This window comes from Vanellus vanellus, assembly GCF_965231255.1.
Source record: "Vanellus vanellus genome assembly, chromosome: 6".
NCBI lineage: Eukaryota > Metazoa > Chordata > Aves > Charadriiformes > Charadriidae > Vanellus > Vanellus vanellus.
The window spans coordinates 58,404,518-58,476,606 of record NC_138911.1 but is presented as its reverse complement, the minus strand read 5'-3'; the positions used below and the strand labels follow the sequence as shown (position 1 = coordinate 58,476,606).

Sequence of the window (72,089 nt, the reverse complement as noted above, 5' to 3'; positions counted from 1 at the left end):
CTGTGCCAGTGCCTCACCACCCTCACAGTGAAAAATTTCTTCCTGATACGTATTCTAAATCTACCCTCTTCAAACACAGCTAGAAGAATTTCAAAATAAAAAAGAAATAAAATACAAGTATAATTATTTTGTTGGCTTCTCATTATTTTTATTCCCTGAATTTTTATGTCATAAGCCACCGTAAACTTTCAACTTCGAACTTCTGTTATAAAACTGCCTTTTGCGGGTGGTGGGAGGGAATAACACGAGAAAACAGGTGTTGAGTGTGACTGTCCCCCTACCCTTTTCTCACCGTCCATGGTACCAGCAAAATGTTGTTACACAAGTGCTGGTAAGAGTTTATTGAGACAAAACTACAGGAAGAGAACTGAAATACCTGAAAGCCAGAGGCACATCAGAGTTCCTGCCACATTGTTGCACCGTTTTATAATTCACAGAGAAAAATACAGACTGAGTTTTAATTCTCTGCTCTCTCTGTAGCTGCACTTTGACCTTATTTTAAGCTACAGTCTTATTTCCTTTCAGTCCTCTGAAATTTCTTCATGGCCTCCATCCCTATATCACTGGTGTGCCATGGGTATTAGGGTCATTTATTGGCAACATCAACCTTTCACTTCTTCAGTAAAGCTAACCGGGAACAGGACACTATGAATCTTGTTTTGGTCATAAAAAGCAAAAGTTAAAGAGGGTGCTGAGCAACAGGGGAGGCTCTGGCAGCCTTTGCAGTTTTCTGCTCGCCTTGCTTCTCTCCTGTGGCTGGAAATAGGAGATATTGTTTACCGTGCTGCCTTTGACATGGTAAGTGTGGATTTATCTTGAAAAAATTTAATAGCTCATCCAAGTGGCTTCTCTTAGCAGGGAATCACACATCCCTACGGCTCTGCCTGTGAACGGCAGCTTGTCCCAGTTAGTTACCTTGCCTCTGGCTTTAGCTGAGGCTCATAGGAAGAGTATGATAACATTCACATCACTGTGCTGTTGGACCTGACATATGAACCATTTCCACCTTTTCATTTCTAAAGGCATTGGAAGTAGGCTGACTTTGTAGAGCTTAAGGCTGGAAGGGGATATCAAAAACTGTCATACTGTCCCCTGCCTCGTCCCAACTAAATTTGCTCCAGATATTACACATGCAGACTCAGGGATTTACCCACAGCTCTTCAGCAGTGGGTCACTCCAATACCATTTTGTCAACCTATGGCATTGACCTCGGTTTTCTTCAAGTGGGTTCCTGTGCATTGAACCATGCTGATTTGGGTTGCTCTGCTACCATGGCACTATCTTCCTTATCTCCATGAAATTATATCTGTTTTAAGAATTGCTGAGGTTATGAGCCTGCTGCTACTCTGTAGGGTCTCCAGAGACCTCTCAGCACAGGTGAGGCATACCTCGGTGTTGCCAGTGTTGTTCTACCTACTCGGTGCTTTGCTACCATTACTGCTTCCCCTCATCTGAATGGAAATTACCAGGTAGACATCCTGGCCTGGCTTTTTCTGGCTCTCTGGCTTGCATGGCTCAGCAAAGCAGTCATCCAGGTCAGACAGTGAGGAAATTCCTTCAGGAATTGTTACCTGTTAATAGAAGCAATTGGAGCAAGTGTCGAAGCAACCTACCTGTCACCTGAAGCAGAAGAGGAGATGTCCTGCACAGGAGCATTGATTGAGAGAGGCAGAGTCTTTCTCCTCCAGCACTTCACTGCAGGCACAGGGGTTTAGAGGAATCAGGACATATTTACTGTCACGCTAGGCACTAATCATCCTGATATGGAGAAGGTGATGCTCCTGTTACAGGAGTTCTTTAATGTCTTGAACTTCACTGGGAAATTCTCTAATTTATTATTGTATTTTGCTGGGAAGCAAAGTAATCACAAGGCTTTTGCTAGAATTATCTCCAAATAGCTAAACTTAGCTCTCCAACTTGCTAGACGGCCCCTAACACTGGCAGTGTGGGGAATTCAAGCCTTGTGGCTTGATTTGAAGACCATTTTTATTTATTTATTTATTTATTTATTTTTCTGAATCCCTAGATTCAGGCTAATGGCTGCAGAATTTCCACCATCATTTTAGAATATATATGTTAATTCTCAACCTTTGCAACTGAATCAAATGATATACACCAGGATTTCTTTTTTTTTTCATCCTGAAAAATAATGCATAGTTTAAGTCCAGACAAAATCTCTACACTGCACAGTTAGACACTTGCTCACAGGCAGAACTTCAGCTGAACCACACTGAAATGGGGCATATTGGGAATCCTCTTCTGCTCCCAGCCTGCATGGCAGAGATGGACCAAATTCTGGCAAAGCTATGTGTTCCTAAGGTAATAAGTGGGCCCTAAACACCTACCAAACACAATTTAAATCCATTTAAGGGTTAAAATTCTCTGTGGTCTTTGGGAGTCAGAAGTGTTATGAGCATGTATGAGATCAATGCTGGCGTAGTTTCACTTTTGCAGACAGGAGTGACAGAGAAGGACAGCCAATGAGACCGGGATGGCAGAACACCTAATGCCATGGCAGGAGCAGTCTGGCAAAGGGACCTGTTTACGTCAGTTTGCCAAGCAGTCTGCCGAGCACAATTGTCAAGGCAACTGCTTGTCACAGCCCCAAAACTAAGTAAAGCAGTCAAGACTGTGATACTCGTATTTCTCCGTGAAAACATGCTAGTGGCCAAAAGTCTCTCTTCCTCCCTCTTTCTCCCTCTTCTCTCCCGCCCTGCCCTCTTTCCCTCTCTGCTTATCAGGTACGTAGTGAAGTGAGTGCATCTTACTTAACAAGCTCCTGCGCACCAGCAGATCCACAGCAATGATCTGCGTGCAAACTTCTAGGAACAGCAAACACAAAGTAACTCAGCCTAGCTTAGCCCATGCTGCACGTCCCACCACCTGTATTTGCCCTGGGCTAACAGCGTGGGTTAGCTCATGCGTCCTAATTTCTCACAGCAAGGAAAACCGGGAGCCTGAGCCCTCCTTAGCGTCAGAGGAGACACTGAGGGAGGGAGTTGGAGTACTGCTGGCAGAGGTCTCTGAGCGCATCCCAGGCAGGAGCTGGAGAATCGAAGCTCAATGCAGTCGGTGTTTACATACACTCGGCTGTACTGTTAAGGGCTGGAGGATGACTGGTCCCCGACCCCCCCCTGACCTCCGAAGGCAGAACACAAGGGCAGAAGGTTTTTCCAGCACACTCTCAGCAGTCGGCACTCAGGGCTGGGGCACTTCCTAGCAATGAACAGGATAGATAGACTATTCATCCATGAAATTGTCCAGTCAGAATCTGTAGCTGCATCCACGGCATCCTTCAGCATCCCAGTATATTGCAAAGAGGAGTTTCTCAGATTAAATGCACACTGACAATGAAGTACTACTTTTGTTTTTCTTTCAAACCTGCCAACCGCGCTGCTCCTCGCCAGCTCCCCAGCTGGAAGAAGCAGAGAGCAGTTGCTCCCTGTTTGTCCCATGCATGCCATTCCTAATTTTGGTAATCTCTAACTGTATCCTACCTAGACCAAATCTTTTCTGAACTGAAGCATCCTACTCCATGTAACCATTCCTTCTGTGGGAGCCACCGCAGGTCGGGGTTTCCGTGCTGCCTTTTCCCAGCCCTTCTCTCTCCTTTTAGAGAAGAGCGGAGCCAAGCTGCACACAATACTCAGCATGTGGCTGCGTAATTTTTTGTTCTGTTTTCTTCCTAATAATTTCTAACTAGTAATTTGCTTCTTTGACTCCGATGATTTGACCCCAGCATTTGCGGAGAGCTTAGCTGTTAGGGGAAGGGGTACAGACAAAGCACCTTGGCGTTGCTATCAGGAATGAGAGCCCTGGCGCTGATAGGGGCAGCCATGAAATTATTCTGTTTTACTAGGGGAGCTAAACTGATATTCACTCAGAATGTAGTTAGCAAAGAAGTCATCAGGCAGGATAACAGACTGACCAGGGTTTGACTGGAATACGGGATCAAGCTGCAACAAGAAATTGGTAGGGAGTTGCAAACCTATCAGAAGAAAGGAAAGAATCCTTCAAAGCCAAGAACAAAGCAGCGTCTGTCGGGAGCACAGCGATGAGCTAATTGAAGCGTCTCTCTTCGTTCTTCTCCTCTTTGGCTACAGGAGCACCTGCTATCACTTAAAGGCAGCTCTCACTGTCACTTTCTCCTTTGGTTCACGTGCACTTGTTCATCCTTTGAGCTTTAATCTTTTGCTATTGATTTCCACCCTGTTAGCTGAAATATTGTCCTGCTCTTTGAGAAAGGCAATCGCCCAGACCACACTATTGCAAATAATATGTACTTTGGAAAACAATGATTGAATTCCCATATTATCCGCTGAAGCAAAAAAAAACTCTACCCTGCCAAAGAGAAAAAGCTTTGTTAGAGATAAGATCATAGAAATTCATCAAACTGGCTTCATGGGTTTTGTGTGTGTGTGTTGGGTCTTTTTGGGGGGGGGGGGTGCTTTTTGTTGTTTTTTCTTTTTTTTAATTTGCACCACCGCAGACAGATGCTGAGATTAAAATGCATTATCCTTAGATACGGGGGCTAACCAACACAGTGAGTCCTGTTACTCAGAATATAAACTATAATTCACACTCTGGAAATTGCAGATCCACCCTGAGATAAATTTCAGCTAGAGTGCAAAAGAGCCAGCTACAGTTTTACATGCATATTTAGTTTGTATCCATGTATGTACAAATCTTCTGATAAACTGCCATAAATCTGCTACCATATGTTTCAATGATCCAAAGGAGAACTCTGTGAACATAAGGGGTTTTATTCCTCCCTCAAAATGTCACATGAAAAATAAAATGTATCCGTGCCTTATCTGGGTGATCTGTAGAACTTCTAAGGCCATTGATTCATTTTATTATTATTATTTCACTAAATCGTGGCACGTTTGATAGCAGAAACTACTGTTAAATATGAGTACCTCAGATTACTTAGCTAAATCCATAGCTAAAGGTACTTCGGTAAACTTAGCCCCAGCTTTTCGGATGAGTACTCCCTTTCTTTGGTACGTCTGTACTGTCAGATTCATGTTCTCCAGGTTTCCACGGTGGGATGTGTGGGGCTCCCCTTCTCAGATCACACCAACTGGTTTCCCTGGTGAGGATACCCCAGCATAACCTTGGACGCTTCTGTTAAAAGTAATAGAAATTCAGCTTGAATGAGCAGATCAAGCACCAAGGAGGAAGAATAGCCATCCAAAGAGCTTCCAAGAGGAACATAAGCAATATGACATTAGTAGCAGTAGAAATGAAACAAGTAAGTTAGCTCAGTCCCTTCCCCAAGCCTCCTCTTCACCAGAGAAGGGGCAGTTTTTGCATTTACATGCTCTGAAGACACCATCGCTAGGAAATCAGAGTCTGGGTGGGCATTTCACGATGGTCAAGGAGCAGGCAACCGTTGCTTCATCCTACTCTTCTGAATTTCATTTGAAAAATTGAGGAGAGGACGTCCGGCCCAGGCTCTGGTGGCGTCTCTCTCTTGCGTTTCCTCTCTGAGATATTTTTCCACAGTCACAGGCCACCAGTCTCTTTGGCTTTTTGATCTTGCTTGTCTTTGTCACAAACAGTTCCTGTTTTGATGGTATTTCCCTCTCCCTCATGCCATTTCCTGGGTTTTCTTTTGTAATTATGTAGTAGTAATGGCTCTTAAAACTTCCTACATGGGTATTACATCCATTACAACAGCAATTCCATTTTAGTAGCAATTCACATATAATGGAAAGAGATATTAAATTGGAGGTGATGTTACAATAAAAATCACACCGTTATAAAAACAATACAACATTAAAACCAGTATTATAACAGAAATATTTTAATAAAGGCACTAAATAAACTCAACAAAAGAAAACCAGAGATGAAACAGGGACAATAAGAGGATTTTACCGCCACACTGATTTTGCTTTGTTTTAATGTGTTGACAAAATATTTCATTGCAACAGCTCCATAACTTTATCATAAATGTGTGCCATAAAGCATGTTTCTTGCAGGCAGTGTAATTATTTAATTTCCTTTCCAACAGTAGGAAAGGGCATGTGCGGTACATGGAAACCGCAGAGTGAATTACGAACTGGATGGAAATCCTTTCCTGCTTCACAGGAGGCTGTATTTCCTGCATTTCCTCTGCCAGAGGAGCCGGAGCTGGAGCAGGGAGAGCTGGGCCACAAGGACCCAGCTGGGAGAGCGTGTGGCATGAAGGAAAGTGATGGCAGCATTGCCAGGAGTCCCCACAGTCCACAATCTACAGCAAGTATTGCCAAAAAAAAAAAAAAAAATAGGTCCGGGTAAAGAGATCCCTTCTGGAGAGAAGCAAATGATTGGTAAAAAGTCTGCTCAGTTCCAGAAAGACAGAGCAATAAAATATGGTATTGCACTAAACAGCTGCATCTTTAGCTTTTTCTTTGTGAGTGAAGATCCTCTCCTCTTGGCACACAAAAATGGGGAGAAAACTCTCTGATTTGAGATTCGCATATGTAGTTTCTACTCAGAATGAAGATGTGCTGCACGCAAGAGGGGCCGGAGAGAAGAGTTTTTGAACTGTTTCCAAAGTCATGCCAACATTGTATTTTGAAATTTTGTAAATGCAATTGAGCCAGAAAGCTCTGTTTTGGGTCGCCTGTTCCTGGCAATTCCAGCTAAGGTGGGGCTCTGGGAATTTGAGCTTGAAGAAAGCTTTTCCAGCTCCCTGGTTGCCTATAAAGTGTTGGGAGCCCAAACTCCCACGCCTCCAGTTGGACTCTTACTGGCCTCATCAACTTTACCCCTTTTCGCACAGCCTCCAGGGATTTCATTACCTTCCTGATAAGTTGGGGTGAATGAAGACTTCGGGACATGTAAAATCATAGAAGTCATCTGTTCACATGCAGCAGTTTTCAACTTTCAGCAATGACTTTTTCTTTACTTATTTAATAAACAATGAAAACATGAGCAATCACCAATCAATTTAACTGTGGGGATGGCAGTCCTTGTGATAAGCTTTATTTTTAATGAACTTCATTCCCCCTCACCTCCTAAATTTTTTTCTTCAGAATATTTTACAGGAAATACTAGTCCTTTAAAAGCCTGGAAAGCCTAAGAAGCCACTGAAATCTGTAATTGAAATGCAAATGAAAAGCCCCTGGCACATCAAATCAATTTTGCTCTTAATAAGAAACGGAAATAGAATGTGACACGGAAAAGTCCTGATGCCCTACATACAGGTAGGGCTTTTTAAGTGGTCTGGTGTGAAACAGAAATTCCTGTTTGCTGTAGTCACACTTTCAAGTCGCCCCATTATCAAGTGATAACGTGATACAATTAACAGGCTGGCGTTCGCTTACAGAAGCCATTTTCTTCAAGGTACAAATCTCCCTTAAGACCATAAAACCAGCATTTCCAAGCTCATGTCGGCAGCGTCTGGCTTCACTGGATTTACAACTGCCCCAAACAAATTCCCTGCGGGGTAAGTGTCAGCTCTGTGTCTCGTTGCCCTGGTTTTACCCTGGTATTCGGATACCTGGGCCAGAGATAACCTCACTGTGCCCGGATTCATTATCAATGCCCGACTCTCATGATCGTGTTTCAGTGTTTGATCCAAAGATCAGGGAAGTTAATGGAAAGATTCACCTTGACTTCCATCCACAGTTAGGGTGGAGGAGAGCAGAGAGGATTGACTTTTTAGGAACTGAATTATTCATTTAATCAATAAATAGATACAGTTAGCATAGTCAAACAAGGTATTCTCCTGAAAAGTTTTAAAGCGAACTTAACTTGCTATCCAAAACTTCCCTGGATAGAAAGTTTTGAACCAGACATGTTTTTTTATATGTTTTATTTGTTTTTCAAGAGACATTCTATCCAATTTTATTTGAGCTAACATGACTTAAACTGATCTACTATAATTCCATCCAGAGCACAAACACAAAACCAGACAGTGATATAGATTTTTTGATGCTTCCAATCAAAGTATAGATGATTCACTTCCTAGAAAACAACCATTTAACAAACCAAGAAATATTTTTTGATTACAAAAGTGTCTTCTGCTGGATTGATGTAAGAACGAGGAGGCTGTGAAGGTGAGAGTCCTGGAAATAAGGATCACGTGTGGTGAGAGCAGGGTCGGTGGAGCCATCGTGGCCTTTGAAAGCTGTCATGGGGTCAGCCTAGCAGAGTCCTCCCAGATTCTGTCCCCTGTCTCTAATTCTGCTCAGGTCAGATGTGATGCTCTTCCCCCATGTGCCCTGACGGCCCCTCTGCCTGAGGTGCAGAGCATCATCTCTCAGCTCTCGATCAAAACACATCTTGAGTGGCAGGAGGGAGGCCGTGCTGTGATGCGCTTCACGTATGTTTGTGTCTGGAAAAGAATAAAATCTCCTTACAGCGCCATTTAAGATGCCGAGAGCTGGCTGGCCTGTGTGACCTTGATGCACAAAATGCCATCTTCACTTTTCCATTTTCCTCCCTTAGTAGAGAATAATTACATTAGTGGGAGATTTCAATCCAAGAGCGACCTGCTCCACTGACATGAACAGAAATATTCTGGTGATGTCAGTGACTTTTGGATCACACTTGGGAGCCCTAATCCTGCATGATGCTGAGTACCTTCCACCGCGGTTAACTCGGCTTGTACTTCCCGTGAGAAATCTGGGAAGCTCCACAGCTTCTAGAACATCAGTCTCAGAAAAGGGCTGTGAGGGGTTATTACAGAGGAGGGTGTGACTGCAATGCCGGGAGCCGCGTGCCTGACTGACCCCTGAAAACACACTGGCACAGATTTTCAGATTTCTGTACATACAGCTGGTGTGTACCCAGTGGATCAGCATAAGCTGAAATCCTCTCCGTTATCCTGAATCCAGTGAGACTGGGCAAAGCTAACAAGGCTGCATTTATCCGTGCGTGATCGTGCCTTTCCTCACTGCACAGACAAGTCTTAATTCTGTCATTTGCTTCTGGGATGTTCCCCAAACAGCACAGAAACACTCTTTATTTACTGGTCCCACCGAAGTGGTACCTCATACTGATTTGTTAATTACAAGTTTTTTCTGATATATCAAGTTTAGTTGCATAAATTGCATAAAAGGGTTATGCAGCAGAAAAGGAAAAAGAAGGGACTGAAAATGCCATTGTTTGAATCCTGCTGTATTTCCAATATGAGCAGTATTTTACCTGGTAAATGACCGTCTATTATGAACTGTGCTGCATACATTTGTCCCCTCTTAGTTCCCATTCAACAAACTAAATATCTTGCTGTGGGTTAAATGCAATGTCAGATCATGTTGTCTCTTAAGAGAAATGTATAAATGGGTGGTTATTTCACTGGAAAAAATGATGCACGTTCCCAGGCCATTAGGGAAATACCACCAGCAAAAGTTATACGGTATAAAAAATAGAGGAGCTGGGTTTGCAAGCCAGTGTTCAATCACTGTAGCCTTGAACAGCAGGTTAAAGTCAGAGAGGGCAGTAAATCCAGCCATGGCTCTTTAACCGGTAGAGCTAGAAGCATGGATCTTGTGCCAAGAAATAATTTAAAGGTGCCGAAATTAATTTTCAAAGCTTATTCAAAGATAAATAGCAAAAAAACTACCCCATGTAGAGGTTTCAACCCTCACATGTTGACAGCTATGGATGTGGCTCTGAACAGGCTCTGGGATCTGTGTACGTGAGAGAGTTGTGCGCTGTGCTGAGCAGGCTGGCCATCATTCAGCACAGCGTCCCAGCACGGCTCTGACTTCACGCATCTTCACAATCCTGGGTAGACAGTCCATGGGAGAGAGATTTTTGGGAAGGGTAAATCTCTCCCATTCCCAAAACAACCTTTATCTGAAGTGGGTATAAGCAACATGAAGGCTTCTCCCTCTGTAAATAAAACCTCTAAATTGAGTAAAAGAAGACCACAGGGAAAAGAGGAGTAAAACCAAATTTAACCCATCAGAATAGCTGACCCACATGTATTCCTGAGTGTACTGTCCTTTGCTGGAGATAAAGCTTTACGTTAGCCCTTCTCCTATGTTTTTGGGGGAGGACTTGGACTCCTGAGTTTTTTTTTAAAAAACGTTGCTGAGATAGTTTTTTTTGAAAGACCATTAATCCTGGCTGATCTTAAGCTTCAGAACCAAGGTCCAACCTCGGTCCCACTCACTTCTCACTCCTGCAAGCTTCAGGTGCAGGTGATATATAGCTTGGGGTGAAATACAGGAGGGTAATAGAGGTGTACTTGCCCATAAAGAGCAAACCTAAAAATAAACACAGCAGAAAAGGACCTGGAGACCTGCTTCACTGTCACTGGGTTATGTATTTACCCCGCAGAACCACAGAATGCCTCAGGTTGTCAGGCACCTCTGGAGACCACCTTGCCCAAACCCCTGCTCAAAGCACAGTCAGTGAGAGCAGGTTGCTGAGGGTCATCTCCAATCAGGTTTTGAATATCTCCAAGGATGGAGACTCTTCAACCTCTCTGTTCCAATGTTTGACCACCCTCTTAGGGACACAGGCCTGAAAATTACCTCCTGAATCATCACATCTGATTCCCACATCATATGAGCTTCTTCATCGACTCGTATACACAGAATTTGGCTTTGTACATATCTATTTTTATTACCAAGCTGTTCCGTTTCTTCTGATGGCAAGAAATCTTCTTGCTATTTCCAAGCTGAGTGTATTCATAGCCCGTTTGCTCTTGTGCCACACTGCTGCTAGTTTAGGTATCTCATCCTGCTCTCTGGTGCTTAACTCCACTGTGCTGCAAAGAGCCACCACGTCCCTCCTCCCTGCCCGTACAGCTGATATCCCTTGCTGCCTCCAGTCCCAGGAGACTGCTGGTCTTGGAGCAGTTTAGCGAGAGCTCCATGTTGGCCTATAGACCCTGGTACACAGCCTCGTACCTGGGGGCATTTGATCACAGCAACACAAAATTGCCTCATTGAGAACGGTGTGCGTGGCTTTAGACTAGACTATCCCCTCACACTCCGTCCTGCCTCCCTGCTGAGGATCATAACTCATGTCATCCTTGACTGCAAAGCCCTTTATGTGTAATTAAATCACCATTTTTGAAAGTCTATTTTGGTTCAAGTGGTTTTTTTTTTAAAAAAAAGTTCTTTTTTAATGAGATATTTCCCTTTTGCTCCCAGCAACACTGGCTATGCTGGAACCACTTAAAACATCCTTTCGCAGTAAGTCTGAATACTGGTGTTAGGTATGAATGAAGGCCTTTCAGAAAAGAAAAAAAAATCCATTAATTTAGCTAAACCTCATCAAAACAATTAAGTTTAGTTCTAGCTTCGTAAGCATGTACACAGAAAGTGTAATTATTCCTCTGGCGATACTTGGAAAATCCTGCAGACCTGCAGCTGAAATGCAGTGCAAAATCTGACCACAGAAACAAAGCCGGGGCTGCAATAACCGCCCAACACCAGCAAGGGGAGATGAGACTACTCCAAATCACTTCCATACCGCTTTCCGACCGCTGGCAAGGTCCGGTTTTGTTTGCTTGCTTTCCCCTACAAAAACAAAGCCTAGGGGTTGCACGAAGACTCCCTCTTGCACACGAAGACTCCCTCTTGCACAGGCATTTGACAGCAGTTTAATTGTAACTAAGAAGCTCTGCGAGTACGTTTTTGTAAGTTTTGCATGCTGGAAACGCTCCTAGTGCACACCGTGCCTGCGATCCTCCTCTCCGAATAATATGGGGTCTTGGAGCATGGGTACAGCCATACACAACAGTGCAGGGGTGTGCCACCGAGACACCGTCCCTCCATGGGGCGCAGCCCCTTTGGACACTCGCGGACACAGCCACAGCCCCCAGACCCACACCTGCCCAGCCTGGCCAGCAGCGCAGAAGAGGTTTGGCAGGTCCACGATCCCTCATTAGTGCAAACTGCTGTCCCTCATACACCTGAACACGTGCATGGGACAAGCACGATAAGGCAAAGAAATACCCAACGAAACCTTGCAAAACTGTCATGGGCTCCTCTGGGTGAAACAAGACCAAAGTGGTGACTGGGTTGTGGGTCAACTGCCACTGCACGCTGCTGGGCGAACCAGGTGTAAGACATCAGCTGCTAATGACACATCTTCTCTTGAACTCTGAATGACACTGAGAACGAGCACACAGGCCAAAACCTCAGCCTAGTCACAACTCACACTCCTCTGTGTCATCCAACTCTGATACCACAAAACAAGCAATGACAAACCAGCTGTAGACAGGATTGTGACCCCTCTGTAGACTTTATTCTGCAATAGTTGACCAAGGCTTTCAGTATTTTTGCCTTAATTGATTGCTTATGAGATCTCGCAGGCACAGAGGGGCCTGAATGACTTCACGACAGCCACGCAGGAGGAAGCAGCCTAAGGTCTTGATCACAGAGCCTCGATCTTTATCTGCTAATCAAGGGATCCAGCTTTAGATCAATCCCTCATACCAGGATTGCACTGTGAAAACACCTAATTCTGTGGCAGCTTCTACAATCTTTGTTATTTGATTGGCACTGATTGTACACATTATTGCAAAACAAACAAACAAACAAAGCCAGTCATTCAAAGCTGTATCTTTGTTCTCTTGCTCACACTGGTATCACTTCATCTCGCTCTGTCAGTGCTTTCAGGCCATCATAACAATAGCATGTGAGCATCTTATAATCTTCAATGTACATGTCTTAAAACAGTCCGGCGAGGTGTGGCAAGGTTATTATTCCCATTAGAAGACTAAGCACAAAGCAGCGAAGTTTTATATTCACCAAAACTGTTTAAAACCTTACCCCCAATAGCTAATTCCCAGGGATAACAAATAAAACACCATCAGCGAAGTGACATCAGTGGGACTTACTTTCTTAAGCAGAAGTTAGATGCCTGAATACACTTGTGGCTGTAGATAGACACAGCTTCTCCAGGCCTCAGTATGAGATCTCTGTGCGAGCCAACCCTCAGCCCAATGCCATGTTCCAGGTCAGTTTTGTCCATCGAACCGCTGTTGGAGGTCAGGGTTAGCAAAATGCTCCAGTGTGAAGGGGAGGAGAGAGAGTGTAGGGCTTGCTGTGCTTCTGGTGACACTCTGGGCTGGAGCAGCATGAATATTTCCCAGTGATTTTAGTTAAAGACTGGTGGTGTCTTCTTGCCCAGCTAGCATTCCCACTTGTGTGAAATCTTTGGGGAATAGAGGAAATTTCAGTATCACCAGCAATTGCCACCATTATTTTAAAAAGTCTCCTCCTGCTCTTCCCAGAGTCATACGTTTGCCCTGCTGCGCTTGCAATGATGCCGCCTTGCTGCCTCGCTCTTCCGAGACCATTTGGTTTCAGATGTGAAGCAATTATCCAGACTAAGCATCAGGGGAGGGAGGCACAGGGGACAGGGAGTGGGTTCAGCAAGTCAGACCCGAAACAGGAGCACAGCTCCTCATTCCTATAAATGAAGGGCAGCAGGGTATCCATCTAATGGGACACTAGAGCTGCCTTAACCCCCAGCTGAGCACTGTTGTCATGGTTTGCATAAAGTGGCATGGCAGGGTAGCCTGGTGTCTGTCTCAATTATTTGTATGGCATCCATAGTAATAGTAACCGAGAAGCCTCATGATCTTTCATGTATTTGTCCATATAGCAGCTGGCTAAAGAGGTTTTATTATGCCCTTTTCTATAGGAAGGAGTACTGAGGATAAAGGAGATTGAGAGTATGTCCCCGGCAATAGATTCAATACACAGGCAAGTTTGTATTTTCTAAATTGGACGCTTATGACTATAATTTCAGGGGTCGGGTTTTTACTTACTGAAAACCTACACAGTGCTCCAGGTGGAAAATACATTAAGATTGATGCTTGGATGTAATGCCAGTAATGTGAGAAGCATGGAAATACCTTAGTTGGATAGATGTTGGAAGAGTCTCCTTTTCCAGCAGGCATGCTATTAGTAGACCCTGTGCTGCTACAGCCACCCAACACAGACTAAATCTATTTACACAACCCTAGTCCACCTCTGACTGAATAGAGACAGTAGCTTGCCCAGGACAGAAGTAAAAACTCCAGTAAATTGAGGAATTGCTCCCAAAACTTCCAAAATACCAAGACACCCTCTGCATCTCAGGAGAACCAGACAGCCTCCCATCCATTTGCAGTTGGAGATAAAAAGTCCAAAAGCATTGTGTCAGGTGTTTTGAATTCCCCTTGCTGAATGAGGGCAGATTCTTCGTTATTAAATATTTACTAGATATCTAGTGCAGATCACACATCTGGCCTGAACATTTCCCTTGAAGCTAACCTTGAATATCGTAAAAATACTTAGCTCTCCTTGATTGAGCTATACTGTTTAAGGAGATAAAATGTGAGCAAAAGTTGTAATTAATGGGCTGGTTTGTTACATGAATATTCCTCCCTGAAGTATTATGGTGACATTTCTTCTCTTAATGCCTGAGTGATTTTGTTGAAGTAGTTGACTATTGTCTTATACATTAATTTGAGGCTTAAGGGGAGAAATGTTAAAAAGTAAAATCGATTTCCCATTCAGGCCCCAAAAGCTTTCCGCAGCAACCTTACCTACTCTCTGAAGGCTCTGCAATAGGCTGAGAAAAAACATTTTGTGGGAATGTCAGGTTTAAATCCAGGCAGCCCTTCACTGAGTTTTTAAAAGATCTTATGAGGAGCAAAACAGATTATAAATAGGGGCACCAAAGTTCTGGATGAATATTCCAGGACTATAGCTAATCAATTCTGCACACATAAGATATAAGCAGCTCACCAAGCTGGTGCATGTATAGAATCCAACCCTAATTAACTGTGTGTATGAATTTTGGATCGCTGAAAAACCATGTGTTGTTAATTTAATAAATCTTCATTAATGTTGCAGGTAGCAGCGACTGCCACAAGAACCATTACAAATTGACCTTTTTCAAATCCTCATAATCCTGCACTGGAGAGATATACCTAATTGGGCTCATTAAAAGTAAACATTGATTGACAGGACCACTGGGATCCTTAAAAGGGCTGTGCGGTCAAAAAGAATTGCTGCATTCTTGATCTCCAAAGCAGCCGCCGGTAGTTTGTTGCTTCTGCCACGGTCCACAAAACCAGCAGGAAAACTGCTGACAGCAAGTAGAGCATAAGGCAGCAAGGAAGGATGCGGGGTCACATTTGCAGGTAAAAGGCCTTAAATATGGACCATTTCCACTGTCAGGTCACATTCGCTTCCACGTGGCTGGTGGGGAACATACACTGCAAATAAATATGGAGATAAGGGAATTAAGGACCTTTGAACCGTGATTGACTCTTGTTAAGACTTTGGGGCTGTTCCTCCAACGTTTTATGCTTTGTAAGTCATTAGCACCTGAGCAAAATGAGTGTAGGAAAACACGGGCAAATCAATAGTGTATTACATAGGCATCAGTAATTACATAGCAGTGGGGAATTGGGCCTTGGGACTTTTCAATTATTTTCTGTGGCAAATGATGTTCAGACACCATTTGGGAAATCATGTTTCGGTCAAACACTACATATTTTGCTCGGTGTGGGTCAGTGTTATGGAGGTAATCAAATAATATGGATCTTCCCAGGCTTAAAAAAATCTATCAATCTCTAAATCTCCATTTTTGAGTCCAAGCCAAAAAAAAATAATTATTGGCTTATTGCATAGCTTGAACATCATCTGGCTGGAACACCCATGTCATTGTGAATGCTCAGACGTTGCCCTGGACATCTAATTCAATGCACACTTTTCAGTGTGTAGTTTGCCTGCTTTTAAAGTCAGTCTCCAACATTTTCTTCCATAGAACATGTGAACTTAATCTTTCTGTGTTCTAGAACTACACAGACATATGTACACTTTAGTGATATCTGAAGACCCTATTGTACATCAGGGTACTTCTCGTAACAGTCTTATGTAAATGTTCCTGATGTGCAAAAAAATGGACGATAGTGTGACCTAGTGTAGATCTCTCAGAGCAGCATCAGATAAGTTGAATTATCTCCCAGTTGCCATCACCAGTGAGAGCAGACACGAGCAGTTACTCTGAACCTGCTGACGTGCAGTCGCTAGCTCAAATGCCAGAGCTGCGTGGCTTGTCTGAGCCCTTCGCTTCATCTATTGCCTTTAGTTCTCCTGCATCAAAAATCTCTTGGGTGACTAGGAGCCGCAAGAGGCTGCCCCAATTTGTTCCCCCACTGCTTGCTCTGCTTTGTCACGGATGCATGAAACCCAGACACAGAGACATTGCCGTGCAAGGATACAGCAGCCTTGCCTCCTCCGGGACAGATGGCAAACACTTTTGAACTTCTGCGGTGGAAGCCTGGGAGGCACTTCATGTTTCATTGTAGCTTGAATGTGGTAAAGAAGTGGAAGTGTCAAAAAAGATTAATGTGTCCATGGTTAAAATGATTGTGGCACCAAGGGACTGAGGGCTGCCAAAACCAAAATAACAAGAAAGCATCTCTGAAGGCACTCCTGATGCGTCGTTTTGACAGATGTACAGCTCCATATTAACTGTAAGTAACAGGGAAGAGCACGCTCCTCTGCAACAACCTCCCTGGCCTGGGACTGGGAGTAGATTTGGGGTGGACTGAGCAGAAATTGTATTCAAAAACAGCTGTCTTGGTCAGATCGGAGATGTTTGTGGCAGTCTGCCGCTGCACCATTGCAAGCAAAAGGGATGAGGCTGAACATGAAAATAACACATCTTTTGCAGCTTTAGGCCTTAGCAGGACCCAGGCGGGGTAAATATCAGTGACCTTGTGGCCTTCAGCAAGAGAATCCAGACTATCCCACCGTCGGAGGGTCTGCACCGTCACTGGAAAATATCTAGACGCTCAGATTTCAAGAAGCGCTCTCTTGACAGCACCTCCCAGAGACCCTCCTCAGGCACCTGCTAGAGGCCAGTATTCGTTGGCTCCCTTTGCTGATGATGGAGAAGAAGACATTTCTTCAGAAGAGAGTTCATTTCACCTCTGAACTCAACCCTTTCCTCCCATGCTTGCACAAGGAGCACCAGGAGAAGAGATTTCCACCTTAAGTGTGCAGATATACTCCTCTATTCCTGCTTTCTCCAGTCCACCACTCTCCCAAGGATCCTGCACCCAGCCAGCATCCACTTTGGACCGGATTTACCTCTTTTTGCTGCTTAGTTGAAGAGCTGTGGGACTGTAAGCTCTCTTTGATAGGGGCACCTCTGTATTTCTGTTGCCCCTCTGATGTGTGCTATACTTCCTTCTCCTGCTTTCCGTAACACCTCCTGCCTGGCAGGTGGGCTCCAGACCATTCACCAAGAATGCGATATCCTTCACTGCCATCCAGAATAACTTCCCCTGCTCAGACAAGAATTTTGTGGGAATCTGAAAAGGAAATAGTGCCAAAAAAAAATCAAACACAAAAAGGTAAACGTAGTTTGTTATTATTGTCACTTGTGTTTCTGCCTGATTTCTTTGGAGTTGGTTTCCTGACAAAAATTGAGTGAAACCACTGTGTTAGATGTGCAGTGTAGCCTGTGCAGTGCCTGGACTGCCTGCTGCTTCATATTTATTAATTGAGAAATCCTTGGGCAAATTGCCACTTGAGCCACGACATTGCTGATAAATTCAGCAGTTGCTGGTACTCCGGCAGCATGCAAAGATGCTGAACGAGACTGATTACACCGTGCAGCTATGTCTGCAGAAGGTTGATTATATGGTTTGCTTCCTAATTAAACATCTAAACATCCGTTTACCGAGGAAAGTGAAATTGAGGAATCCTCATTTACAGCAGCCTTGGGTGGAATAAGAGAGCTAATGTGAAAATTCCTGAACCACAAAGCCATTGCATTGGCCAAGCCCTTTCCAAAAAGCTGGTTGGAACTCACATGCAGTTTGGCGTAACGAGTATGTCCTAAATCTTTTCACTCTTTCATGAGCAAAGGTGAAATAAAGTCGCATGTGGAAGAAGCAGTAAAATCAGCTTCTGTCTCCGCTTCTGTTACGGACTGGGACGGAGCTGTGATCATGAGCAGGAGATGCCTCAGCATTGTGTCTGCTGGCAGCGTCACAGGGACTGCTCAGAAAGCAGCGGAGGGACTTTCTGAAACGATGCCTCAGTGGAATGAAAATCTCCATTCCAGTAATTGCTCCAGTCGTTCCTGAAGGATTGAGCACAAGAAGCTTGCCACTTAAAGGAGAGGCAAGGGGGAGGGAGGGAAAATTTCTTTTGTGATGCCTTTTTTCTTGTTCCTTCATTACCTTGTCGCTCCCTGACGCTGAATCAGATTTGCAAGCATACCCAAACACAGAAATTACCATATGTGCTCAGCAGGATATCTGCGAATGATTTTCCCCATCACCGCTACACATTAGGTCTCATCCTGATCTTCAGCATTTATCAGCATTATTTCTGATGTGAATAATTAAAAATCAAACTAAAATGGCATTGCAGTTTCTTCTGTGGAGGAGCTGTGGAAGCTAAAGGATGTTGCCTTGAGAATAAATTACTATAAACTAGTCACTAATAAATTTAAACATGATGATTAAAAGAAAAGAATGTCCAGAAAAGGTTTCTGATGGATGCTGAGGCCTGAGAGTTCGTATGCCGTTGTTTGTGCGAAGGCTGCTGCATTTAGAAATGAAATTGTACGATGGGATTGCCTGTAACAGGGGACTGGATTTAATGTCTAGTGCATCCTTTTGCTTCTAGGTCACCATTCAGCAGATGTCCAAATTAATTTCTTCATCATTGATTTCAATGACCGTCATTTTAAGGCAACACAATCTCCATGAATGCTGTTAATATGCTGTCCAGTCAAAAGGTGTTAGGGAAAAATAGTCATAAAAAGTTTGAAAACAAGAGCCAAAACAACCTTTATTTCACTTTCATTTCACTTCAGTGAATCCCTGTCTTGTTGCTGCTGTTGTTGTTACTGTGGTTAATCAGCTCAGCTAAGTCGCTGGCACAAGCATGGTACAATTGATGGAAATGGGATGAGTGAAGGGTTAAGGGACAGAAAGGATAAGTAGGACCAACATCACTGATGGTGACGCCAGGAGTGATGGGAAACATATTATGGAAGTAGCCTGAGGTTCAAGGGAGGATTGGATGAAGGAGTTAGGTCCTGAAGGTGAAGGTGGTAGATACAGTTAAGGTTAAAAACTGCTGTCCTGTGCCTTCCATCCCATTGGTTGCTGAATGTATCAGAAAAGTCCTGAACCACTTAAAATAAAATACAAAAAAGACCCAGAACACACCCCACAAAACCTCAAACTACTTGATAACTTTCTTCTTGAGCAACAGCTGGTTTGTTTGTTCCTTACACTCATGGCAAACAGAGAAACAGTGCCTTAACTGGCTGCTCCAGCAGTCTGTCATCCTCTTCAACAGCCATCTGAGGTCAGCTACACATTTTATTCAAGTCCACATTTTAGCTGCGTATTTCAAAGCCATTTTTCCTCCTAGTCTTTCTGAGATCATATTTATTCCAGCCTGGATTGGAAATGGAAACTTTGCACGAGTCATTGTCGTGGTTTAACCCTAGCTGGTAACTAAGTCCCGCACAGCCGCTTGCCCACTCCCCCACAGCGGCATGGGGGAGAGAATCAGAAGAGTAAAAGTGAGAAAACTCATGGGTTGAGACAAAGACAGTTTAATGGATAAAGCAAAAGCCCCGCACACAAGCAAAGCAAAACAAGGGATTCATTCACCGCTTCCCATCAGCAGGCAGGCGTTCGGCCATCTCCAGGAAAACAGGGCTCCATCATGCGTAAAGTTACTTGGGAAGACAAACACCATCACTCCGAATGTCCTCCCCCCTCTTCCTCCTTCTTCCCTGAGCTTTATATACTGAGCATGATGTCACACGGTATGGAATATCCCTTTGGTCAGTTGGGGTCAGCTGTCCTAGCTGTCTCCTCCCAGCTTCTTGTACACCCCCAGCCTGCTCGCTGGTGGGGCGATATGAGGAGCAGAAAAGGCCTTGACTTTGTGTAAGCACTGCTCAGCAATAACGAAAACATCCCTGTGTTATCAACACTGTTTCCAGCACAAATCCAAAACATAGCCCCATACTAGCTGCTATGAAGAAAATGAACTCTACTTCAGCCAAAATCATCACAGCCACTTTAAGAATATGTTAGTATCCTGTAGCAGACAATGCCTTCTTTAACTACAAAGAAGGAAAACTAGCTTTTCAGTTCCACTTTTTTGAGTTGTGTGATTATTCTGTTTTATGGTCATACTCAAGCTCATGTCTGGGCAAGTTTGTCTAAATTAGCACCTTTCATTGCATTTAACAGAGATATTCTCATTTGTAGCTGAGACCGGATGAGGATCTGCCGAATTGCTTCTCAAAAGTCCACCTCTTACTCCAAATATACGATCTAACTCCATTTTCCATATAGCTCTTTGTTAGAAAAAAGGCCATGATATAAACACAGCCCATCATTACAGTGTCTGTGATACAGCGGATGGTATTTGCAAAATTAAGGGGATGACATAAGCACCAAATGATTAGGACAAGGCACAATCAATTCACGGGAAATGCATACAGTTAAGCTCCAAATTTAGTGGTGAGAAGAATCTATTGCACATCAGAGATGAAAAGAAATGACAAAAATAATGAAACAAATTGCATAGCACTGTACTGTTAAATATTATTACCCTACCAGGAGCTCAAAGTAAGTAATATTAAGAGTTGACTATATGTGGCTTTCTGTAAATGAAAAGCATATGGTCTAAAGGAAACCATAGTCACTTAAAGTTATCAAGTTTAGGTAAGTAAAGAAAACAGATACAATAGAGTCTTGAGAGCAAGTTTCTCTACGAATAAAGCAGGCCACAAATGGTTCGGTAATTCCCAAGGAGCTGGTTGGGGCTGATTGTGCTATTTAAGCGATGTGTCTCATAGGTTACTAATGTGAGCAACAGCCCGCCTGCTGCATTTTAAATCACCAGCTGCTGCCAGCCCATTGTTTTATGTGATTCCCCCTCTGAATAGATATGTTTATTCATAAATAGCTAGCTGTTCAGCGAGTCTCCTTCTGCTTTGAGGAACTCTTTAAACAGTAGATTTCTTTAGTCGACTCGCACCAGTTGCGCCCTGTACAAGCTTCTGTGAGCTTCATTCAGATGTATCAACTGCGGGTCACTGTTGACTTGTGAAGCCTGAAAGAGGGTCAAAAATCAATCGCTAAATGTTGCAGTTGGCCAACAGACTTCTGTTAAGAGCAGAAGGGCTACAGGGGTGTCTGAAGAAGCAGCGGGGGTAACACTCCAGCTTGCACCAGGCTCCTCTCCAGATTGAGGGCTCTGGTTAAAAAATGCCCTTGGGGACATGGCTTGGTTTGCATAGGCTAGTGTCACAGAGGGTGGCACCAGCACAGTCCAAAACTGACTGCATGCTCTGAAATCCTGTTATCTGAGGTAATTTCCTGCACTAGAGGTCTCACTGACTTCATAAAAAAAGGCTTTCAGCAAATTAACACCTCCAGTGAAGAAACAGATGAACTGCAGAGATGACCTGGTGGCTCTCCACAAATGCCACCAGAACTTAGTATATTTAAGCCGGCGACAAGTAACCTGCGCGGTGTTGGTGTTGTAGGTAGCAGTGGTGTCGGTGAAGCAGAGATGTTGGGGCAAGGGATCTGACCATGGTCTTCCTCTCTGTGCAAGGGCAATGAGCACCGTGCTGAGCCCATGGGTCAGAAGCAACGTCAGGGCGCCCGACAGCGAGAGGCCACCTCCCCACCAGGCAAGGGGATAAAGGGATTCTCTTCTCTGGAGACATTCAAAACTCGCCTGGACGCCTTCCTGTGCAACCTCATCTAGGTGTTCCTGCTCCGACAGGGGGATTGGACTAGATGATCTTTTGAGGTCCCTTCCAATCCCTAGCATACTGTGATACTGTGATACTGTGATGAAGGAGGAACCATTCCTCTTGTAATAACAAGCATTATAGCTATTCTGAGGACTGGAAGGTGACAAAGCAATCACCGTAGTGACGGGATGCTGCCAGCTGATGTTTGCAATGCTGCGACACTGTGTCTAAATCTGAAAATTTCATTGTGCAACACCACCCTCAGTCATGGGATCACACCAGGAGAAAAAGTTCAGATGAAGAACGTCACAGACTGCACTGAAAAAACAGAGATATCACAGGGCTGGTAAGAATAAGGATTCATGCTTATTTTTTCTCTCTTTCAGTTGTGTCCTGTGACTGAACAAGAGTTGAAATGAAGACTTCAGCACACAGTGAATTTCTGAGCAGAGTTATTACCTCTGGTGCCTGGAGCAAAAGCGCCCCTTGGGATGTTTGACAGGATATAATGTCTGACTTGATGGTGGAAACAAAAGAAGTCCTCTCCGTGGCAGATTTAGTCTCTTGAATTTACTGATAATGCACTCTCATCCAATAAATCAAAATTCCACTTCACCCACTCAGATGTCTGTTCTGTACACTGCTGACATACACGGAAATCCAAACCTCCCATAAAAGTAAAAGAAAATGTAAAATGTGTTCTGATAAACAAAGAGAGACTTCAGAAGAGGGGAAAGAGGCTTGGTTTACATTTTAAAGGAACTCTCTGAAACACAATTACAGAGAGTGAGAGAGATGTAAAAGAGATGTGGGTGCAGGGTAATTCTGCTCCAGGACTTTGATACAGGCATTAGTTTGCACTGGGGCAAATCCTCCTTGCCCTTCCCCCTGCAGCCCAACAAACTCGCTGTAGAGAACTCTCATCCAGTGCGATGTCACCCTGAAGAGATCTGCCCCCTCCGTGCCTCCCAGCAATACGTATTAAAAAGTCATTCTGGCCTCCAAGAAAAATAAAAAGTCTTTGCCTGAGCATAGGGTAGGTGTGATCCAGCGGGCTGGGTGGAGGCGTCTGCGTCAGGGCTAGTCCTTCACGCTAAGGGGAGAGGAGCAGGCACCTACAGGGCAGGACTCACCTGCTGCTGATGTAGACATTTAAATTAGAGTGGACGAATTGCCCCTAAAAGCACTTGCTCGTCTCCCTTGACGGTAGCGGGAGGCTGAGGTGGTGTGCTGAGGTGGGGGTAGCTGCAGGGCAGTGAATGTCAGAGCAGCTGAATCCTGACTTTGCAGTTAGAGAGAGAAACTTTTGGGGGCGGGGGGGGGATGGGACCCTACACAGGTTGAAAGCACTCGCATTTTCACTCCATCCAGATGAGTGTGGCTTTGCCGCTGACTTTTACCAGTTGGCTGAAATGAAGAGGAGTTGAAATGAAGCTGGACCTTTTGCAGCTTCTCCAGTTTAGGCTGGTGAGCATGGGAAGGAGCAGGAGAGGGAGGGAAGGGATGCTGCAGTTACAGCATGATAGCCCATGTGCGATAAGGATGGCGGGGAATAAACCAGAAGTCCTGCTCCGTGCCCAGTTCTCCGTGTGGCAGAGCACTCGAACCCCTGCAGCCTGTGGTTCCCAAGGCAGCCGAATCCGATATTCACCCAGCAATGAAACCACAGATGCTGGCTCCTTACACTAAACCCAGTCCCACCCAGAGGGGGACCCGGTCCGTGTACCTTCCCAGCTGCATAAAACTCAGCTATCTGATCTCAGGTAGCCACCCTGGCTCCCTGGGGCTATTAGCTCATCTGTTTTACAGCTCATAGGATGGGATAACTGCTCTCTGGGACCGCCTCCTGACTCTTCATTCACTCCATTTACAAAGCAGCATAAATTCCTCTAAATGAAACTCAGCAAAATACTGAGAGTGGTTTGATTCCCCCTAACTGTTCAAAGCAGATTGAGGGCAAATTTGGCCCATCGAGTCCCAACACGACAATCCTTGCTTGGCAGGGAAGCCCTCTTCTTTCCTCTCATCCCAGCCCTTGTGGGGAGCCCGGGAGGTGACAGGGACTCCCCAGCGCTCAGTGAGGGGTTTCTGGAGCTGGAAGCCCAGACGAACAGTACGGATCGAAGGAAAACAGCCTGCGTTAATTTGTCCTGGGGTCTCAGCTCTCCCTAAATCAGTATTCTGTACAGTCAGCCACAGCCTGCCTGCACGTCCGGGTAAATCAAACCCGAATGAAATGTTGACAGAAGCGCCGAGTTTCATGCACTAACTCAAGAAGCAGCCTGGCTGAAGGGATGCCAAGTTAAAGCACCTCCTTCCTCCACCTCCCCATTTCAGCCAGCTCCCCCATTCCAGCAGCAAACTGGAGCACAGCCGGCCTCCTGTAACACAGGGCAGGGAGTTGTGGGAGGTGGGGTGACGTGTGGACCCAGGCTGCTGGCCAGGCACGCACAGCCAAAATGCCAAACCCCCCGTCCCCTCCACGCGCTCGCTTTGCGTGGGCGAGGAGCCGTCGTGCGTGACAGATGAGAGCCGCGAAGCAGGCAGGTCAGCGCTGTGGTGAGGGTCAGTGCTATTTCGATGGCGGCAAGATGCTTTAATTATAGTGTTGGGAAGTCTGGAAGCTGCCAGGCTCGATACGGGAATAATGTGGCATTGGAGCTGCGGAGTCAAGACACTTGTTTTGTTCTTGGTTGCTTAACTCAGGGACAAATCCTTTGAGGAAGGAAAAGCAACGTTAAGGTTATAATTGAGCCGCAGGAATTCTGAACATATATATAATTAGACACAGGAAAAAAAAAAAAAAAAAAAACAAAAAACCAAGGCAGCCTCGTGTTTATTGCACTGGCTCCGTCTCCTGTGCTTTTGGCACCGTGGTTTTTCAGCTGAGCTTCAGCCAGTTGACTGGCCTGTTAAATATCCTTCACCAGGATAAAGAGCTGCGGAAGCCCTGCGGCTCACTCAAGCACAGTGCCTTGGGTGGGGTTTGCTCTTCGAGAGGGTTCAGGCAAGTACATAACTTTCTATACACTGCCATATTCCTCTCTGCTGACTGCTCCGTACTCTGCTCTGCCTCGCTGCAAGACTTTTGCAGGGCTGCTCTTCAGTGTTACAGGATTTATAGCAGCGTTGCCTGCAGTTTTTATGCTCTGATTATTCTTGGCGCGCTCTGCCTAGATAGTTGTGACTTACACAGCCCGCAGAAGACTTCAGTGGAAGGATTTCAGAGCAGTCACCTGCCCCAGGTAGCGGGTGATTTTGTGGGAGGTGGGATGAGCAATCGCACCGCTCCAGCGCTCAGCTCTGCCGCTGGCTTGCTGAGTGGCCTTGGGCGAGTCACTTTGCAACCTGGTGCCTCAGTTTCCCCTTCTGACAGATAGGAAAAGCAGCACAGAGCCAGTTGGGTGAAACACCCTCAGAGACTTTGATGAACACAGCAATCAGCAATAGGAAATGGATTCCTAGTTATCACTAATGATCCGCCTCCTGGGACCGCTGCCCGTTCCTTGCCTGCACCAGCTTTCCCCATACCTTACTGCTCCAGGGCCTCCCTAACTGCTTTAGAGGTCCCTGTGCCCCATGTCATACCTCCACCTCTCTTGTGCTTCAGCAACTCCTCCTGCAACTATCTTTTTGAGAAGATCAGTGGAGCATAGAAGCTCAGTGGAGGGTATTACCTTCATTTTCTTTCTTTTCTGATTTTCTCTTTTTTGATGTTTTTGAGGTTCTCCCCCCCCCCCCCCCCCCCCATGAATACTGGCTGCTCTTTTCAGTTTGGGCAGCCCGGCTGGCTCTCTCCTCACCTCGCCAGTGCCCACCACAGCAGTGAGGGCACTGCCTGCTCCTCTGGGGCAGCTCTAAGCCCAGTGGTACCAAAGGGCTGGCTAGACCAGGAGCGCATCAAGTGTCAGGTCAATCAGTGATTTTCCCCAGCTATTCCTGCCTGGGAGAGACAGTGTTTATTACTCATTTTTCTTCTGTAGTTATGCAAACATTCACACCATGCACTGTGATGATTTCTTTAAGAAAAAAGAACTGGGAACCGGTATCTGATGTAATGCCAGAGCACTGGAGAAATTTTAAGAACATATTTTGTTCTATTTGCTCTAATACTATTCCTCAAGCAGAGGTCAATCATGTAAAATCAGAGACGCTGTAAACAATACACTGTAAATACAGATACAACCAAATACACTGATACACTTTAATTCTATCCAAGACTGGGTTTAGTCAAATCCAGATGTAACTCCAGTAACAGCAGCAAACACTGCACCAGAGAGGAACCCAGTCCATTTTCTCTGCCTTACTGACAAATGATTTATGGAAACTGCAAAACTGCTTATGCAAGCGCAAGTACAAGAGAGGGTGCAAACACACAGCAATCCCCTCTCAGTGGTCACCATGGCTATTCTGCTTTGTTCCACTCTATTTACAAATTATTAAACATATTGACCACAACTTTATGTTTTGAAATCAAGAAGAAAAAAGAATCCATTTTTATTACTTTATTAACCTTTTTTATTTAACCTGGTAATAAAACTACTCAACTGTGTGGTGAAATCTCGATTAAAATTTGCCGTAGCTCCAGGAGCCACACAGGGAAATGCTCCAGTAGTTATCTAAGTCGGTTTCCTGGTAAAAGCTTTGCTCTGCTATCGGATTCTTTTATGCGGTACATAGATCCCTGCTTTACAGCCAGCACCATTTCAGGAGGTAGTTTGAAAGCTTTCGGGCTCTCCCAATGATTGCTTTGCTTTTCTTTCACAGCAATTACAGTCCCTTCATTTAATTTCAATGGAAACTTTAGTGTTTTAGACCTTGCCCATGTAGCTGAATGCTCATCTCTGGATCTTATTTCCAGTCCTCAGGAGGACCGGTTTTGATGACCTAGTCTGATTACAGCATCTTTGACAGCTTTAAAGAAATTTGCTCCGGGGAAGGAGACAGCTGCCGCTCTGATGAAGGATATTTCTGAGCAGGCCTCCCAAGCTAGACGTGTCAGTATGAGATGCTGCCTACGTTTTTCATCGTGACCAACAGGTACGTCTAAAAAAGGTTTTGTGTTCTTGCCTGAATAGGCCAGAGTGGAGGGAGCTTCTGTCATAAAACTGCTTAACCTGTTTCTGTCAAAACGCTGTGGCTTCTTGGCTTCTTTTCCCTCGTGTTGTATATTCAGCTTCTCTGGAAACTGTGGGCCAAATCTTTAGTCTGCTGTAATCTGGCATTGCTCCTTCAGTTCATCCAGCCTTCAGGGCAGCAACAATCTCTTCACCAGTGTCTGTAGCTCTTATACAGCCCTGGTCTTAAACAAGACTTATGAAAATGAGCATATTATTTATGATCAGTGATAACCATTATTAGGAGCTGCAATAAAATCTCTTAGCAGACTTTTTGGAATTGAATCAGTATAAAAGCAATATGACAACCTCTTCCTCTAGACCTTATTTTGCCATTATTTTTTAAAACAAGACGGACAATATTTCAGATCCCCAACAACCCAGTTTACCTCCAGAAAGGAGGTCTGACCTGCCTAATGTTGTGTGAATCAGGAAAGTTCTATGTTCCCTTTCTAATGCAGTTCGCAAACCCAGGAATTAAACTCCCCTTTGCTTATATAAAGCACCTAGAGTGACTGGGTCATTATTCAGACAGGAATGTTTTGCAATAGAAGGTTTTGACAAGTGTCTGAATTTACAGAGTTTTATCTATCCTAGAGCAGCTACTTTACTTTTTGGGGTGCAAATAAAGCAAAGAATTCAGATCTTTGGGGCTTTGGTTGCACAAGCCTAGGGCCAGATCTACCACTGCATGGACTGTCGGGCAGAGCCAAGATTTGGGGCAGTTCATCCCCAAGACATCGCCAGCCTTGGCTTTGTACAAAGAGACTCCTCCAGCCTTCGTTTTGTGCAAAGAGGTTCCAGTGTAAGCAGGTGACTTGAAGGACTGAGAGCTGCTTGGTACACTGGAGCGCTATCTTCTCCTCTCCAGGGCCAGCCCATTTCCTCCGCTACATGCTGTCCCCAAATCCAACTCCGGACTGACAAGTAAAGGTGACAACAACCTGTGCCACCTGCTCAAAATTCTCCAAATTCCCTTTCTTTTTCCTCTATATTGCTTATTTATGTTGTACATTCCCAGAAAAAAAAAAAAAAAAAAAAAAAAAAAGGAAGCGTTGCCATTTTACTATCTTGATTTCTATTTGGTAAATGCAAAGGAGCTGAAGATGTCCTTCCTGAAATAGCAGTGGGGAGCACAGAACAGATAGTGTATCATGGCCGTGCAAAACCACCAGCTTGGATTAGCCTGGCACTTATCTGATCTCCTCCAACACTGATGCTCGTTCACAGCAGGTCCTCCTGAGAGACATGACAGAGTGGTGGCTCCAGGAGCCACTTTCCTATGGGTTAGTTTTAGGAAATCCTCTCCTCTTCTAGTCTCAAATGTGCTTTTTGTACGTGCTTTAGCTGAGGAACATGTTTTGCATCCAAGGAACATATGCAGGCCTCAAGAAAGCACGTCGTTCTCGTTATACCCACCTATCTGAAACAGGAAAGCCACTCAGCACCCGGTTCACCCATTACTCTCTTGCAGCAGGCTGCAGCCCGGTCTGCAGCGTTTGCTGCCACTGTGACAAATGCCAGGTAAAGTCACCCAGCACAGCCTGAAGGAAGCCAGGCTGGAGGAGCAGGTGAGGAGCAGACTGGCTACTGGGCTTAGGAATGGGAACCGGGTGTCTTGGTGCAGAGATGGGTGGATGTGAGGAAAGTTCATTTAACGAGAAGGAAGTGCGAAGCAGACAGATACTTTCTTCACTCGTGTACTGCAAGCAGAGTATATTATTCAGAAGATTACTTGTGTGCCAAAATACTGGAAATTCACCTGTTGCAATAAGCCAGTGACAGCAGACCAGGCAGTGGGAATGTGACAGCTGAAATCGCTTGGCCTTTTGGCAGAAGCCGGTAGAGCCATAGCTCGAGAGAGCAGAGTGCCGACCTTACAGTCAAATTGTGCCCCTCACAATAATGTTACTTTAAATGGAGGAAAATAGAAATTATTGCTCTAGTCAAACAAGAAACTTGATATCTGCGTTTTGGGATCAAAAATACTTTGCCCCAGTCTTTGTGTTTCATATTGCTTCACTTAACCAAAGAGCAAATGCCATTACACATGCACTAAAAATTTCCATTCACTGCAATATTCTTTCAGGGGTTTAAGTAGAAAGACAGCCTTGACCCATAGTGCCCTAACAGAGTTAAGTTTTGCTCTTTAATGGAGATCTATCAGTCCCACAGATGTGAGTAGCAGAGTTGAAATGCTGCCTGGATTCCACGTGCAGGACTCTTCACTGGAGTCAGTGGCACCCCTGATTGTAGACTGGGGAACAACCAGGTGTCCTTTTACTTTCTTTTAGAAATGTTGCACAAAAAAACGCTTGTAAAGAAAATACGTCAGTCAACTAGAAATGCAACTTTTCTGTAAAGAAGTCTTATAGCATCCCTTGATAATAACATTTTGATTTGGAGTGTCAAATATGTCCATCAAAGAAGTTGACACTATTTCCCAGCTCTGGCACTATCCATGCAGCAGGTGACAAATCTTGCCAAAACCAGGAGTGTCAGGAAAAGGTGTTTCAGTTTTACAGCCTCAGAGGAATCACAGAAGCAGGAGAGGTCATCTTCTGAGGAGGAGGAGTGGTGGCATCACCTTTCCATCATTTTCTCTTTAGAGCTGGAAAGAGCTGGGCCAAAAGAGATCTTTTTTTTTTTTCCAGCTCTCCAATACACAGGGAGAAATGCTAACATTAGGTAGAGAGAAGAATAGTCCTCCAGTCTCAGTACTTCTCCCAGAAATGCTTGCTAGAGCAGGTATAATGCATGAAAGAGAGAATGCAAGACAATGAACCAGCTTTCTGTACCCAGAGGTTTTGCCTCTGTCAGGGAACAGCCACATAGCCAGAATCATATGATAGACCAAGAGCTCAGTTTCAATTCTCCTCCCTTCAGACCCTATTAATTCACCATCTCTATAGCTGTCCCATGAAGCTTATTCCTTGCCTTTGCGTTTGTCTAGTTTTAGAAGAAAAAGCAATGTAATTTCGATTGTTTCACTGAGGAGCCTGATTGAAAGGCTCATACATTTGAGATGATGAAAAATATGCTGATGAAAATGTTCCACATCAGAAAAAAACGCATTTGTTGGAGCAGAGATGATTCTGACCAACATATTAATTTAAGCTGAGAGGTTTCCTGGTCCCGGACCAAATTTCCGATGAAAATGAAGGAGAGAGAAGGGGAAAAAAAAGAGAGAGGGCTGTAATTGTTACAAGGCTGCTAGTAACAAGCTGCCTCCTACATTTTAAGAATCTGATCCAAGCCTGCCAGGGGTCAGAGCTGGACTCGAGTTCCACACTCTCCAGTAAAAGCCCATCCTGCTCTCAGCTACGCCACCGTAAGACACAAATTGCCTCAGCATGAGCAGGACTCTCCACCACTCCTGTAGGCACGCCAAAGGATGCTCTGCTTTGGAACAGAAACATAACTTAAATCTTCAGCTTGCCTGCACAAAACATAACTGGCTTTCAACCTGACTTATCTGTATATCCTGATGTCCACAAACATTCTTTGATGTGCTGCCTGAATTTTCCCTTGCTTCATTTCCTCGCCTCAGCTTAAATTGCGATGCAATTGAATATAGGCTCCAGAAGCACTTGGCCAGTTTTGGAAATTGTACCAATTAGTCTTTGTTAAACCTACTTGTTTTAGTCTGAAAACACCATCCTCCAGGGCTTGGTGGGGTGGAGGAGAGAGACTTACGTACTAATTACAAGAAATTAAATCCAGAACAAATATTGGCATTAATAGACTTAATATTAATGTAAAGTGTCTGCCAATGACAGCAGGATTTGTTGCTTGCTTTTTATATTCTTCATTATCCAGTATCACCATCCAAATTCTTTCCAATTCATGCATATTTTACTCATTTGGGCTTTTCTCGCACTTCAATCTGCTCTTTTCTCCATTTTTCTGTTCTTCTTTCATGTCATTAATCTAATCTAATCCCCTTCCAAGGTGACACTACAAATGGAGCTCAAGAGCATTTACATCAGTGCCTTCAAATCATCTTAGGCAGCAATGCCTGCCCCTAGGTGCTTTGCGATTCCCTTGGCTTCTTCCCTTCCCATTGCCATCAGTCCCACTTGCTGCCCTTCTCAGGACCAGTTTGGCATTAGTCCTCCCAGGTTTATAAAATCCATTGAGCATGGACAGTGGCTCGAAGAAGTCAATAGGAGCCTTTTGATATCTGGGATTTAGACAAGACTGCTAATCTCCTTTCTAGGATATACCGTGTAGTCATCCCAGCCTGAATTCTGCTCAGGCCAAAACTCACCTGGGGAAATAAAGAATCATTACGGAAAGCCCCAAAGAACACAACAGAGAGCACAAAGTGATTACTGCTAAAATGTAATTCCTGAAGATAATTCTGTTTTGGCTGTTTCTGAGGGGCTTTCTTCTCCTGCTTTTTTTGTCTCCTTTTCTGTTTTATGCCAGTTCAGCCATCCTCTTGCTGGCAGTGGGTTAATCTTTCTCATTCATGTCATGGCTGGTGACAGCCCTGCCATCAACAGCATCTCCTGGATGCTTTAAGCAGAGGTTCCAGTTCCACTCCTTTTTGTTCCTAAAAGACAATGAGCGTGAGATAAAAGTTGACTCAGAATGACCTCCTTCACTCCAGCCCCGTCCGTCTCCTACATACCGCATCAACAGCACTGGCTGATGTGGAAACAGTGAGCCAACAGCAGATATTAGCATTTGGTTACTTGGTAACTCTTATTCAATCAATACATGCTTTACATTTTAGATCCCAGTGGCAGGATGAACAGAGCGAATTAGAAAACCTCAGGTGGAATAAACCTAATGGCTTATGGGACATTTCCAAAATAAAAATGCATGTTGGATCACAAATAATAGCTTGGCTGTAATCTCAGGAGTCTAATTATGAAATGGATGTGGAATCAGTCTGTAATTATTTAGAAAGTTCATTTCAGCAGCCCAGAAATTCTTTCTATGTTTACTGTATATCATCACAAGTACTCTGTGGTTATTTGTAACATCTACTTGGAAAGCTGCATGAATAAAAGAGGCAATTTTAAGAAATGGAGATGGATCCATGCCTTTTATAAGTCAGTGGATTCATGCCAGGGATGAATTGAGACCAGGTTCCGCAACAAAGTTAAATCATTTCTAGCCAGTCCCAATAGAGCAGAAATCACTCTGCCCTGCAGTGGGGACGTTCTTACCACAATGCAAAACCCTACTACACATTCTGCTCAGTGTTTATGTCTTTGCCTTAGAGAAGAACTCAGTTCAGAACCAGTACAAACCCTTGCATGCTGTGGATTTGAAACTGGAATCCAGGAAGATGTTCATCCCTCAGAAGTACCTGCTTTACCCGCAAGTAAAGCCAGGGCTCTGCCTTCAGAAAGGAATTCTCTTGTGCTGGATCAGATGGCTGCATATGATATGACCATGCCTAATCTAATTTTTACAGGCAGTAGCAATCCAGGCCTGCAGTTCCTGGATGGATGGCCCCAGGTCTGCCTATCTGCATCAAAGGGGAACTTAGAGATCCCTGTGATTCCAGCACAGGGTAGTGATATATAGAGGGCGAAGAGAAGATCTCACTGGGACCTCGTGGGTTGTTCATGGAGTACCACAGGGACTGTCGATGTTGTGCTTTGCGCTGACCACACTGCCCTTCCCGGGGGACAAAGGCACCTGGGTACGCAGGTCTCTGGGCATCACAGGAATTAACGAATACACAGAAAGGAAAACTGATTGCTTTCAGTGCAAACCGATTGCTAGCTGTCTACACATGCCAAGCGTTATCAGACCGCCTGCCCATTCATTGTTCTGTCTCCCTTATGCTTTGTTGTTGTTCTTTTTTTTCCACAACTCCGCAAAATCTCCTCATTTTGGAGTGACCATTAGATGAGAAATTAACTGTGACCCTTCTGGTCGCACAATACACGTGGAAACGCAGAGGCCAAAGGGCCGATTTCTGTCTTGAGGTAGGCAGTGCTTTGCTCCCTGGAAGGTCTGAGGAGCAGAAATGGTGCTGTACAACACCTCATGGGTGTCCCACACCTTTCAGCCATAAATCTGTTTCTCCAGAGGCAGAAAAAGGAAGGCGGCACACAGCTAATTATGCTCTGTGGGGCAATTTGCCTTTGTATTTCCTGATGTATTCCCTGACTGGTGGAAAATCACTCTTGGCAAACACAAAACTTACCTTGCTGCCAAAAGGTGCATCTCTAAATTATTAATCAAGAGCACACAGAACCACGAAAGGTGGAATATTGAACAAAGGCTCAATTGACACACTCGAAGTTGAAGAAGATATGGAAGACTCCCTTCTAATTTATTTATTCCTCTTCTGTTCTGTTATCCTGATATGCTGCTTCCAGTTACCATTGCACCCCGCACTGTATGGTATTACGTGATTTTGTTTTCAGATTGTTGGAGATAAAGTTACTTCATTATTAATACATATGCACTGTGCATATCCATGAATATTGAATATATACGTGCGTGTAAACCTGCTGGAAGTGTTAATAGTTAAGATAAACTAAGTCCATTATCGCGATGAGTGACTATTCCTATGACCCTATTTGCAATAAAGCCAGATTCAATGATATGAGAAAATTGCTAGGTTTCAAAATAATTGAACAAGGCCAGATGAATCCCCACAAAGGCATCATTTACAAAGTACTTTGCTTGTCTAAAATATTTATTCCCGCAGAAGGAAATGGAAAAAGAGTTCATATGGTTACACAGCTATCCTCTGAGCGTAAAATTGTTTTATCATATTATGTTTATTTCCTAGACATCTTCCATTGGGGTATTGCAGGAAAATACTGGCTGTGCAGTTAGTTCCTTTGTGTGGACTGTTCATATTTATTCACTGGGAAGTCAATCATGTTTTGTTCAGGCTTGTTTTGTTTTTCTGCTGAGCAAACACTTAAGCAACGTTTTTTTGTAAAAACTTATTTGCATATACAATGTGCACCATTCAAAGTCAGCACCACACAGTTGAGATGTGTTTGCTTTCCCTCCTACGTACCACGGGAAGTAGTGGAGTTCTTCCTGAAAATGCTGGCGTTGCTCGTTAAGACTGCAGTATATTGTTCATGCTTAAGGACTCCATCAGTAGTTACAGATATTTTTACTTTGTCTTGTATTGAAAGCCTGGATAGATTTTTATTATTAAATGCTCACAGCAAAATGCTTCCAAGCAATCTACAGACAAAGAATTACTCCCAGCAATTATCCACTGAATAAATCTGAATAATGAATACATTCACAAAAGTCACTATCTATTTGTGAACAATTAGCTGAAAGAAATAGAGGTGACACTCATCAGCTAAATAATTCATTTATGAATTCTTTGTCCAGCTTTGCTTCTGACATATGTTGCATGAAATGAGATCAAAGCTTAGATGAAAAATTACTTTAAAAAGAAGGGCGACGTTAAAGGAAACTCTTCCAGCTTCCAAAGCATTATCCCACTATTGTAACTATTATTTATTACCGGTAATTTCAGAGGCTACTGAAGTTATTTTCCTGGAATCCTTCACTTCATGCATTAAACTGTGTTTTATTCCTAATGTATATCCAATTTTAGGTTGTTAAACTGCAATCAAAAGCACTTAGTAGAATGGATCTGTCCCTGTTATGAGATTTGAACTGACATCTTTATCCACTGGAACTTGAGTGCCCAGGTAACTACTAATTATTCAAGCATTTACAACCATCACTATCAAAATAATTAACACATTTCGGGATAAAAGTGAGAATGGCGCTATGAAATGATCATTCTTAGCATTTGGATAGCAATCTTTCACAGAAACATTTATAGCTGCCTAATTATTTTTCTATCAAATGAACAGAAAAATTGTTTACATTTAAGGGGAATCTCTCGAACTGAAAAGAAATGGTTTCTGGCATCGAAAATTATAAATGTTGTCTCCATATGTCCATTTCTTGAATACAACAAACGCCCTCAACTTTCCTGCAGGGTTTTTTTAAAGAAAATACAAAAAGGTTTCGATCAGCTTTTCAAAGAATGTGAGACCTTTCTTTCAATAAAACCAGATTCAGTGATAAAGACAGGAATAAGGTTTTCCATTCGGATCTGAAAGCTCATGAGCTCACTGCCGCTCTCTGCAGGAATAAGAGGCTGCACAGGACCTTCTTATGTGCTTTGCTGGATTACACTAGTAAAAATAAATGAGACAATTCACATGGAGAAAGTCAAAGTTAGATGAAGACTAGAGTTTGACTTCCCTCTTCCCCCCTCCATCAGTTTTGCTGGTCAAAGTAGTCAGGCAAATTCCTTCTTATATTAATTAATAGCAAGTGGACAACAATAGGAGGAAGGAGGAACCAGAGGAGAAGCTAGGGACCATGGTTTGAAAGGCTTTGTCACCTTTCTGTCTAGGACCTACTATGAACGAAATTTTGAAGAATGATTTTTCCCCTCCAAAAGCTCAGCTTATATATCCCAAAATAACTGCCGTGAAACACTTGCAGGACACACCAGAGAGGAGATTTTGCGAGTGTTTCACCAGGCCTGCAGCTGTGAGCCGGTTGCAGCATGAAGAAAAGCCCTCCATCACCCCAATGTACAGGAAAGAGAAGGTAAGGTGACTCTCTCCGGGTGGCTTTAGATACGGTGCATGCAGTGAAGAGCTCCAAGCCATCAAAATATGTCCTTCTCCATGTTGCCGCTGCTTTCACTGCTGGAAAGGGAAGGGCTTGAGGACAGCAGCCCTTGCAAGAACTGCAGACCCATGCAGAGGCTGAGCTGTGGGAGGACAGCAAGGCTCAAAGGGAGCTGCTGGCCCCACATCAGCCGTGGATGCCTCCCCCGCTGGCCCAATTTTCTCTGGGTGAGGATCCCAACCCTTTCCATCTACTCACTCACTTCCCAAATCTCTGAAAGGAAGATTAAAACAGTGAAGCCCACTGAGCTGCTGTGCCCTCTGGTTCCTAGTGCCAATGTAAGCATCTTACAACCCTTGCGCCACTGGGTGGGTGCAAAATGAGGGCCAGCCTGAGCAGCCACGGGAGAAGACGTCCAACCACCTGGAAAACAACACAAAACTGGAGTACCTTAGACATGTCACAGCAAATAAATACCTCCAGGAAAAGAACAGCAAAAAAAGCTCAAGCTTGTGCTTGTAGAGACAGTAAACCACCATATTTCAGCAGTCATGGCAGGTATTTCTGACTGGAAATTGTATATTTGATGGTGACCAGCCTTCAGCATTTGACAAGGGGCTGTTAAAGCCTCTTGAACAGTAAATCACCTTTCTTCCTATCAATAATCTTATTATAATATCTGTAATGTCTAATGTTAAAAACCCACTTTATTACTATAATAATGGATCTAATTTGTAAAACATATAAAGTGAGGCCATAACTGTACTGGAGGGAGATATATGTGATCCCACTACATCTATATCATTTCCTGATGGCTTTGCCCACATATTTTGAACAGGAGAAGGATTAAAAGCAATCCCACTTGCAAAATTCTTGAGATTGGGAATGGTTTCTGGAAAGGAGATCAACATGATCATCGAAATGCAGCAATCATGATAAAAAGAACAGCCTCAACTTCATGTTTACGCATACAAATATGTAGGCGTTTATCTGTGATTTGCTCCATTCAGTCCCTTTCCAGTTGCCAGGAAAGCCATGCTTTCCAGCTGCACAATCAGTATTATCACTATGTGCTATTTTTGGCTACCGAGTACATTTCAAGTAACGTCATCCTTCCCAAGCCAACACTGGTATGAAGGGCGGAAACTCTTCTTTCCACTCCTCTGTCATTTGCTGCTGCTCCCATCTGCCCGGGGCACTGCCTGCTCGGTCCTCGCTGCAGAGGGATCTCCAGACACTCTCCCCTGGTCCTTCCCTTTTTCTTGAGCAAGTGGCTTTCCAACCGAAGCTTCGTGTGGGAGGCTTCATGTTGGCATCCAGAGTACATGTCCCAAATATGTCCAGCCCCAGCTTCTGATCCTAGTGCAGAGGAGCTGCCGGTAAGTAATCTCTTGATGGGTGATAGTCCTTGTGTCCAACACCCAGAGCTTTTCACAAATGGGTTGGGTTTAAGTGCATTTAATTTCCCGAATAGCACTTTGCTAGGTTTCCAGCTCTTGTCATAGTATGTTAACACCTTGTTTCTGTCTGAGGGAAAAAATGCAAATGTTTTTTTTGACACTGTGTAGCTTTGATTTCCACAGGTTGTTAAAGCCTAGTAAACATTGTAAATGCCACTTCCTTTTTAAGGTCATGTTCGGCTAGGTGCTACCCAACCAGCTAGTTGTTTAATGTTTTTCTCTTCTAACGTGTTGTAACTGTTAGGTGTTTGGAAGAGCTCATACGGACAAGGGCTGCACTTGGAGTTAAAAAACTCTTCAAATATAAGGTTCGGTTTCCTTGGCTGTGCCATGGGAGGAGCCCTCCTAGCTAAAGCTGTAACCACTGCTAGTGTGAGCTGGGCGCCTTCTGCTGTGTCTCCCTAAACCTGTTTCATTTTGCACAGAGAAATGAAATATTCATTACGTCAGAAAGTGTGTGTGTGTGTGTGGCTATAGCAGAGTGATTAGGGTACTCACCTGGCAGATGAGAGACCCTGTTCCCAGTGACTGTTCCAATGAATATTTAAGTATTTCATATTAAGTATTCATGGGAGCAAGGATAGGAGCAGACTTCTCCCACCCCCAAGGGAGCACCCAAACGCCAGGCTGTAAAGTCATTCTTTCGTTCTTTCTTTCTTTAACTCAATGAATATTTAATTATTCGAGGCCAAACAAGACGGCTTCAGTGGCAAAGTCTGAGATTCCCTGCTCCCACGTGTGCACCATGGCTATGATGATGAGGGCGTGCTTATAAGAGATGTGGGTTTATATTCCCTTCAGCTTAGAAAGGAGTTGAATCCAGGTCTCCCACACCCTGGAGGGGTCTCCCAGCTTCTGAGCTGCTAAATAAAAACCACAGAGCTCCAACACACACTGTCCCTGGTCATGAGACAGAGGTGGTGTGAATGCTTGTATGACTCCAGGCTTAGAGAAATCATCTTTATCAGTGATAAATTGAGCCAAAATCTGATTTATAAATCCCTCAGGAGAAGGTATCAAAGCTGAAGATGTTCCTCACTCCATGGCAGTTCCTGATGGCTATGTCATATGCCTTCCTGAGATTATCCAGTGTGATGTGTAGGGAAACCTACTTATCCTCTGTACTCTGGGGTTTGATGCCCCCAGACTGTAGGCAACGGGACTTAATCCTGCTTCTGCAGCCCAAGGAGTGGGTGTGTGAAATCATGAGTGTGGGGAAAGCATCCAAAGAGAAAAGGTGTAGGGCAAGGGTATTTGAGCCTAAAAATAGGCAAAAGTAGCCGGCACAGAGGAATAGAAAGATTAAAGCAGGAAGCAAACTAAGGAGGAAAAAGCACAAAATCACTGAGTGGGGAAATGACACACAAGGGAAAAAAAAAAAAAAAAAGCAGGGACAGTGACCAGAAGGAGCAAACAAACCATCTAAGAAATACTACCTAGCAGAGGAGGGGAAAGAAGGGGAGGAAAGGAGTAGAGAAGATGACTTTGATCTTAAAGTAGAAATAAAATGTGGACAATCTCTGCCACTCATTTAGGTCTTTGAAAAGTTGAAAATTTGCCATCGACTCTCCACTTTCAGAGGACAGTGGGTGTCTCTGAACTGAAATGCTTTGGATTCACTTTGGGGGTTGACTGTGGGAGCGTTCCTACACAGAGGAGGGATTTATTACTATTATTGCAGCTCTTTTTCTTGTCATTTGGAAGAATCCACAGCAATCTGATTCTGTTATCAAAGACTAAGTGTGGCTTTCAAGAAAAAAAAACAGAGCAACAACATAATGGTGATATCAAAGTGCAAACAAATTACCTTCTTGTACCCATCAGGATAGTGTCCAAACCCAAGACTGCTGCATAGTCTCAGTTGTTGAAATGGCAACGCTGTATTCGAGACGGAGCTGCTTAGCTCAGAAGAACATTTCAAAGGTGTTCCCAATTATATGGTTCATATAATTCATATCACATTTATGTCCATCTAACCCAGGGCTGTTGAGCAGCCACCTTCAATAACTGTTCACTCCAATTTAGAAAAATCCTTTCTGAACACTTTGCTGTCTGTTACTTTAACCAATCTTTTTCCCGAGAAGACAGCTTTAGAGTACTGAAGATCTATGACAATGAAGGAATATCCATATTGTCTTGCTATAAATATTACAGTGGTCTGACTATAAATGTCGAAACAGATGTGTTTCATATCATGTCCTTTGGGGGACATGGTAACACAGCCACAAAAGCTCAAAGCTTCACCCAGATGTATTACTCCGGTTTGAATGGACATGTGTTTTGTGTTCTGACCAACTCTTCAGATAGATGACAGTAGCTATCCTCCTTCAATACTGAGGAAAAGGCCACCTGTGGACCAAGCTGTGGCGGAAAAGAGGAAAGCAGAGAGAAGGGTTCGATTTCGTGAGCCAGAAGAAGTCATTGAACATGGTATGCTCAAGCTATTAAGCCTTTGGCATGACCTTCCTAGCTTTTAACATTGACCTTGTCTGTCCACATCAGCTTTCCCCTCTGATAATGTTATGTGTGATTTTGAGTTTAACATGGAGCAGAGGACAGACAATTTTTGCTTTGTGCTCTGCAGAATTGTATCTGGTCCATTTGCCTGCCCTGGGAGCGGACAGGCTCCTGCATCACGTTAGAGCAGCCTCAGGGCTGTTCTCGTGGTGAACTCCTGAGTCAGCCCCCAAAGGGATCATTGTAGACCATGGATTTGGCCGAGCCCCAGGTCTACAACAGAACAATGCTTACACTCATAGAAAAAGATCTCAAGCCAAATTTAAACACACTTATGTCATTTTGGGTAATTAGGATGTAATGGCAGGGAGGGAGCCAGCCCTTCCATGTTTCTGAGCAGCATGCATGCCAAGGGATACAATAGTAAAGGTCTGAGCCTGGCTGGACCACTGGGGTTAAAGGCAGCCAGGATGTAACTATTTCTGCCAACGAGGGCACCCAAGGAATGATACAGCTAACATAACTTCTGGTCTTTCATTCATGAGCCAAAATAAGTTTGCAGGCAGGTCAACTGGGAATGACCTTAAGCAGAGGTTTAGCACAAGGATCCAGTTTGCACTTCTGCACATGCTGTATACTATTCATAAACAAATAAGAACTGTTGCTTCATTCTGTCCTTTACAAACTGACTCAACTAAGAAAAATTGTATTTATTGGCAGGGAACTAAAATTGTATGGTTTTGATAAGTCAGTCAGTAAAAACACAGGTGATGGAATGGTAAAATTTCTATGTCAGCCACCTGTCAGCCAGTCCTGTTTGGACTGCTACTCAGCTTCTAAAAACAAAGCTTGGCATCCACCACTGTGTTTGTACATAGACCTTGCACTGGTTTTGCAATACATTGTTTCTGTTGCCTCCTACTGCAGGAGTGAAAAGCTGTTTCTTGATAAGGTTGTTGACATAGCTCGGGTTTTCCCATCAAAACTGAACTCCTGGGAAGACTCAGTGAGTCGGCCCTAAATTCTCCAAAGGTCATCAGACAGCTCAAGAGTAGGATTTTGATGAGATGTAAAACCTCCTTCAGCTCCCTGCCAGGGCCCGTGCCCCCACATCAGCACTGGTAATTCCGCAGTCAGTCCAGCTCAGGAGAGCTCCTTCATCTCTCACCTGCTCTGAATTCAGCACAGCCATGCTTGAGCTCCAGGGACCTGAAAAGCCAGGGAAGAGGCTGCCTCCTTTCCATGAAGACATGAGAAATGTCCCAACCCATAATTAGTATTCTGTGTTGCAAACAGTCTGTGATTTAGACAATTTGCTGTTTGTCCATGCAATGTTATTAATGTGGAGGCTGGTAAGATGAGGGTTGCTGGCATCACTGAAATTTTTCCATTCTCTGGATTTTTCATCCTGAACTGTGTTTGGGTCCTGGCTGCCAAGCAGGGGCAGTTCCAAGATGTTGTCAGATGAAAGTTGCTTCTTTCCTAGGGCTTTGCTTTCCTAACTTTCATTCTTCCCTCAGCCTGCTGGTCTACCTCCTTTCCCTTCTAGAAATGACGTGGAACAGGGAAGGGTTTTTTTTTTGCAAAAGCTGACTCCTGACCTCCCTGCAACAGCAGCAATCTCTGTCTCTGAAATCCCCCAAACAATAACTTTTTCTCACTTTTCTGAAGTGCACCTACATCTGCATGTTTGCATGGAGTGGGGAGGTCCTCATCTGGCACAAATCTGTGCAGACAAAGGCGGTGTAAGAGGTAGCTCAACATCCATAAGGCAACAGGCAATTTCAGAGACGCCGCTTGGTGCTTGCTTTCTTACTCATCTGCTGCAAAGAGGCCTTTCCAGGCGTGTAAGAACATTTTCGTTCTGTTTTCTAGCCATTTCCTGCTGTGACTACATAGTGGGTAAGTCAAATTTTCACATTATAACAGTGAGCCATCCATGGCACTAACCTGAGTTTGCTTTGTGGCTGCTGGGATGCACTGTGCAAATATATCCTCCCGATACAAAACATTTCATACTGTCAGTGGTTGTTGCTTTTTCTTCTCAGCATATAAAGTACAAGGTGTTGATGAGGTCTGGTGCAGTATTTTAAACAAGACATCTAGTAAGACAAATAGTGGAAACAAAAATGAAATCCCTGAAGCTATTTTTAATTTAAATATAATTAATATATTTTATGGCAATAGAATAGGTACAGGTTTTTCGCTAAGATATGCAGGGAAAGCACCCCAAGCGAAACAATACCTCTCCCTGCTGACTTTCATATGTGGGGAAGAGACAATTCATTTATATGCCGGCAGCAGGGTAGAAATAATAAAAATAATCTGTTTTTTCTTTTCTTGTTTGCAAAGATGTTTGAGGCCAGCCAGCCTCACAGACCCTCAAGCAAACGTGTGTATCTGGATGTTCTTATGATGGTGATCATTTCTAGAGGCCCTGGCCAACATCCAGCCCCTGCTGTATGCAATGCAGTAAGGGGAGAGGGGTAGTATGTATATACGTGTGTATATAGGTATGTATACACACACAGAGCCACAGTGTTGGGAGGCCAAAAGGAAGCAAATGTCCCCACACCCCTATCTGTTCCTGTTGCCCAGGAAGAGGGGGTGTATGCTCATGCCAATGGCAATATCAGCTAAGGCAGTTATTGGGCTAGGAACAAGGTACTACAGGCAGGAAAGAGCCAGGTGGAAAAGGAAAGACCGAATATCCCTCAGGTGACAGTGAAAAAGTGTGTCCAAGGCAGGAACTGAACCAAACCAAAATCCCCTGCATCCCAGTCTGATGCTTTTCTCAGATGAGATGCCTTTTTCTTAGACTGGGCACACGGCTAGGGCTGAGGGCGCTGCTCCAAAAAAAAAAAAAAAAATTCAACTAACAAATTTAAGCTTTAATTTTCTATTTGTAATGTAGACAACAGCAAACTTTCATTTAAGCACATAATTCTAGTGGTGTACAGAAGCTGTTGTGATCATAGCTCATTGCTGTTTTGTGGTTGGGATTATTCTTCCACATTATTTTTTTCCCCTGTTCCTGGACTGAACATACACCCTAATTGGAGCATATAAGAAAAAGCCAAGTTTGCATTTGAGATCACTGAGATATTTCACATGGAAAATAACTTTCACAAAATTGAAAAGGGTTATAAGCACTTGATAGAAAAGGGTTGATGTGGAAAGCTGCTTAGCTCGTCAGCCAGGTGAGCCATGTTTCGAAGGGCAGGTAGTCACCCAGTTGAGAACTGCATCTTGTGGTGTGAGAGACCACACAAGGGAAATACCAACGTCCAGATCACAAATTTCTGCAAAAGCAGAAAGCGGTGGGTAATTCCCTGGCTAAATATCTTCATATAAACCATTCATAGAATAATGCCAAAAGAAACAAATTTATAAAAATTGAAGTCTGATCATGAATAATTTGCAAACAGAAAGAAGGGCTAAATTCAAATGAATAAATTATTTGCTGCAAATAATTCATTCAGATCTATTATGGGACATTGATTTGGTTTCTGGTTAGCTATAAAATAACTGCCTATTAACGTTTTACCTTTTCCCCATACACTTTTTGATACATTATTATGTGTTTCTAGCTTGGCTTTATGACTTTTACTTTCCTTTCTGTACATCTGTATGACAGTTTAATTGACTGCTGTGTATTCCAGGGCTCGTAGTAGAAGCTAATTTAAATACGTTACAGATAATATTGGCCCTTTACCCATAATAACACGCACCGCATTTTTATCTCCTTATTGATTACGTGCATATGGGAGGAAAATAGCTGCACGCTACGGGTTTTTATTCAGGCGTGAATTTGGCTTTGTAGTGCATGTTTAATACTCAAAGTGTTTTATAAAATAATACTGATTGTATGCAATGTCAAACAGAGCAGCCAGATCTGAATCAAACTGGATCCCCAAGCCCACGGATGGATCCACACGTGCAAGGGCTGGGGTACAGATGTCAGCGAGCTAAATGTAACCCGTTGATTTCCACATGTATGCTGTGCCTGACCTATGGCACTTTAAACATCTTTGAACTATATTTCAAAGGCAAGAAAAAAAGTTTACGGTGTCCTCCTGCTTCAAAGCAAGTGCTGAGGATGTTCCAGTGTAATTAGCACACCTAGCACTTAGAGAGAGGTTAAATCTGCCACAGCTTTCTAAACATGCCTCTCGGTTAATGGAGCCACATCTCGGTTCTTACTGTAATTAGCAGGAGCCCCAAACAAGCTGGGTTTACCATTGAAAAGGACAAAAATCTAGATCTTCTCTCTCTATGGAACATTTGTGAGTATTAAATGATTAGACGAGGTAGCTTAATATTCTCCTAGTATTTAACCTAACATTTAGCTTAAAGTTATAAAAAAATAATTGCTTGAGGGAAATTTGAGATCATGCATTAGCTATGGTAATCCTGTTCTTATTGTATATAATTAAACTCTTTAAATGCTCCATTAGATGAGATCTTTTATACTCACCACCCTCCATCGGGAGGTGTGACTCACTATCACTTAACTGATGCCTACGGAAGTACTCACCATCAGATCCACACGTACCCTGCTGTTCCCAGAAAAGTGGGACAAAGGCATCAGCAGGGGGTCAAATTTGGGAATTGTTTAAGATGACACTGAAATAATTCTGCTTTCTTTTTTCTCCTCATCACTGTTCAGTAGATGACAGGTCATCATCTGGATTGCCTGTGCTCCTGTGGCTCTCCTTTTGTGCAGTGCTCATCCTTGCTGTGAGTCTCTACTACACCAGCATGAAGCAAGATGTCAAAGTCCTGGAGGAATTTCAATCCCGACTTGTTATCTTCTTTATTCAGATAAGACATGTTGCTCAGAAATGCTGGACTTGGTTTATGAGGCAGTAGTCCTCCGGCCTGACAGACATCTCAGAGCACTGCTAACCAGCATGCGGCAGTGCAAAGCTCCCAGTCTACTCTAGCCACATTCAGGGAACACGTGAGCATCCACCTCGAAGAGCAAGAAAACCACATGTTGTGCACTGTCCAGCAGCCACTTGTTCTCCTTTTCTTTTTCTTTGTTTTTTTCACAGTAGCTGGCTGTCACACTAGCGCCCTGAGGTCCCACCAAACTCATGCTCTATCATCCTGAACAGCAAACAAATACCTGAATTTTGTCCCCCAAAGAGCTTATAAACTGCTGACATGAGGAGCAGAAGTAGAGAGAGAGAAATATCCATTGATCTGTGCAGGCAGCAGCAAGCTCTGAATAAAAGTCACCTGAGTCTCAGGTCAAGGCTTTAAACACCAAACCATCTTTCTCCTCAAGTCTCTTAAGAGCTATTCTGCAAAAGTTAAAATTAAGCTGAGCTGTTGCACAAACACTGCTCTGGTGGCCAAAGGCTTGGCAAGCTGATATATTTATATACCTGAAGTGATTATTAGTAAAATCTTGGCAAATGGCTTTCTTGTTTCCCTTCATGCATTTTTTTTGCTCCATGGGCAAAAGCTGTTTCTTAATGTTTCACTCGACTCCCAGGTGTGAAAAAAACATGAAAGCTCATTTAAACAGTAAATAGCTTATTTGCCTAACATAATAAATAGCAGCGTTGAATCCCAGGCTAATTATCAAATCAGTAGTTTAATCCTCTGGGTTTGATTCAGTCCATAAACTCCACGAGCTGAGCTTACAAGATTTACGATAGTGCTTGTATCCAGTCAGAGGTGATGCTGTTACGCCTAGCTGTTCAAGTCCTTGTATAATGGTAATACAGCCTATTTATGAAGGCATGGGAGGCAAAGCCCTCTTATCCCTCCATTGTCCCACCATAGTATGCACCTCTCTGAAGGGAATCCTTTTAACGGATTATAAATGCGGAATGGTGCTCCGAGTGTCTGAGAGTAGAACAAGTGAGTGCACACTTACGAGCTTCAGCTATGTTTTCTTCCTAGGCAAAACCAGCACAATCAGCTTTTTAGGCCTTAGATTCTTGTCAGGTAGCACCTAATGTGTGCTTGGGTTTATTTGCTGTGATAAGATTGACATCAGAACCTGTTAGAGCTGAAGAAAAGAAAAAAAAGAAAAAAAAAAAAGAAAACATGGCAGAGAAGATGGAAGAGATGCCTGCAAGACCTGGGCTCGAATTCCCCTGCCACGGCAACCCATCAAAAAATAAAACGGTGCTTTATTTTTAATTGATTTTTTTTAAAAAAAAAAAAAGAAGGCCATACCTCTCTGCCCCAACAACCTTCTTCCAAGCAGCCCAAGGACTTTAACCAGGCAAAGGATAAACAGGAACACGCTACCCAGCCTTCTCCTCAGGACAGTGGGCAGCAACTGGGTTGAGAATGAGTCAAAAAAATTGCAGTCAGAGACAGAGAGAAGTGAGCTGCCGGTCTGGGAAGCAGAGGTCGCTGCAGCAGGAGTGTTTAGCTCAGGGGCTCTTTGTGCAAATGGCTCGTGTACCCCAGCTCAGAGGGTAAGTTTCACTGCTGCTTCCTTCCCGCTCCTCTGTCTCAGCCCTGCTGTTTAGGTAATAAAGAAGAAAGGTTTTAAACTTGTGCACTGGTGAATTGGTGATTGGTACATGCACGGGGCAAGGGGGTCATGACAACTTCTGTTTTCATTTTTTAATGCTTATGATCTTTTCGGTCTTCATGTTGAAACTAGTGGCGTTCCTTTTCTGGCTCTGGACTGACATGTCCTTCCAGCAGGTATCAACCAGCCCCTTCAAAACAGGAGTCTTTTCTGAAGGGATGGTTCCCTCACTGCAAGTCGTGACACATTGCAACAAGAAAGCAAAGTCTGAGCTGACAAGAACAGAGCAATCTCAAGAGCAAGAGCAGTATAGTGAACCCTTCCAGTATGTTAGCAACCTGGTATCGGTAACTTTAAAACAAGCCAAAGGGCGAAGGTTAAACAGGAACTCCTCTTTGGACTGTGAGGGCAGATGAAGGGGCAGTGAGAAGCCCATGTACGTGCTCACCTCCCTGCACAGATCTCCAGGAGACAGGCCTGGGACCATCTTTCCCTCAGGTCTGCTTTAAAAGGAATATGGCCATGTTCTCCCTGCTGGGGCCCAGCTTCATTGCTGTGAGTGAGAACAGCTATCGCATCTGGGCTGTCAGGGAAATTAAGCAGAGGAACAGCTATTCTTGGCTTCTGCCTCGGCTCTGGTTGGGACAGTTTTGGACACAGGCAAAGACAGCACTTGAGTTCTCTGTTGAGGTCTCACCATGGCCTTGCAAGGCCTCCCGGGTCAGGATTGTTTACTGCAGTCAGTCAGAAACATGACAGGCCACAGAAAGCCAAAATAAATTCACTACAAAGCCAGAACATTTGAAATAAAAGCTAAACCCCATCTCTGGGAGAGTGGTGGCATTTTGCAGCTGAAGAAACTGAAGTTGAGAAAGCCAATGCACCTGTGTGAGTGAATGAAGCGGGTCAATAACAAGGCTAGGAACAGGAGAAAAAACCCCAGCTCCTGGGCCTGCATTTAATTACTGCTGCACAGTTTCACTCTGGACTTACCTGTTTTATTTCCTTCTCAGACTGAAGCTCTTTTCCCATTTGTGCATCCTGCTTACACACACACACACACACACGCACCCACACCCACACCCACACCCACACACCCTTTTCCCACTCTGCCCCTTCTTTCTGGTCTTTATCCATCACAGATCTATTCTGACTGCTGTGAGCTGGATGGGATTTCTCCTTGTTCAATTCTGTTTTCCTAGGTGTGAGGTCTTGGTGAATCCATGAGTTTGGAAGAGCTGATAGGAGCCCTAAAGTTACCCGAAATCAGCTATGCTGGTTGATATTTCCCTTGCTGGCCATGGTGGGTAGTATTTCCCTTCAGTACAGCTCCAGAGAATTGCACATAAAGAGGTAAAAAAGGAGGAGTACATAATTTATTACAGTCGAGATGCTCACCTGAATTCACGTTGGTGCCAGCATGTTGGATCGCTTTAGAAGTCAAGAGCCCTGCAGCCAACCAACTCTGAGCGATTATTTAATCCGGCTTGGTCATGTTTTAGCTTTAAAGGGCTGAAAGAGGGAGTGATGGAGGACAGAATTCTTGCAGCAATTTTTGAAGCAGGCAGCAAGTAGGTGGGCTTGCCAGGAGCAGTGTCTAAGGTGGCAGGAGTCAAAGGGCCAGAAGAGAGTAGAAGAAGGTCTGTGCACGAAAATGGGCTAGTGACAGGGCCTAAGGGTAGAAATGCTGCCTAATATCCCTTACGCAATGAGTATGAAATTAGAGCACAGCAGAAATCAGCAGACCACAACAGTGTGGGGTAAGCGTTGTTTTGACAGTGTTCAGTACGTTCCTGCAGCAGGAACGGAGGGCAGCTGCCAACAGCCTCTTCAGGCAGGCTCACCACATCAACAGCACCTGATTGCACTAGCAGGCGCAGCCATACCCATCCGATTAGAGGAGACAGAAAAGGACACAGCGAGATGACACTAGATTTTTTTATATTAACCTTTTAATGTAGTCAACGTTAGCACTGGTAAGAGGCAGCCCCAAAAACTGCTTCTAGTCCCATTCCCTCCCTTTGTCTCTCCAACCCTGCCAGCCTGGAGACAAGTTAATGGAGCAGGAGAAGCCCAAAGCTGCAATTTTAATTGTCATTTCTGCCTTTTGCCACTTTGAAGCAAGCAGAAGGGCTGGAAGCATGTGGCTAGAGAAAGGGTATTACCAGCTGCCCTCAAGGAATAACTCAGGAACCTCTAAGGTAATAGCATGGACTTCTTTCTTATTAATTCCTCACTCCAGGATAGCTGTTGGGAACCTTTAGGCCCACCTCTGAAGACAAAGGCTGAAGAAAATTAACCAGCTGGCATTTAGAAATTGAACCCGCCCATGCAGCCTGTGGTCCCCTTTACACCGGGTAATGAGCTGCCTTTCAGCTGCATGCTGACATGGGGCCATCTTCTCCTTGCCTCCTATGGCATCAGGGTTCACTGCTGGAAGCCCAAAAGGGAACAGGCAGCTTAGGATGGTTGGCCATATCCGTGACTGTACAAGCTGTGGCATGGAGATGCTGGGGAATGAATACGCAAACTAAGACACTACCACTGACTTAGAGAAAAAAAAATAAATCTTACATTGTAACAATTTAAATTCACCTTCAAAAAACAGGCACAGAAATATTGACTTTTCAAATAATTTATTTGTATATTTGTTTATGTCACCAAATCATAAAAAGCCAATGCACTGTCCAGCAAAAAGCATCAATATATAAAACACATTAACTCTTTATCAGTAACACTAGAGTGTATCGCTTATACTGAGCCCAGTCCAACTCCTAATAAAGCCAAAGAAACCTTTGTCAGTCACTCCATTAGCAGAAGGATCGGACTCGGAGTTTTTATTTGCTAGGTGTTTACAAAGGGCTATATTAAAATGCTAGTAAAAAGCTTCCCTTTTGAGACTGTATCAAAACAATAATAAACCTCACTCCAATTCTGTTTCTGTCAAATGCATGCAATTAAAGCTCCAAATTAGCAGTCATTACACTGCAAAAGACCATACAAATCAAAAGAGATAATATTCGAAACAGACCAGGCTCTACCCTCAGCTTGTGTGGACTGGTGTGGCTCCAGTGTGGCTCACAAAGCTAAGCTGTATACGCCAGCGAAGGATGTGCCCCTCTACTGCTTTCAATGGTTAAACAAATTATGAAAGTGTTCAGTTTTGTCCCCAAATATCCATGATGCAGGGACCTTTTTAGCAGCATAACACAATGGTTAATCTAGACTCATATAAAGCTTTTCACACGTGGCTATAAGAAGAGGCAGTAGCTCACAAATACGTAAGTCACAGGACATACATTTCAGAGAGGCTGAAATGTTTTCAGGCTCTGCGCTGACTTATAAGCAAGAAAGATCAGCTTCAGATCTTTGCAGATGGTACCACACAAAAACCCCAAACTTTTTAAAACTATGGGTGCTAACGAGCTCCTTTCAAAAACAGCAAGTCTACAGAGATTTGGGAACAGCCTGTTCTTCCCCACACGAGCCACAAACTGCACAGGGCAAAGGGCCAGCTGTGGGGTACCTGGATCTGCCAACATGGAAGGAAGAGGTTTTCCAAGCAGCCTCTCCAAACCTGGTGGCAATGCCAGCACCTTTACACTAGATATCTGCACAGCTGACACAGGTGGCTCTCTCCAGAAGAAGAGTTTAGGCAAACACGTGCTTCAAGGAGATGCCCTGCACTTTGTGAAGCCACTTAAACAGGTTGGGGCTGAAATTGGTGGCAGTGCTGCCGGCACGGGCACTGGCGTGCTGGATCTCTCACATCGCAGCCTGAAAGCCAAAATCCCTCATAGCGAATGCACTAACGGTTCTCCCCACTACCTATTTTTATTCTGATTTATGGCACTCTCCTGTCCCCCTCAGCAGTCCTTGTCCCCAATAGGAAGAGACGTGAGAAATGAGGTCTGATCAGCTTGATGGCAATAAAACCCTCTGTGAAGTCTGCAGGAATGTTTTCGGAGATGAAAAGATCCAGGGGATATCAGTGGAACTGTTGATTTTTTTTTGTTGCTGTTTTGTTTATAAACCCTTCAGAAATCCCTTAGAAGTGTACTTCAAGTCACAATATATTGATTTCTCAGTTGTGTAGCTGAGGTTAAAAATAGCAATAGTTTTATTCAGAGAGCATTTGACCAGAATTGCTCTGATGCCATCGGTCTGCACTGGCTGTAGACCCCAGTGCAGTGGTCCTCCCCCTGGAAGGATGTTGTTCAGCATGGAGCTTTTTGGCATCATTTAGCAAAAAGACTGCTTTGCAACTCCACAAGACTGTGGTTTAATAAGGAGACTGTTAGCACCTTTTGAAGTCAGGTGTTGAACACTGTTTTAACAACGACAGTTGAAACCTTTGCGGCAGCCAAAAAAGTGTGAAAGGGTTAACAGATGAAACCAAGATCCAGTGTGTTGCAGGAAGATGTGCTGTGTTTCAGACACAAACTATGAGACTTCACAGTGTTAAGAGGGAAAAAATAATTCCCTCTACTGCAGGAGTGAGTGGGGGAAGAGCGCTGGAGTGTGTTATGTGGGATACCACGACAGATGGTTTTCAAACACTTCCCTGCCTTAAAATCTATGGTTTAACATAGCACTCACCTAACTGCACCCCGTCCCTCAAGGGACTGCTGGCTCCAGCCTTGGGAACCTCCTAGAGCAACACGTCACCTAAATCAGGCCTGGCTTATGTACAGGGAAGGGTTTGACATCGTACCCCAGAGAGCCCAAGTGAGAACAGGGAAAATCTGCTACACCTTTTCTTACTTTTTGACAAAAGGTAAAGTTTGTCATAGGACCTGCAATTTTTCTCACATTCATAAATACTCTTCAGAATCTGTATACAAACCGCAGTCAAACTTGCCCAAATCTGAGGGGAAATGAGGAGAAAATAAATTAGCTAAAGAGTAGTTTTGTCACACAACTCTTTACTCACTTGTGTGAGAAATCACCCAAGAGGTCAACAGCGACGATGACTCTTCATTCCCACCTCCTGACAGGTTGTCTCAGCCCTCACTTTACAACATAGTCAAGTGGAAAGAGGGAACAAAAACTTCTCAAATTGGGTTTCCACCATATACAAATAATTCAAGCTATTTCAGTGAGCAGCCCTTTCTGCTGAGTACTTTGTGTCCTTGATAAACACCAGAACCACCAGATTAAAACATTGTTACTTAGGAATTTCAAGCCGTGTAGAAAAGCTCCAGCAGGAGGATTTAAGGGTGATCCAGAATAACACCATGGTGGAAGTATTTGTCATGGAGACGGAGGCTTGTGTCTCCCAAGGCAGAGGGGGAGATTAACCTGTGAGGGTTGGGGAAGGACCATTACAGGCATTTTAACAAGCAGCTCATTGCTTTCTGCCACCCTTGTGAAATGCAGATTTTCAGGTAACATATAACCTTCCATGTCTAACAAATCACAATTGTTGGCTTTTTGTTTTGGTGAGAAAAAAAAAGATCTGGGAAAAAAACCAAACCAAAACAAAATAAAATCATTATTTGACTAATCAAAAGGGCTATCCACACAGCCCTTTTTGGATGCCTATACCCATTTTGAGGAACGAGAATCTGACAGGAAGCTAATAAGAGTTAAATCCTAAATCTTTTAACTATCTATGAAAACGGGATTTAGACTCTCACATGGATTCGGTTCTTTTGACTATTGTGTGCAATAACAGTTCAAGCAGTTATAGCAGTTCTCGAAGCTATGAGAGGTAGAAAAGTTTAAGCACTCAGGTGAATACATTCACGTTAATCTGTGTTTGCAATAGCAGTTCAATTACACTCTTTGGCATGGACAAAAGAAACTAAAAAGAAAGGATTGCTATGTAAATGCCCTTCCCAACAATAGCATGGAAAGATGCTGTCAGCTACATGCCTGCACTGAAATAAGCAGTACTTGCTATATTTTAAGTAAATTGCTGTCTAACCTCTCCGAAACAAATGTTAAATTTTCTGAGACAGTGCAGTTGTGTTTTTACTTTCTGTGTCAGGAGTACATCAAAGTGCTGTCTTTGTCAGCTTCATAAATTATTAAATGGAATTTTGTCATCTAAAAAATAATTAACGAACTTTTAGGTGCGTATCTGTGAATACTAAAATGCAGCTCAGGTTAGTTTTCCTCTTTTTTTACGGAGAACAAAAATAGAAACATGCCATTCAAGGCATTAGGACCATGAACAGAAATAATTCCTAAACAATTTCAGTGCTCATGGAGCTATATGAGCATTTTCTTACTGCATGAAGCTGTGGAAACTAGCCAGGCAAAACCTGCCTCTTCCCAGATTGCCTAAGCATAAGGAAAGGACATTTGTAGTCTCCAAAACAAACATTCCGATGAGATAAAAATGGGCTATTTCCATCAGCAAAGGAAACGGTCTGAGGCACAACTTTAGGATCTGGCTACAGACAGGATTCCCATTAGCTTAAGGATGTTCACACCCGGGCCACTGATTTAGAAGAAAAGAAAAAAAAATTGTCAAAATCCACATTGGCTTGTCACAAAATACTGTAAGTCTTGCCAGTATGAATGACTGTCTGGGTTTTTGTTAAATTTATCATTTAAATAGTAAAAATGATATTACATGCAATATGTTTGAGCTGGGGGGCTTTGGAGAAGGGGGACGATAAAAGCTACGTTCACCCAAACACTGGGTTTGCATGTGCTTTCTTGCACTGAACATTTTGCAGCTGGCATCCGTTCTGCATTTGCACATGTGATATTGCATTTCCTGAGACCCATCAGGTAGATCGATGCGTGGTTTGCGTTTGTGCACAAACCCTGTTTCCAGCATAAAGCCTACACAGTGGCCTGTGGCTCACACTTCCCTAGCAAGGGGACCTCACGTTCTGCACCCAGATCAGCTTGAAGAGACTCCTATGCACATCCCCCGCTTTCTCAGGAGATGGTCTCCAACCACCAACCTAAGGGCTGAGTTGTACGAGGCGCGAACAATTGAGATTGGACCAATATGCAACAAAGACACAAAGATTCCGGAGGACAAATGAAGGTGAAGCATGGCTTTGCATCTCACCCATGAGAGCCTTCAGGTGTCCAGGGCAATCCTGGGTGTCCTCCCTCAACTAGTCATGCAATTTAAATGCAACAACCTTTGCATCAAGAACCTCAAAGCTCTCAAACCAGGAATCAGTTTGTCTGGTCTAGCCCTCCATTTCAGGGAATAACAGCCTAGGGCATTCTAACCTGCTATTTACGTTGGGAATTTAGAAGAAAATACAGGACAAGTGCATGTTTTATTAAGGTGAGTTTTAGGTTACTTCAAATACAGAGGGTTGGATTGTTTAGATTCTCAGACACCATAAATCAGATTAGGTCTCTCAAGAACCACACACTAACTTGCTACACCAAAGATCTGCTTGAGTTTCTATTAAGACAAGGAATAAGTTTTTGAATGAATTCTCCCATCTAAACTGCTGCTACTAAATAACTGTATTCTAAATACAACTTTTTTCCCCCTTTGCCACCTTACCTTTTCTAACAGTAAATAAATGTTTATTTACAAATGACCTGCTGCCTGTTTTGAGCCTTTGGGCCAGAATACCCAAGAGAATACTCTTCTTGCAGAAGAGCATGGTTTGGCAACCAAAGGACCGACACACCTATCAAAATGGGTTCTGTTTGTCTCCTGCAAGTCTGTATTTTAAGTGAATTAATACCAGGACCGTGTTCATGCCAGGGTCACTGATTGTTCAGGAGTCTATGGTGCAGAATCCCTGAACCAGGGGAAAAGTAACCCTTGCTCATGCAAGATAACTGCTCATGCAATATAATTATATTGCTCCTGTTCCTTGCAGCTCTGCTTCCATCCTGAATACTACGTAGGTTAAATCAACAGTGTTTCATGTTGGTGAGGGAGGGCCTTGAAGGGGAAAGGGACTCTCTGTTCCTGACAAGACTAATACAGCCTACCACCAGGACATTACCTAGAGATAGGGGAGGAGTTAAAACACCTGCAAACCCCCATTAGAAACCCACCTCAGCCCTTCAGAAGCTGTGCACTGGGCAGTGCTTTCCCACTCTGCTCACATCACATTCACGTCCACCTTTGGGTATCATAACCTATGTATCATTGCACAGATCCTAATACTAAGTAAGAAAAAGGCGTTGTAGAAAGTTAAGGCAACCTAACAACTACTCGACCTGAGCTGCCTATTAAGAGAAGAGCCTACATCCATATACTTATCCATAGAAGAGCAGGGGAATTATTTCTGGCATATACCTGTGTACATTGTACATACACACATACACCACCTCCCTGACACTGAATGCTTTCATGACAAGGTCTGTATACTCAAGCATCCACCACTGGTTATTATAACAACCAGATTCTAAGGGACTATAGAAACATTGCCATAGCATGCACGCGTCCTTCAGTTTTTAAAGTAAATCATCATGCTCTTATTTTTGCAATTACTATGGAAAGTTCACAGGTGAAAGATGCCTCATGAATCAGTGGGATAAGAAGTTATGAGCATTTGTGCCCTCATGAGGAAATTCTATTCCAAAGAAATTGTTTCTTTGTTATCAAAATAATAATAAACAACATTGATCTAAAAGCTCAGACAACACTTGTTAGCGCAGATTTTTCTAACTCAATGCGGACAGCTGGGAGGGAATTGGGAGTGGCATTAACCACAGATGGTAACCAGGATGTGGGGAATATATTCGATATAACAGAATAAATGTGTGGCAACACCCCCATGCCTCGGAAAAAGCATCCAGTTGCATTCAACCAACTAAGGATCTCCCTGAGTTACTAGCAATTTTCACAGGCCAAAACAAAGACTTTTTGACTGTGGTTTTAGCATCACAGGGAACATGGTGACTAAACAACTGCATCCCACATTCTCCACCAGAATGGCTCAAAGCTTTGTGATGGGCAGCAGGAGGGGCCACATGGGCAAAGGCCACAAAGCTTTTTCCCCTTCCACCATGTGACAATAAATAAATACAAGTATAAATACCACACAGGGCTCTGGTCCTTTGAATACACCTCTTGCTAGAGTGTGCCCAAAGGCCTGCTTTTAGAGACGGCAAATTAAAGAAGGCATTGAAATATCACAGAAATGCAACATTTGACTGGGGGAAACTCCTGCTGCAGCCACACTGCACTGTCTGGCAATGGAAGACTAAAAGTAAAGGTCAGAAAAGTACAAAAGAGAGACGTGTGTGAGAGAGAGCATCGGTACGTATGTGTGTATAAATAACACCACTATTCTAACACATTTTCAGCCTGGCATCACCAGGTTGGCCTGAGAGTCTAAGCTTTAGGAGAAGAGGTTGCCGAGAGCTAAATGCAAACAAGAAAGCACAACTGCTTCCAATAACTGGGTGTTGCATGGTACCCTTCTTCCCCTTGGGTCAGCCAGAGAGCTTCTCACTAAATGCTCTGCCTTCTCACCTGCCATGGGGCTTCCTTCAAAACTAGCTTTGCTTTTAAGCATCACTGATGCTCGCAAGCTGGGTGCCAGCTTCACCCCAGCTGGTCAAGTGAGGGTGGCTGGGAAAAAGAGACTGCGACGCCTGTGGGACTCAAAGAAGAGCCTCAGCCTCTTTTCAGTTGACACGCCAACTCCAACAGCTAAGATGCTTGCACGCATAGGCACTGAAATGCAACTGGGATTAGAAGAATTCACCCGGGTAAGTGAGTTAGAGACGCTAAGCTTTGAAGCCAAAGTTCAAAGGTGAGTCTGTACATGTGCTTTTGTCAGGCTGGACTTTCCAAAGGCTGAAATTAAGTATTTCATTCCTATTGGCTTTTACTTCGAGGTGGGATCCTGGCTGGCCCAGGTGCTTTAAAGATCCTGCTTTTTGTCTCTTGAGCTGCAGAACAATGAAACAGTGTCAGGGAGACAATGTCAGGGTGACAAATGCTACTGAAAATGCTAACCACAAAAGTCAACAAGAGTGGAAACCCCAGGACCAGTGTTCGTTGCTTCTCGTGGAAGTTGAAAGGAGGAAAAGACCCCAAGACAGGAAAAAAGAGAGGTAGAAGAGAACATCAGCTCCAGAAAACCTCACTGATGAGCAGCATCTTCTTCCTCCTCAGAACCAGAGACAAGGCTTGAGCCCTGGTATCTCAGAGCAAGGATGAGGAGCTATCTTCTTCTTCAAGGATGACCTGCTATCTTCTGCCTCCTGGCTCTTCAAAGCCCCAGGCAAGACCAGGAATAGTGTTACCAACCCACATGTTACTTCAGCCTAAGCCTGATTTGGCACATATGTAAAATATATTATACAAAGCAGCAACATGGTTCCATGTGAGGAGTAAGGCATGCACTGAAGTAATTTGTGGGAAGACACATCACTGCTGAATCTTAAATCCAAAGTGAGACTGGAAGGAGAAGCAGTGTCTTTTACAGCTGGAGAAACAACTGGGGAAACATAGGAAGCAGGCTATCCTTCAAGACCCAAGCCCTTCTTCAAGATACGAAGAGGAAGTTCATGCCCTGGCAAAGGGCTTGGGTACCTGCAAGAGTGTATCTCTTATTAAACCAAACGAATGAAAAAAGGCACTCCAACAGTCCTGAATTTTGAACTGGTATTAACTAACTTGATCTCTGGTTCCCTCTTCAGGAACTCTTCCTCTGATACAAATTCACAACTACAAAAAGGCCACCTCTGTAAATCTTTCAAAGGAATTGCATCCCCTTGTGGGAAGAAATCCTGCTGAAAAACAAGATCTCTCTACAGATAGCTGGGGCCAGCTGAATCTATAAACAATGTTCACAGGACCAGCTCACTGCTTATAGCCCACGGAGGGTTTTTTCCCTAAACCTAGGAGAACAATTTGGCCGTTAAATGTAATGTTGGATTTTACGCCCTAAATGCTTACACATTCAGGGATTTGTTATGACTTCAAGTTTTGTTTCAACCAAACACTTAAGCAGGTACTTAACTTCAAGCACCAGATTGTCCCCAGAAGACACCAGTAAATCTATATGGTTGTGCTAGCCCCAGGCTTGAGCTCTGAAGCCTGCTGTCTTCTCTTCCCAACCTTCTTATTTACCATGCAATATGGATATGCACGGTTTCCACTCATGTTGCAATAATTTGAGTCTCAATTCAAAAACAGCTGCCACAGGCAGTGCCTGTGTAATCACAAGAATTCTTCAACCTAAACTTAACTGCTTGCTTAAGTCTTCTGCTGAATAGGGGTCTTCTGCCTAATGCGTACCCAGGGATAGCTGCCTAATTGTAGTACAACTTTACTTCTCTGCCATGCAAATCCCACACTCATCAGAGTGACTCTCCTTAATTATTGGATCTACTTCCCACCTCAACGATCCACCTTATTCATTGAAGCACTAGCCAAGAAGAACTGAACCAACAACAAAGTCACTAGTGAGTTTTCTGAAAACGATAGTTCTCCCTTTTCACAGCAAATTCATCAGCCGTGGAACTCCTGCCGCAAGTGGGGAGAACAGACTCATTCAACACCTATAAAATAACTCAGTTTGAGCTCCTTGCTATGTTTATAGATATATAGAGATACCTACAATGCAAATGTTTACAGTCATTTTGCACAGCCTATATGAAATAAATATCACAAGTAAATTCTAATACTTAAAACTGAATAATATACAATGTTAGGTAACAAGCTACGTTCATAAATGCACAAGCCTTAATACAAGCTATTCAGCCTAATTTCTTAGTATGCAAGCTTCAGCAATTGTTAGCTACACTACACTTCAGGAGTCATAATAAATGCTGGTCATGCCAAAATCTAAGAAGAAACAAAACCACAAAAATTCTCCACCATCCTTCTGAATGAGACACAGTTTTTGACAGCTACTGTAATAACATAGGGATTTCATGAAATTCATTAACACTGTCCAATGTTAAATATCAAGTCTGGAACACAGGTCTCAATGTTCTAAACGAACTCAAAGTCAGAGCAGGAGCAACAGGTTTGTCAGCACTGTGTCCACACATAGAGAAAGCAGAGACAGCAAGAGTCTGTACCTGGACCAGAGCTGCAGTTACCCAGAATAAAGTGAGAACAGGGGCAGCTTTACTGGCAAATGGGAGGAGAGGTTGAGAAGTGGAACTGAACGCAGCACCAGTAACAACTGTTGTTGCAGGATAGTTTGAGGGAATAGCCTAGGCTCTGTAGCCTGGTCTTGCCAGCACAGTCCTCAAAAACATCCGCTTTCCTCAAAAGCCAGGGATAGGACATAGGAGCTCTGCTAACAAGAGCAGGTTGCAGAATGTACCTGCGCAGGACAAAAATTTTGCTGTGCCAATGGCACATGGGGCCATTCATTCTCTGTATCCTAATATAAGTATTTCTGCCAACAATTTCTCATGGAAGAAGTGGGTGATTCACAAGTACATCTCCTTTCAGGAAAGAAAAGATCTCACACACTCAATACCCTGACTCAACTTCAGCTCACACTACTGAATAATAAAATCTAGATCCTGCCCTGGAAATTTGCTTACACTTTAGATCATGCCACTTTTCTCATCTTGCAAAGAGGTTCGTGAAGAGGATCTTCCTAGCAACAGCTCCTTCTCATGGATCAGGCTATCTAGCAGGTCCTCCTGTCTGTAGTTGTGATAAACCTTCAGGAAAGCCAGAATGGTAATTCCCAGCCAAGTCAGCCAGGCAGCCCAGAGACCAAACTAGAGAAGAAAAGAAATTATAAAGAGGTCAGTACTGCATTGTAAAAACAAAGTCAACTGTCCAGGTGAATATCAAAATCTCAGCTGGACCAAAATCCATGAACTCACACCAAGTCACACCCAGTGAAGTCCTGGCCTCACTGTTCCTCAAAACTGTCAAGTTATTCCTAGCTTAAAAGGAAAAGCTCTTTATGTACTAGGAAAAAATGACAACAAATTGCACAAAATACAATAATGAAAAAAAGAAATCTGTATAATCCAGGTGCATCCATTGAACTTCCCATATCTGACACTCTGGCTGCCCCAAAATTCTTGGGATTCTTTCACTTTTGTTACTTTAGAACTGCAATATGTTTTAAGACATTTTCCAAAACTTTCTTCCCAAGTCCTTCGGACCTCCCACTACCCCTGGAGAAGTATAAATTTTAAGGTATTTCTATTCAAAACACAGCTGAGAAAATCCTACCGATTCAACTGTTATACTCTGGGGTAACTGATTCACATTAGCATGAACTCAGGGAGCAAGAGAAACACACTCCAATCCACCCAAGTTCCCGGTGGCTCATTTATACCTGGCATGAGATACCTGGGCTGAAAGCCTCAGGTGTGCAATAGGTTCCATCACTAACTTGTCAGTGTCTCTTGCTTAACTTCATAGAAATAATTGCACTTTGATTCATACAGGTACTTGAATGTTGGCCTCCCCATCTCAGAGGATGCTCATTTGTAGTAAGGCTTTCTGGCAGAAATTCTGTTTTAATTCTATGGTGCCTATAGCAAAGAAACATTAATTGAATTCCCGTATTTCAGTTTTGAAATACTGCATTTTTAATTAAAAAAAGTACAACAATTTAAACCCTTCCAGACAGTAATACAGCTGTTTACTCTAATAGCCAGTTTAGATAAGCAAGGACTATTTTTTAAAGGAAGTTTATGTCCCTGTGTATCTTACACACTTTGGAAATTCTCTTAAGTATTTCTGCCCATACTTACAATTATCTCAGTTCACCAGTAAAGAATATTTTTGAGTTATTCTACAAACCTTGGAAATAAGAGATATTAACTTGGCTTTATATGACCATATCTAAAGAATTGGAAGCTTTGCATTAATTTCTTAAGCACCACTTCATTCATAAAATATTATCTTAAAGGCATTCAGATATCTGCTACTGCTGTGGTCTTCTCAGCACACTTGATATGAAAAAATCTACATGGATTTAGCCAAATTCAGTGAAACTCCCACAGTCATTCTGATGCGTTGGAAGCATCTGAATGGAGGAAAGTGGACAGAGATGGGGTCTGTGTCTGTGTATACACACACATATATATATGTGCCAAATATCTATAGCTTTAATTAAGCTTCTTGTTCTTCCTTCTAGATCTTATCCAGAGCCCGTATTTGTAATTCTTAAATTCTCAGCAATCTTGATATCTCCATTCAGACCACTGCTTCTAAGCAAAGCCAACTGTAGGAAATTATTGCACTTATAAGGAAATCATTGCTTTAGCCAGTAAGTCTAGTCTATTCTTGGGTTCCTCTTTGTACTGTTTCAAAGAAACTTATTTGCCTTCCACAGACAGACCCATTGTCATGCCTTCATCCAATTCTGCTTGCCACACCCCAGATATCAGAAGACAACGATGCAGAATTTTGTTCCCTGCTTGGTCCTTTCTTTATACAGTCACAATTGGGATTCACTTTGACACTACCAGGTTCACCTTTGAAGCTGAATGGTGTTTCCCTGGAGCTGTTATGCCCCCATCTCCTCATACTTGGGTGTTTGCAGAGCTTGGAGGCTGCACCTTACAGGCTAGCTCTACACAGGAACATATGGAGAGAAGTGGACCGGCGTGGGGAGCTCCATCTAATGACTTGGGCTGATTCTTATACTCTGTGATATATTAACTCTCCTTCAGCTGAAGTGTTTTGCGCATGGACCTTGCCTTTTTTAGGCATGACTCCCTGATGGAGAAATGCCTTCCCCTGTGTATAGATTACAAACTGTCTATCTTGAGATTACAGGGTGGACATGGACATTTAGTTCCCGTGAACTCAAAGCTATAGACAGATAACAGGTTTACTTCTGCTACCCTCTCACTAGCTGGCAGATTAAGCAGTAATGGCATATTCTGCTACAAAATATACAGCCTGTCCTGGGGCTACCAGGATATAAAGGGGTCACTTATGACATATTTCCTACATATCCTACATGCAGGTACGCCTGAGCTGGGTGTCTCGATGCCAGTGCTGGCAGCAAAGACACAAAACTAGCTGGTGTCCAAGAGGAAGTTACCTTCAAGGGGTGTCCCAGGTAAGCTAATGCCTCTTCCAAAATAAGAAGCATGTGTATGGGTGCAGCCCTGCACGGTGGGGGTTACCCTCGGTGTAGCACTAGTATGCTCCCATGTACAAGTGCTCAAGGCCCACTATTCACTGACTTTGAGTGTTGACTTCGAGCTAACACATTCAGTAGAAAGGTCTGACAGCCTTAGAGGTCTAGTTCTCAAAGACTCATCAGAAAACAACCCTATCTAAATGAAAGTAATCTTTAATTATTTTCAGTGGTCTGCTATTTCTATGGGTTCAGGCAACCTCAGACAAACTCATGGAAGGCAAAGTTAATAGTGCCATGATCTGGTGCAAGTCAGACATTATTCTGAACAGCAGTGAAGAGCTCCAGGCACACCAGAGTGTAGCAACATTTGCAGAGGTCATCCTTTGGAGAAATAATAAATTTTCCATCATGAGTAACAAGAACAGTGGCAGAGTTGGGTTTTGACATGTTCACGTTCAAAACTTCCTATTTTGAATTTAAAATGCAAATGTGCCTGTCACTGTCATCCTGATTCAGCACTTGCTGAAGTCAGTGGAAATGTTCCCATTGATTTCAGAGGGTGGTAGTTCTGCACCAGCAATCCCAGATCTATGAGCAAATGGTAAATGAACTGGAATAGAACCATGACCTAGACCAACCTACCTGTGCAATAGCAAACTGGTCGTAGAAAGCAGAGTTTTCTAAGTTCAGTTCAAGATCTATATCCTGTAACTCTTCACAGCTACCCAAGGAAGACATTTGGAAGGGAAAAAAAGAAAATTATTTCAGAGATTCCAAACAGGCAAACCAAACATAAAATGAAGCAACATCTTAAGTGTGTTTCAGTCACAATGGCACGTTCTATCAAAAGGTATTTAAGCTATTGCAGTAACGAGGTTGCTTGCCAATCTTCTCTAAAACTATGCTAGAAGAGTCATGTGATCACTTTATTTAAAAAACAAATAATGTATAATTATGTAAGTGATAACGCCAATCTTCCATAAGTGGAACTGTAATAGTTATTATGAAAATAGTATACTTAAACCCCTCTTCTCCCGCTACCCCCGAGCCTCCCACATACACGCATCTGGTATCACCCCGGGTTGGTTGCTTCACCCCTCAATGAAACAAAGTGTATGAACCTCCGTTACCTTTTGACTTCATCAGGAAAAGCCTCAGAAGAAGGGATTGTGTGGGTGTTTTTGTTTCGGATGCTCCAGCAAGGAGACGATACTCTGATGGTAAGATAGAGGCTGCCTACAGATTTTACAAATAACTTGGACTTTTACTGCTGTGAAAAAAATCCCAGGATTTTGAGGTTGTCTTTCTATCTCTTGGTTGATTTCTGCAGCCTCTTCTCTCTCCTTTTCAGTGCTGTCGGTCATCTTGGGTTCTTATCCGAATATTCGATTAGACGTTTTTTGTAATTGAATTTTTAACCGAATATTCGAATAATTCGATTAATCGTTGCAGCCCTAAACAGAACATGTACTATGGCATTTTACAACATATGACAAGGTGCAACATAAATGTATGCTTTCAGTAGTACGTTTATTCAATATCATATGACATAAAATGTCACCTTTTCCTCTCTCTTCATTGTTATTCCTTTGATAGGAAAAAATCTACCTCAATTTATCATGTTTCCTATAAGGAGCGTAAGCACTGTGGGATACAGTAGACCATTTTAGGATCTGTATATTTTGTGCACTGCAAGAAAGTATCAACCACCTGTACTTTGCACTTACAAAGTACTTTTCACTCTGCGGCTCTCAGGGCATCCACAGCACCACTATGAGGCCAGCATCTTTATACCGAAATTTAGATGACAGGGTGTTGTGGCAGAGGCAGGATGAGTGACTTGCCCGGTGTCACACTGTGGGTTGGTGGCAGAGCCAGGACAACAAGCCAGGAACCCTGACTCCCGGTCCCCCGCCCTGCTCACAAGACCACACTCCCCCATTCTTAGAGCATTTCCAAATCTAGCTCTCGTTTGGAAATAAAAATTTTTAAACAAATAATAGATTCCTTTTGCATATGTTCGTGACTCTTAAAGAGACCATGAAACACCTTGGAAACGTACTTTTCTTTGGGGAGTACTAAACGCAAAAAAAACACCAACTTTGATTTGCTTTTTTTGTTCCAGAAGAAAAAAGTCTGGATTTCCACATTACAGATGCCTTCTCCCCCTTGCTCACCTTGCGTGTAATAACTATAGTTTGTATTACCACTGTTCATTTGTGCATGTACAAAAAAAATAAAGGAAGAAAATGTATTCTTCAATACTAACCTATTTGGCATGCTTCCTTTTTCAGTAATTGCATCACACCACATGTTAAATCCTACACTCACTATAGTGCTAGCAATAAATGTGATAAACACCACAAAGACGCTGATCAGCAGATTCAGGAAGGCATAAAAGAAAGAGCTGCAATAAAAGGGAAGAAAAATGTAACTCATAAACAGCTGAAACACAACATCAGCAGTCTCTTTAAGCAGCGTACACTGGGCACAAAGATATCAGTTTCCATTTGAAACACGTCTGCTTTAATTAAGGACACCTAACATGCTGAAAAACTATGGATTATGATTTTGAGTCACATTATCTTCATTTGTAAGTGCTTTGGATTTTGACTTTTTTCACCATAAAAGGATGGGGCTTTAAATCATAAATACTAAGTGGTGATTGTTCATACACAGCATGGCTTTCATTAGCTGTAATGATGAAAATCACCATTGTTAAAATAAATGTCATTAGCTCAAATTATATAGTAACTGGAGCTAAAATTATTTCATGACTAAAGTGATAATTGGGACAAAAATTGCCTAGGAGAGGGAAACTAAAAATAAAACAACACAGTACTGATAGCTATAATCATTTTAAGCAGTGTAACACAAGGTATTGCCATCATAGGACACCAATCTCAGTTTTATGGGCAATTTGCAGAGCAGGCCAGCTTCTCCCGGGACTTCTCTGACTTTGATGTGAGTGTTAGTTCTGCCAGATGAATGTCAATTTACCTCAGCTCCATTAAGTCTGCCCAACCAGAGCCAGCCCTAGGCATGTGCTGTGTTTGGAGTGGTATGGGGTGGGGTGCTGACAGAGGTGCCGTAAGCCCAAGAAATTGTCCACTCGTCTTCTAACCTCACTGCTTACCTCTCCCCCTTAGTTCTAGTTAGGGAAAACTTTCTGGTCCTTTTCTCATTCATCTGACCAAGTCCTTTGCTACTTGGAACTGCTCCAGGCGGCATTTGGAAAGTCTCATTATCTAAAAACTGGACCCCTACTCTAGGTTGGAGAAAGACTGGCAACTCCAGGAGACAGGTCATCCTATCCAGGTTAGGTGGTAAGGATTAATATGACGAATTGCCCACCGCTGCTCATTATGCTGGGGATAGAATGAGTCTAGTCATGACGAAGAACAAAAAAAAAATAGTAGTTTCTCTCCTCTGATGGCTCGTTAAATAAAAAACTGAGAGGTTTTTTGAGTCAGTGTTTGAATCCTGTTCTGGACTGGTCAATCCTAATTTGTATAGGTTATACACCATGAGACATATGTAACCTTATGAGGACTTCTTTAAAATGCAATGAGGAAACAATTACAAGTGGGGTTAGGAAGTTTGTTCCTGGGTTGATGTGGCTTTAGAGGGTCTGTCTAGGTTCTCTCCAAAGTGACAGTCATCCCATTCCAACACTGATGGAAAAGAGGTGAAATAAATCACCTTCCAGAAGTGCCCTTAGAGACTGTAGTGGGAGATGGATGTCAGGACACCTGACTTCTAGATGAACATTGAGATGAACCCTATTCCTGTCCTTTGGCTTCACAGGACTTGGTGGACTAGGTCAACTCATCTCCATAAAATGGTGGGGTCACCATATAGCAGAGGGAGCTTGTACGAGCACACCATAATTTTGTATCTTCCCTTTCTCTGCCCTGATTTCACATCTAGCCTGGATTTCATTTCAAGCATCACCAAAGCCATACCCACTAGGTGCACCAGTGCATGGTAAGCTGGCCTGAGAGGCAAAAAAGACTTGAGCTATCCACTGAATAAAAACCGAGTTGACAGCAGAATTAGTAACAGCTCTTGAAAAGGAACTGTTTGTTTGCTGGACTATCCAGAGGATCATCACCAGCCCAGGACCTCTAGTCCTCCCTCTATTTCCTACCCTGCAACACCAAAATCTGACCTTCCACTGACAAAGCAGGGCTGAATGTTGCACTTGATTTGCACTGGGCGAGCAGTAACCATCACCGTGCAGTGGAGGTTCCTCAGGCCAGGGCACCCTGGTAGAGAACTATGCTCTACAGAACTCTGCCTCACCTGTTTTGCTCCTTAGATCAGAACTTCAAGCTACACATTCCAGATTGAGTGGATGCCCTGCAATAATAAATACTTACACTAAAAGTAGAAGTCACTTTACAGTCCTAGTAGTGAAGTATCTGAGTACCTTTCAGCTGAGCTAAACAGTCCCAGGCCCAGAGCATGACTGGCAGCCAGCACGTGCCTTTTCTACTCCTGCATGCAACTCGAGCTCAGGTCGTCCCTGAGGCAAGGGGTGCTGAGACCCTTCGGAGAAGAATTTTTAGCAGTCCCAACTATCTGAGAGCAATCATTCAAAGCCATTGCATGTGAAGACTGGCCACCTTGCTAGGAGGCATAGGGTACTAACCCTGACTGCCTCAGGTCAACTTACTCCATAGCTGGCCCAGCAGCACTGACCCTGCTCAACGGGACCAGTAGTGATGCCATTCTGGTTCTTCATCAAGTGCCTCTAATCAGAAATGGCCATTATCATTTATGGTGAGGAGCTCGCATTTATCTCTCCATGCAAACAGACCTGTTTTCACACCCATTTGAAGTGTTAACAAATAGGTGTCTAAAATGAGAACAGAGTGTGTCCTGCCTCCTTTTCAGACAGACAGCGGCAGATCTGGTATGGGACAGACTTTCCTTCTTACTAGGAAACTGCTGGTTTCCAGCAGCTTCCCTCTCATCCTGTTTTACCCTTCTGTGGTGCTCAATGGCTGTCTCATCCTGCCAACTTGCTCCATCTTTGCTCCCCACCACCCCGCAGCCTTCTACATCCTTTCTTGCCTGGAACAATTGTAGACAGTGTTACACAACTGCTAACGTTCAGCCCAAAGGAGCCTGAAAGCACCTCCTAAAAGGACAATTTTCAGGGCCCTGCCCAACAGTTTTAAACTAAACAGCCAAGTTTGGGAGCAGAGCAAACATACGATCGAAATTTCACTATTACAGGGGTTTTACTGCTGGTTTCTTCCAAAAATTAACTAGTTCTGAACAGTAAAACTGAAAAAAAGCATCTAGAGTCAACTAATCCTTTATAGGTATCTGATCACCAGAGGAATTGAATTCAAATGTATTAAGTACATGGTTATATTTAGAACTTGTAAGGTAAATTTTAATATGGCAGTAAGTTTCTAGTCTATATTTATTACAGCGTGGTTTAGTATTAGACAGCTTGAGAGGGGTCAGAAAGAGCCAGAGGCAGTGCTGCTCAATATTAACAACATCAGGGTGTTGTACAAGCCTGAACGTGCATAACAGCCACTGACCCAAGAAACCTCCGGTCCAAATAGATCTGGAAATGAGTGATTTAACCTTGGCATGGTCCCTAAACATGGGAAAATGGCTTTCCTAGTCTAACCAGCCACCAACGCGTGCTCCTGCCTTCCCACCTCTGGGCAGCTGGATGCTTGGAGGGCCCTGGCCCCATAGCACCCGCAGGCTGGGTTACCTGTGCCAGGGGCTCTACTCAAGGTGGCAGGACAGGTCACAGGAGAGCACAGTGCTCCCGAGCTGTTGCCTGGACCACTAAGCCTCTCACTGTTCCTGCTGGGCTCTGATGCCCCTCGGTTTGTCTGAGCACAGTCACCAGCTGCCAGCGCAGCACGGCGGCTGCTGCAGGGAGTGCTCAGCGCTGTTCTCATGTCGTAACCAAGCAATAGTTGTTCTCCGTAATAGTTGCCATGTCCACCACCAAAAGCAGGATAAAAATAGAGGGGGACCACCAACCTCTCCCTTCTCCTCCCTCCCACGCACAACTGTGTTGTTTCAAGGGTTTTGGCATACCTGGCGTTCGTCCGGGGAAGGTCCCCCCCCTTTGCAGGGACATGTAGTGGAACCATGGTCAGGAGCCATCTGTGAGCCTCAGCCTCCAGCATCACCCCATGGTCCCCAGCACACTCCATACCCACCACAGCAAAGATGTGGCCAGATGCTGCTCCCAGACTGCCAAAGGGCAGTGGGCACATTGCAGCAAATCTGGCCCCTCACCCCAAAACTCCTGCAGGGGAACATCCTCCAGAGAGGGCCCTGGGCACAGGTGGGGGTGTATGTGGGGTGTGTGCAGGCAGACATAGGCAACACACTGCCTCACCCCAAACCCCTGTAGGGAGCAGGATAATCTGGATGGTGCAAAGCCCAGCGCTTCACCCCCCAGCTACTCCCACTTGCCCCAGCCTGCAGGAGGGATGGGCACCTCCTGCCCTCCCCAGGGGTACTTACTCCTCGTGCCCTTTGCAGAGGAAGAAGAGGGTCCTCCAGGCCTGCACTGTGGCCAGCAGCAGGGAGAGGAGCCCGGTGAAGATGCTGAAGCGGCAGGCAGCCTCTGGCCCCCACTCCTGCACGGTGAAGCGCTGCCTCTCCACCGTCAGGTTGGCGTTGAGCCACATGCCCTCAGTGAAGAGCAGGCACCGGCCGTGGAAGTCGTTGCCATTCTCGGAGAGCGGCACCACCACGATGAAGCTGAAGAGGAAGGCCAGGAAGTAGCAGATGCACTGAGCGAAGAGGAAATTGCTGAGCGCCATGTCCTCGGCTCTGTGCAGGCAGAAGGGGGAGGGAGGGATGGAGGGAGGGAGGGAGGGAGGGAGGGAGGGAGGGATGCAGGAGGGAGGGATGCAGGAGGGAGGGATGCTGGAGGCAGGGATGCAGGAGGGAGGGATGCAGGAGGGAGGGATGAGGGGAGGGAGGTGGGGGAGGATGGAGGGATGAAGGGAGGAATCCTGCAGCAGCAGGGGGTGGGGAGGGAGGATGCGCAGTGCAATGCAATGCAATGTAATGTAATGACTCCTCCAGACACGGCTGCTGCCTCTCCCACGGCCCGAGCAGCCCCCACCGATGACTTCAGGCCTTGCGGGGGGAGCAGAGAGGAAGAGCTGGTACAGGGGATCCCTATTCTTCGGGAAAATCCGGCGGCTGATATACCCTGGTGCCCAGGGGGTTAAATCAGTCTGTGCTTCCCCAGCAGGGCTGGGTACCACTGGGCTCTCAGTGGGGTGTCCCCCTAATGACATAGGACACTGATGTCACCGGTGTTGGTGGCCGTGACACGCCCCTCTCCACCACAAAAAAAACCAACCCCAAACCAGTTTAATCCTGGCTGCTGGATCCCAGCAAATTTTGGACCCATATTCTAGGAATCTGGCAACCAACCTCAGATAGTGGCAATAAGGCACAGGGTGCACAGCCACCCCGGGACCTGCAGACCGAGTGGGTTTGTTCCTAGTCCAGCTGGTCACTCCCCCACAAGATATTGCAAGTAGCCGCAAGGGCTCACCAGAAGTGAAATAACTTTTGTTGAGCCTTGAGCCCAGGTTTGGGATCATCTGCATTGTGCCCCGGCTGGCAGATAGAGTTGGGGTGAAACAAAATAACCCTGAGCTCCAGCTGGACACTGGGCTAAGAAAGGACCAGCAGAGCAATGGCATGTGCATGGCAGTGACAGTCACCACTCACTCGATTCCCAGGGGCAGGTATCTGCCTGCTCTGCACTGCCAGGAACCGGTCACCTGCCCCGCACCACTCTTGTAAAGGCATCAGAGCATCACCTCAGCTTTAGGATCCAAAACTGTACGGCCGGGATGCAAGAAAGCAGAAGGCATTAGAAAGAGGGGTGTGACTTGTGCTCACCCACTTGTATTACTGCCTTGTGAAATCTCAGTTCTCCCCAGGCACAAAAATTCAAACCCCAAATTAGACCTCAATCCCTCAATCCCAATTTCATTTTTCCCTCTAAACATGAATCCTCTTTCCAACACGAGACACCACAGTCCATCTCCAGTTCCAGGTAAAGTCATTTCCTAATCCAATTTCCTAGCCATATCCAGTCTGAGATCAACTGCAAGCCTCAGGTGACTTCTTAATCCCATGGTGTTTCTGCTCATTTTAGGCACCATGCTACTTCCAGTGTAGTGTTTAGAGGAGCAGATGAGGGACTGGGACCCCAAACATACTGCACATGGGATTTCAGGCTTGTGTTTCCATCGGACAGCAAAACAATTACTTTTCTACGCTGTTAAGAGGTTACGGATACAGTCCTGAGGCAGGCGCTGGGGAGATTCTCGGAGAAGACAGTAATTTAGCTTCATTGTAAATCATTTGTAATGCATATTATCTTGAAATCTTGCTCTACTCTTACAGAGAAAATATTTTTTGTGCAGATCCTGCTTCTTGAATAAAAACTTTTGTCAGTATATACGCAATGTGTCAGGCCATTTTTTTGATCCTTACCCAACTCTGAACATCAAAAACTGTATTTCAATTTTGCACGATGAATCATCGAGCACTGGTCTGACCCTGTGGGGATAGATGTGCACTCCTAACAGAAAAGATTTCGCTGATACTTCAGTCTGGTAGTAAGGAGGAAAGTTTATTGCTCTTAACCTTGCTGCCAATAAGTGCTGGGTTCCCAAAGGGTTTTGTCCTTTATCTGGAAGGAAATCAGACCTGGGTTGAACTGGAAAACTCTTTTTTTTTTTTGAAACCTGACACATCAGATTTGCCAGCTAATGTTTTCTGAAGTTAACTTGGGAGGTCAACAGCAACATAAAAAGCTTAGTTATAGCTTACACTGGAGACCACAGAAGGGGCCAGCAGATGCCAGGGGCGCTTTGCCTCGGGCAAGCCCAATGCTCAGATCTTACCACCAGCAACCACAGGGCACAGCTGCAGGAGGGTTATTGCAGAGGTGAAACATGAGGGTCACTTGTAGAGCATATAAAACTGTCTTTGCTGGTGAACAAACTTGAGCGAGCATTTATCGGAGAGTTTCAGAAAATACAGTTAGGCATCTGCAAATGTTAACAGACATGTAAAATAGCTGCACTTAGGAGGCTGACAGCTACTGAACCACAGAACTTGGTTGGATGGAGCGACCACACACCAGAGTGAGCAAAGAGGTAGGAATCAAACCTGTCAGCCACCACTCGTTTGGCAGCTGCCTGGATTTCTCATACTCTTCTCTTGTGTAAATCCTAAAAAAAAAATTACACTAGGCAAGAACTTAGTGTCTGAAATATACAGCCGTTTTAGTGGAATAAATCTGATGATATTTTACAAACTTAAATAGGCTTAGTTTCCTTAAAATGGTGTAAATGGGGGAGGAAAGTACAAGGCAAGGTGAAGGATTATTCATTCTTTCTCATATCACAGGAAATCAAATATACAGATCAGGCAGAAATTTTAAGACAGAGGAAAAGCTGCACATATTTCATACATCATTATTCTGTGGCACTCATCACAGGACATCGCAGAGGCCAAAAATAAATACCAGTTCAAAAAGAGATTACAGAAACTAATGGGAAAAAAGCCCATCAAGGGCAGCTAAACGTGGAGCTGGGGAAGTAACCTTTAACTCAGGAAGTCGCTGAACGGCAGGTTGCTGGGAAGGTAGAGCCACAAAATGATTACTCTGCATTTGCCAGAATCCTCCATTTTTCCCTAAATCAAGCATCTGCTACTGGCCGTCATTGGAGGTGGAATCCCAGGTGAGATGGTCCTTCAGTCTGACCCACTATGGCCATTTCAGGTTCTCGTTATAACAGCTGACAGCACTAGCCTGCTGTCTCAGCTTTGTCATTTAAGTAGGGACAGCTGTGCCTCCAAAGCATCCCCCCCATGCCTTGGTTTCTGTAAACTTTAGGAGGGGGGTACCACTGGAGTAGACATGTGGCCAGCATTTGAACCCTTTTGCCCTGTGGAGGAAGCCAGTGGGGTAGTTCTTGCCATTGCCCAGGAGAGAGAGAAGAGATGGATGTGTGATGAGAGGAGGCTGCACATTCCCCCAGCCCTGGTGACGCCACCACAAGGAGCCCAGTACACATGTCTTCCTATTGTAGCCCCACCATGCCGCATCTTGAACACAACATCTCAGACCTCCTGCCCACAGATCAGAGGGGTCTAGCCCACTCCAGGGCACACACCTGGACTTTCTGTGCAGGAATTGAACACCCATCTCCTGTAGGGAAGAAATCCCAAGGTGACCATGTACTGAGATGGGATTGAAGAAGACTTGCTCAGCATCAGGGAGGGTGATATCGAAAGTTTGTAAACTCAATTTGTCAGAAAAAAGAAGCCACAAAAATTAAACAAGCTGCAGGGTCAACTGCCATTGCACCTCAGTGATAAGCAGAAAACCAACCTGGATACGTCAAGATCAGATGTACTGTGTTTGCCTGTATTCCCTTCAGCCCCATATCTCCTTCTATTCGCCTGACTAATCCTCTGTAGATCAAGTAATATCGTATGAGCCGGACTGATGCGGAATGACTGATGGGGTCTGTGGTTTTGGCTGTGCTGCTCCACGCTCTCTCTCAAGTCATTAATTATGCCATCTGACATGAGCAGCGCTCTCAAGTTGATATTTGTGAGGTAGGTGATGAATTTCCTCTCCTCTTGATAGCTCATTAGGACATGTTTTATTATGGGAAAATTTGCTGAGGAATTAATTATTCAGGTAAAAATATTTTTGTGAGCAACTTTATTTATTTATACATTTATTTTACCTTGGATATATCATTTCTGTGGTCCAAGAAAAAGAATGGCTGCATGTCTAGATGGTGGCTACCATCTTGATACCACTAATGTGCTGTGTATTTCTGGAGAGGAGGCACAGAGTCACAGTGGTATCTCTGCAGAAGGATGCCCAGAGAGCAGTAAGTCCATATTCTAGGCAGAGAAAACCAGTCCAAATGACTGCTTTTGAGCCAGCCCTTCAGTCACCCAAAGGCAACTTCTCCCGGATTTACTTGAACTCAAACGGCTGCCTCAGACCATTTTACCAAATGGTTTAGCAAATGCAGTTGGTCCATTTAACGCTGCAAACCAGCTCCAGGATCTGCAGTCTATTTTATTCAGATTGTCTGGTCTGTGTTATTATTATATTAATCCTTTATTATTATTCCACAAGTCTTGACCTATGGTGTTGGCCCTCTGAAAGTCATAGAAAGGATCCAGGCACCTCGCGTGT

At 44.0% G+C, this 72,089-nt stretch overlaps 2 protein-coding genes across 2 annotated transcripts; one reads left to right on the top strand and one right to left on the bottom strand.

Moving 5' to 3' along the window:
* Positions 1-36,760: 36,760 nt before the first annotated feature.
* LOC309673259 (nutritionally-regulated adipose and cardiac enriched protein homolog) lies at positions 36,761-44,224 on the top strand (the record flags this gene model as incomplete). The annotated part of the gene is made up of 4 exons (XM_082484997.1): positions 36,761-36,814; positions 39,199-39,325; positions 41,228-41,254; positions 44,022-44,224. The coding sequence occupies 4 exons, from the start codon at positions 36,761-36,763 to the stop codon at positions 44,222-44,224; spliced, it is 411 nt and encodes a 136-aa protein (XP_082341123.1).
* Positions 44,225-58,319: 14,095 nt separating this feature from the next.
* On the bottom strand, positions 58,320-67,650 carry TMEM179 (transmembrane protein 179; the record flags this gene model as incomplete). The annotated part of the gene is made up of 4 exons (XM_082485524.1): positions 58,320-58,499; positions 61,478-61,556; positions 63,105-63,242; positions 67,349-67,650. The coding sequence occupies 4 exons, from the start codon at positions 67,648-67,650 to the stop codon at positions 58,320-58,322; spliced, it is 699 nt and encodes a 232-aa protein (XP_082341650.1).
* Positions 67,651-72,089: the final 4,439 nt, after the last annotated feature.